Source organism: Manis javanica, chromosome X, assembly GCF_040802235.1.
Source record: "Manis javanica isolate MJ-LG chromosome X, MJ_LKY, whole genome shotgun sequence".
In the NCBI taxonomy this organism is placed as follows: Eukaryota; Metazoa; Chordata; class Mammalia; order Pholidota; family Manidae; genus Manis; species Manis javanica.
The window spans coordinates 66,330,087-66,401,946 of record NC_133174.1 but is presented as its reverse complement, the minus strand read 5'-3'; the positions used below and the strand labels follow the sequence as shown (position 1 = coordinate 66,401,946).

General features: G+C 44.5%; 3 long non-coding RNA genes across 6 annotated transcripts; 1 reads left to right on the top strand and 2 right to left on the bottom strand.

Moving 5' to 3' along the window:
• Positions 1-17,164: 17,164 nt before the first annotated feature.
• Positions 17,165-22,910, bottom strand: LOC140847403 (uncharacterized). 2 transcript variants are annotated; one of them, XR_012127389.1, is made up of 2 exons: positions 22,340-22,910; positions 17,165-19,242 (listed from the first exon to the last, which is right to left on the bottom strand). It is a non-coding gene; the product is annotated as an uncharacterized lncRNA (long non-coding RNA). The 2 variants fall into 2 exon arrangements; XR_012127388.1 differs by having other exon boundaries at positions 17,165-18,612.
• Positions 22,911-27,286: 4,376 nt separating this feature from the next.
• LOC140847342 (uncharacterized) lies at positions 27,287-48,229 on the top strand. Of its 3 annotated transcripts, none has more exons than XR_012127339.1 (3): positions 27,287-27,750; positions 41,717-46,079; positions 46,444-48,229. It is a non-coding gene; the product is annotated as an uncharacterized lncRNA (long non-coding RNA). The 3 variants fall into 3 exon arrangements; XR_012127340.1 differs by lacking the exon at positions 27,287-27,750 and adding an exon at positions 27,938-28,150; XR_012127338.1 differs by lacking the exon at positions 27,287-27,750 and having other exon boundaries at positions 41,068-46,079.
• LOC140847341 (uncharacterized) lies at positions 31,836-50,713 on the bottom strand. Its single transcript, XR_012127337.1, has 2 exons — positions 50,606-50,713; positions 31,836-32,429 (listed from the first exon to the last, which is right to left on the bottom strand). It is a non-coding gene; the product is annotated as an uncharacterized lncRNA (long non-coding RNA).
• Between the last annotated feature and the right edge of the window lie 21,147 nt (positions 50,714-71,860).

Sequence of the window (71,860 nt, the reverse complement as noted above, 5' to 3'; positions counted from 1 at the left end):
CTCAACCGATCGTGCCAAGGCCTCACAGTGTGGTGGGCAGACAGACTTTTTCTGCAAAAATTGGGGTTGTGAGCAGACTGGGACATGCTATTGGCTAACAGGGAAGTCTCCTCCAGGCCTTATAAAGGTCCAGCGGAGCACCACTCGCAACCAATGCATGACTAACCCTACCTGCAACTTAATTGACATCTCCTTTACAGATGCAGGAAAAAAGGTGACAAACTGGGAAATAGGGCTTATGTGGGGACTACGACTTTACCAGAATGGATATGATAATGGAGTCTTGTTTATGCTCAGGCTTAAGGTAGAGACCCTTCCAGCTGCCCCAGTAGGACCCAATACTGTCCTAAGAGATCAGCCATGTCTCCCAAAGCAGACCCTAGTCCTACCAGTAGACACTGCCACCATTTCCGCCATCCCCACCCTTGGCCAAGTAGCCCCCTTTCCTGGCACCGGACAACGCCTCCTCAACCTTCTCGAGGGGGCTTTCCGGGTTTTAAACACCACCAACCCTAATACTACCGAATCCTGTTGGTTATGTTTTTCCTCTGGACCTCCTTATTATGAAGGACTGGGGTTGTTAGGCAGCTTTAACAATACAACCAGCCACGAGATCTGTAGTTGGGGCAGCCACAAGACGCTGACTCTGACCGAAGTGACTGGAAAAGGGAAATGCCTAGGCACAGTTCCTCCCACTCATAAGAATCTGTGTAATGAGACCATACCCATAGCCTTCTCGGGTGAAAACAGGTATCTAGTCCCTCCTCCTGAGGGATGGTGGGCTTGTAATACTGGACTGACCCCATGTGTTTCCACCTCCGCCTTCAATTCTTCCCGTGATTTCTGTATTATGGTCCAGTTAGTGCCTAGGCTGATGTACCATGATGATCTCTCATTTGTAACAGAATTTGAACCCAGACAGAGATTTAGAAGAGAACCAGTCTCACTGACTTTAGCCGTGTTGTTGGGAGTAGGAGTTGCAGCTGGAGTAGGAACAGGGACGGCTGCCATCATCCAAGGGAACCAACACTATGAGGGACTGAGGGCAGCTATTGATGAAGATTTAAACACTATAGAGCAATCTATTACTAAGCTTGAAGAGTCCCTAACTTCTCTTTCTGAAGTAGTGCTGCAGAATCGACGAGGACTAGATCTACTGTTCTTAAAAGAAGGAGGATTGTGTGCAGCCCTAAAAGAAGAATGCTGCTTCTATGCAGACCATTCTGGAATAGTAAAAGATTCAATGTCTAAACTCAGAGAAAGACTAGATCAGAGGAAGAGAGAACGGGAGGCTAGTCAAGGTCTGTTTGAATCCTGGTTTACTTGATCCCCATGGCTTACAACCCTGATATCCACCCTGACAGGACCCTTGCTTATTCTTGTATTACTTCTCACTTTTGGTCCCTGTATTTTAAACTGGCTAATATCCTTTGTTAGAGAAAGAGTGAGTACTGTTCAGGTACTAATGCTGAGACAACAGTATCACTCTCTTACGCAGCAAGAAGAAACGAGCATTCCATGATTGGAATATCCAAAAAGAAAAGTGGGGAAATGTAGAATCTAAGCATTTAGTGAAGACAGCAGGTTAGCCTAAGCACAGCCATCTTAAGAAGTCCAGAGGCCATTTTCTGAATATGTGACTCAGAAAGGCCTTGAAAAACAAGGTGAAAAACAAGTTAGTCAGCCACTGTTAATTGTAGTGACCTTTAGTTAGCTAACCTCAAATCAGTTAATCATACATACCAAGCTTATCTTGCTAGAACCACCCTAAACATTCCGAAAGTGATTTTATCTAACCAGACCCCCGGGATGTGGCGTCAGCCGAAAATTTATGTGTCTATGGACAAACACTGTATTGTAGTTGTGGAAAATTTTGCCTCTTTGAAAATGCTATAAAACCCTCTGGTTTTAGCTGCTCAGGGTCCTTGTTGAGACCCGCTGCGTCAGGCTAACTTGGACCCCAGCTAGCTGGTTCCTGAATAAATTCCTCTTGCTTGTTGCATCAAGAGACGCCTTTCGTGAGTGATTTGGGGTGGCGTCCTCCTCTGGGAGAATCCAACAGCTGCACCCTTTACTGCGCCCCCTTCTCAGCACGAAGCAGCCAGAGCAGTCATCGCCCCTTTTCCCTAGCAGCAGCTAGAGTCTCTATCTGTAGAGAGGAGAATGAGACAGGGACCATAGGCTTAGACAGAATAAAGTGAGAGCCTCTGGAGAAAGCAAGGCAGGATATTTGCAATCAGAGCAATGTAACTACATGCTAGAACCCCCCCCCCCACTAAAGCTATGTTGAACATTAAGCTCTAGAATCATTCCTCAGTGAGATCAGTTAATGTTCCCCAGATAAAGAAGAGTAGCACATGTTTTATTATGCTAATCATTTGTAATCATGTATAAGATTCACTTTAGCATACTAAAAGGCCCAGGCCTATGTGCTGTCTTTCCTCCTTCTGATCTGACTAGGTAATTTTGCAAGCTGACCAACTGACTTAGCATGCAGACCCAGCTGTAGACGGCATAGTAAAAGACAAGATTCTTTAGCAGATAGACAATACCTCAGCACACCTTAGAGTCTGGGCAGGCAGTCTTTTGATGTACTCCCAGACCAAGGCGCCACTATCCCAGAGAGAAATCAAGGCAGGAAATTAACTTTTAATATTCAAGGACCCCTTGCCATCCTACTCCTTTTACTCACCCTTGAGCCCTGTATCATCAACAGGCTGGTCCAGATTGTCAGAGACCACGTGGGGGCCGTCCAACTGATAGTCCTCCTTGCTCAGTACAGGCCCCTAATAATCTTGTTACTCCTGCTTACCTTTAAACCATGTATCCTCAATAAACTGATAACTTTTATTAAAAACAGAGTTAATACAGTCCAGCTAATGGTGCTAAGACAACAGTATCAGCCTTTATCTCCTTACAACTGCAAAACCTTATTAGACCCATGATTGGGTCCCTTAGGATCCAGAGAAAGGGGGGAATGAAAGAGCAAGCTCCCAGATTCTATTTCAGCCAATCGGGACCTGGATCCTATTTCACCCAATCAGAGCTTAATCCCTCTCTCCCCTCCAGTCAGCAAGAACACCCACCACACCTGGACCCTGCCAACTGACCAAAGCCATGACTCATCACCCCCCAACTACCCCCAGGCCCAGCCAATCAGCCAGGGCCACGTCCATCACCCCCCCAAACTGCCCTGGAAACCCATAAAACCTTTGTTCTGGGGAAAACGCGCTCTCTTTCTCTGGTATCTTGCCACTGCATTGGTGTAGATGAGAGATTGAGCTCAAGCTAGCTCAAATAAAGGCTCTTTGCTTTTGCATCGGTGTTGACTCCTTGGTGGTCTTCTGGGATTCACGACTTTGGGCACAACAGTTTTAAACAAAAAGTCATAAAAATTACAATTGTTTCCTTTAGTTCACTTATTCTCATATTTTAATTCTGGTTCTGCTTGAAACTAATTTCTTCCATTATTTTGGGAAATGGTAAATAAGGTAATTAATCATTATGTAATCAATGGTTATTCATTTAACCAAAGTAACCATAAAAGATTTTAAAGGCAAATACATTACGTTACATAGTTGTTAGCAAAACTTACCTCTTTTAATATTAAGATTTCTTTTAGTACCCAAAGACCTGATTCAAACAACATGAAGCTCAGTAAATTATTTTGACAAAACTACTAGAAAAATTCTAGTCTCTTGATATATTAAGAGCAGACAAATAATTTGAGGAAATTTTGTTCTTTCAACAAACAGAAAACAAAACTCTTTTTATTCATGCAGAGGTGTTTTCCCTTATTATTTCTAGCAGCTTTAATTGCATATAAATTAGAAATCTTAAATTTTAGAAACCTTAATTTCTAGTGAAAACTAAGTAGTGAGCAACTGTGAACTGTTACCCCAGCATTCTTTAGACAGAGAAATTTATGCAGATTTATCTTATCTGGAAATGATTTAGATGTTTAACAAATAACTAAGCACTTATTTTAGCAAATCTTAAAGGTTTTAGGTGGCCAAAAAGATTTTCAAGCTATTTTTAGGTACATATACCAATACACATATTTATTAAAAATTTATCTAATACACCTATTTACTTGTAGCTCTGGGCCTGTTGGGGTTCCAAGCTCTGGACAAGTTCACTCTGGATTTGGGGAGACAAAAAAATGACAATGGAATGTTGAGGGGTAAAAGTGTTTGTAGCAAGCTTTATTAGTGCAGTGGCATTTTGAGTGCAAGAATCACATCTGCAACTGGCAGTCTGCATGCAGCAAGTCCATTTCATCTCTACCTCCACTCCAGGCTCTGCCTCTGCTCCAGGCTCTTTGTGGATCACTGAGAAGAGCTCTTTATACAATAAAACAGGTAATGATGTCTTATTGCCAACACATGGGCAAACATGCACCTGCATAGCCAGCCAAGTATCACTTCATTGCACGTTCACAGTGGGCAAGTTGATTAGGATCAGCTGAGGATCATGGAACTTCTATTTTTCCTACACTTTTTCTGAACAACCATGCCTAGATTTCCCACAGAAACATCATTAGACATCAAAGTCAACCACTCCCCCATTCCTCTTTTTTTGAAAGATTTAACATATAACATCAATGTATATGACTAAGTAAACCCAGGAAGAATGAAGGTTTTAATTCTAATGCTGTTAACCCTAAACATATGTGTAACTCTGGGGGAAAATACTGGGGCAAAATACTTTAGAAATCAAAATCACTCAAAGGGAGAAATAAAGTGGAAGAAACTTATTTATTGCTTATAAGCAGTCATCCACTTCTGCTCTCCCGTGTCTCTCACCACCTGGCTGCAGGAAAAGGGACCCCACCCAACCTCTCCAGTCTAGATATGCCCTCACTCACCTTTGTAATTATTACCTATTAATATGTAGATGGACTCCTTCTCTCCACCCCTTGGAAACCCCTGTTGATATGGAGATGCATTAAGGCCAGGTGAGAGATTCTGGAAATATTGCAATTTTATCCAAAGCTCACCCCTCCAGAAATCTTGCCTCACAATCTTCCCATTTCCCATCTTCTGGAATGGCTCCTGTGCAAGAAAGCACTGTAACCAGACTAATACCATACAACAGCAAGAGCAATAAATTCATGATAATCCTCAAACCACAGGTTTCAGCTATGTTCATACTCCTAGGCAGATTTAGTCCACAGCTTGCCCATTCCACACGCAGTCAGTAGCTGAAGAGCAATCATCATGTGGCAGCTGAAGCCAGGGAGTTGGACCAGGCCATAGGGACTGTAGAAAAATAATCATAAGGGTGATAAGATACATGTCTTAATGACACCAGTATAGGCAAATCTTGTCCATCAGGTAGGATGCAGGCAAAAGAGTGGTCCAGTGATAGGACAGTGACAGGAATGGGCTCTTGTCCTGGTCTAGTAGACCAGACTTTCACCACCCCTCCCTGTGGTAGTCACAGATGGATCAATATATAGGGCTACAGGAGGTACCTGCAATGGCCATAAAGATAAAACAAAATCTCCCTGTAAGATGCTCTTATCTCCTGGACATTTTGGGTACACTACCATGATCTTTGAGGACCACTGTGCTGTAACTCCAGGAATATACAGGAGGCTAGCTTCCAGACATTTTCCCCCAAGGTGCCAGAAGGGCCAGCCATCACTGGTCCACATATCAAAATGTCCAGGGCCATGTCCACTCAACAGAGTCTCCAGAGTTTAACGCAGTTGGGGCTGGCAGAATGATGTTGCTCGGCTGGCCATATCTTGGCTTCAATAATTCCTCTTTGGTTGGCACATACAGTTGTATAGGAGAGACAGAAATGTGTGTTAGTATATTCACAGGGCTCAAGGCTCCTTTTTGGGGCTTCTCATTCAAACGCCATAGCACTGTCCATAAATGACCTGACCAGCCCCTTAGACTATTGGTGTCTGACTTCAGGCCAGATTTCAACAAACCTTGTACCTCTCCTTTCAGTCATAGCCCATACTTCCTTCCATGCTCTTACTGTTTCAACCTCCCCCAGATCTGCTAACGTACGAGAAGTCTCACTTGTGAATTGTTCTATGTGGGGAGCAAGAACAGTCACTAGGGACTCAAAGAGAGATGGGGGAGTTGTATGGAGCAGCAGATTTCTCATACCTATGATGAACAACTCCTCATTGAGGCCCTGGAGGTCTGTACTATAAATGGCATTTTTTATGCCCAGCTCCTGTAACACCTGCTGGAGCTCTGCATACTTTTCCAGCTACTGAGGAAGTATGGTAAATCACCCTGATTAGGCCAAGCTACCCTGATGGCTGCTTGTCAGCGAATCCAGAAGTGCCCAATTCCCTGAGATATGATGGGCACTTTGCAACTGCTGCTAGAGGGAAAGGTGAGTCATCAGGAAAGCTAGTCTACCCATTTCAGTACATGATGAAACAATGTTTTTTTTTCATTATCTCAGAAACCCAAAACCTATGTAGGCAGGGGTCCAACTGCTTCTGCCAAAACCTGATACTCATGTTAACCAGATCATTCTGGATATAGGGACAGAGGGTGGAGTGTTCGACAACCTATTGATGGAGTTGCTCTTCCTACTGTGGAGCCCATGATTGTTGCATTTTTATTTTATCACAACCGGTTGGGCCTTTAATGAGGGAGAGACTGCTGCCTTGATTGGTGGCTTCAGAAACAGTTTGGCCCTTGGCCCCACCCCCTCATCCTCCTCTGACATCTCATCTACCATCTCCAGGGCTGAAATCATCACTCTTACTTCTGCCTCCCCTATGGCCTCCTGCAAAGCGGATTCTCCTGCTGCCTCCTCCCTCGCTAACATTTCAGAACCTGATATAACAATGTTTTCCATAACCATATCCCAGAGACACAAAAGCTGTGTAGGCAGAGGTTCCAACATCTGCCGAAACCAGTTGCTCATGTCCAACAGCTCATTCTGGGTATAGGGATGGAGCATGGAGTGCTCCACAACCTGGGGAGGGAGTAGCTCCTCCCCATGAGGGACATGCAGCTGCTGCATTTTTATTTTCTTAATTATGACTGGTCTGGTCTTTAATATGGGAGAGGCTGGTGCCTTGGGTGGTGGCCTCGGCAACAGATTCGCCCTCGGCCACACCCTCTCATCCTCTTATGACATTTCGTCTACCATCTCTGGGGCTAAAGGCACTGCTCTTTTCTAGGGAGGAACTAGATCAGTAAATTTCTTGCGTTAATTTTGCAGAATTATCTAAAGGACTGATAATAGAAGAGACTTAATGTCTCTCAACAAAGATAAACATCTTGAGACTACTTAACAAATCCACACCTTTAGCCCTTTGTCACATTCATGAAAAAATCCTTAAAAGGGGGAACCCCCAATCTTTCAGTGCTCCTATCTCTGAGGTCACTGGCACTTTCTGAGTGAATAGCCTTAAATAAAGCTGAATCTTTAGGCACTCATCTCTCTGAGTGAAGGGTCCCCACCAGTAAGATGGCAAACTTCCGGCTTCTCTTCGGGGTCCTCAGTTCCCGCCGGTGCCACCTGAAGCCCAATCACCTCTCGCCCCCCTCCCAATCCCAGCACCAAGCCAACAGCCACCAGCCCCGTAGAAGTGACACCTCAATCAATTCATGCCCCCTCCTATATAACCCAGCACCTTTCCCTAATAAAGCGGAACTCTCTGGTGAATTGCTGCTATGTTTCGCTCCTTTCCTTTCATTGGTGCCGAAACCCGGGAGACGGGACACCCCAACTGGGCCCCGTCTTCCCCCGATACCAGCAGCAGCTTGCCCTCATCCTCTTTTTCCGGCGCTAGCTCATCACACTCACCACTCCTCTCTGGCCTTTAGGTAAGTTTTCCCCCCGGAGTGGGCCACTCTTCCCCGAGCTATCACAGTGCCATTGACCGTGATCGTCCAGCAAGGCCCTGACGCTCAGGGATGAGGAGGGAACCTCCCCGCCTCAGGCCTTCACGGCTGCGGCGGACCCTCAGGCCCCTCCTACAAAAGCCATAAATCCCCGCCTCAAGCCTTTACAGCTGCAGCGGACACTCAGGCCCCTCCTCCGACAGTCAAATGCATTCACCATCCCTTCCATCAGTGCTGAAAGTTTTTAAGCAAAATTTCCCCGGGGTGGGCCACTCTTCACCGAGCTATCGCAGTGCCATTGACCGTGATCGTCCGGCAAGGCCCTGATGCTCGGGGATGAGGAGGGAATTCTCCCAGCCTCAGGCCTTCACGGCTGCGGAGGACCCTCAGGCCCCTCCTCCAACAGCCATAAATCCCTGCCTCAGGCCTTCACGGCTGCGGCTGACTCTCAGGCACCCACCTCCAACAGCCATAAACGAGGTGACTCCTTTGTGGATGAGAACGCTCCCATTTCCCCCCCTCTCCTTCTGCTCCGTCCGCCGAAAAAGCCTAGCGCTAGGTACCTCGTGACTACGGCACTCTGCCTTTCTAGGGAAGTCTGGGTGACGACCCACACGTCCAAAGAAATTCCGACTCGTATACGAGTTTCCGCAGACCACCAAGGATCATCGGGGACGCCCTTTGTCTCCTTGTGGTCTGCTTCCAGTCCGAGGATTTCTGTTCGTCTTCCCCTCTTTGTCTCCTTCTCTGTCCTTTAGCCATGGGAGCCTCCTTATCCCTCCCTGAAGGTTCACCTCTTGAATGTCTGCTTAAGCATCTGGCTACCCTCTCCCTGACGCCTGATATAAAACCAAAACTTCTCCGTAAATATTGCTCCCAAGATTGGCCGACATACCCCCCTAGACAATAACAAGCAATGGCCCGCAGGGGGAACTCTTGATCCTAACATCACTCGCGATCTTTTTAACTACTGCCAGCACCTGAAAAAATGGAAGGAGATTCCCTATATCGAAGCTTTCTGCCTCCTCCTCTCCCTGCCCCCTCCCAAGTTCTCCTAGCCTGCAAGCCACCGCTCCCGCAGAAGCCTCCTGTTCACTCCCTTCCCCTTCTTCTCCTACAATAGCCCTTCTCCCTTCCTCCCCAACCATCTCCTCCCCCATCTCACCTCCTCCACCTTCATTCCCTGCAGATTAAGCCTGAGCCTTTCAGCCCCCCTTTAACTAGGTCCCAGGGGCCTCCTCCGTCTTTGCCCTCATCACCTGTTTCTCCCCTGATAGGGACCGCATTTGTCTTCTCACATGTTTGTAGAGAGAATGGGAAAGCACCTCCCCCCATTTCTGAACGCAGCATGGGAAAGCACAAGCTAGAGAACAACCGGTGCAGTCCTTAGAAGTTATCTGTCCACAAAAACATATCTTGCCAAGACTCCTCACTCTGAAAATAGGGAGACCTTGAAGATGTGTAGAAACACCGCCCCTGCTTCTAGCTATGCCCTTCCCCCACTTGCCGATGTGGCAGGAATAGAAAACAACGCATTCCATAAGCAATTAACTGGAGCCCTGCTGTAGCTCAGTAGAGCATGGGACTCTTAACCTCAGAGTCATGAGTTCAAGCCCAACTAAAGCAGCAGAGGCAAGCAGCTGGGCTGCTAGCTGGCGACATGTGGGTCCGATTCAATCTTTCTTTATTTTCTATGCCCCCCTTCTGCACTTCAGGACCTGCTCGACTAGGCACGGCTAGACCGTGTCACTCCCCCATAGACTGAGCCAGAACCCTTCAGTCGCCCTCAGACTCAGTCCCGAGAGCCTCCCAAAATTATCGCCCCCCTCCGGGAGGTAGCAGGATCCGAAGGCATCGTGCGCGTTCACGTCCCTTTCTCCTTAAGAGATTTAGCCTAACTAGAGAAATGCCTAAGTTCCTTTTCCACTGATCCCATGACATACATCAGGGAGTTTCAATAGACCCTCCAGTCTTACAGCCTCACACATCATGACATTTTCATGCTCCTGGCCAATACTCTCCTCCCTGAAGAGCATAGACGAGTTTAGGACTTCGCCCAAATGCAGGCTACTGAAACCCACAGAACTGACCCCACCTATCCCCCTAGCCCCACTGCTGTCCCCGAACAAGACCCACACTGAAATTATAACACCGCCATGAGTGTCCGCTCTCGAGATATTTTTGCCTCCTGCTTAATAGCAGGTCTGAAAAAGGGCAGCTTGTAAAGTAGTCAATTTTCAAAAGCTCCAAGACATAATTCAAAAGAGAGATGAAATCCCCTCCGAGTTCTTAGACAGACTCACTCAAGCCCTATTACAGTATACCAGCCTGGACCCAGAAACACCTGAAGGAAGACATGTCCTTACGACATACTTCCTAGCTCAAGGCTACCCGACATTAAAGCTAAACTCAAAAAGTTAGAACAGGGCCCCGCTACCCTACAGACTGAGATCCTAACAGTGGCCTTTAAAGTCTTCCATAAGCGGGAGGAGGAGAAAGAATGCCGTAAACAAAAGGCTAATCAGGCCAATTTCCAGATGTTGGCCCAGCTGATAAAACCACAACCTGGGCGACCCTCTACAAACAAGCCCCACCAAGAGCTTGTTTCAAGTGCAGAAAAGAGGGACATTGGTCAAGGGCGTGCCCCTCCCCCAGATCTCCTACCACCCCATGCCCCAGATGCCACAAAAAGGGCCACTGGGGGTCTGATTGTCCAACCACCCGAAGGGGAGGCTGGACGAACAACCCCCATCCTAAGCCCGCCGTAGTGGGGCTGGCAGAAGAAGATTGATGGGGCCCGGGGGCTTCTCGCCCGACCATTTCCATCACCAAACAGGAGGCCACGGTTACTTTAACAGTAGACGGTCACCCCATCTCCTTCCTCCTAGATACAGGAGCCACCTTCTCAGTCTTGTGAGAATACCGGGGCCCTACCACGCCAGCCATTACTCCTATAGTCAGAGTAGGAGGTAAACAGATTTTCCCATTAATCCCCCCACCCACCCTTTTATGCACAATCCAAGACAATCCCATACCTTTCTCCCACTCCTTCCTGGTTATGCCCCAGTGTCCCATCCCTTTACTAGGACGAGACATCCTTTCCCTCCTCCACGTTTCCATAACTATATCCACACCCACAGCCCCCAGTACTCCCTTTCTGATGGCCCTCATAGCCGATGCCCCCTTCTACCCAATGAAAGCTCTGGTTCTGCCCTCATACACCCTGTAAATCCCAAAGTTTGGGACATTACAAGCCCCTCCGTGGCCCTATGTCCCCCTGCCTCTATCAAATTATGTGACCCCTCTCAGTATATCTGTCAGGCCCAATACCCCCTAACCACTTCAGCCCTCATAGGCCTCCAACCCATCATTCAAGCAGACCCACTCACTCCCCATTTAATACCCCCATATTAGCTGTTAAAAAAACCAACAGATCTTGCCGCCTTGTCCAAGACCTTCCCCTCATCAACATAGCCATTGTCCCTATCCATCCCTTAGTTCCAAATCCATACAGCCTCAGCATCCCAATTCTCACTCCTGGATCTCAAGGACCCATTTTTCTATCCCTCTAGACCCCTGCTCCCAAGATTTTTTCATCTTCACCTGGACGGACCCATACACAAGACATTCTGAACAACTCACCTGGACAGTTTTGCCACAAAGCTTCCGAGATAGTCCCCATATTTTTAGACAGGTCCTAGCTCAAGACCTCAAACAGTTTCATCATGATCACTCCAAGTCCACCTTATTATAATACATGGACGATCTTCTACTCTGCAGTCTCTCGTGAGAACAGTCTCAACTTGACACTGCCTCCCTACTTAAACTTCTAGCGTCCAGAAGTTACCGAGTATCCCCCGTCAAAGCTCAAATCTCTTCCCCTCCTGTCACTTACCTCAGATTCCTTCTATCTCAACAAAGAAAGTCCATTACCTTAGACAGAAAATGCCTCCTCTCTGACCTGCCCATTCCCAAAAACAAGACAGAAATCCTTTCCTTTCTAAGCCTGGCTAGATATTTTAGACCGTAAATCCCTAACTTCTCCCTGCTCCCTGTTGGCAAAACCCCTATACGAACTCAGCAAGAGCCCCCCCTAAAAAACCTTTATCCTCCTCACCCCAACACTCCTTCATTAAGCTCTGTCAAGCCCTTGTGTAAGCCCCAGCTCTCCATCTTCCTGATTTGTCAAAGCCCTTCTCATTATACATTCATGAGAGGTCCAGTCAAGCTCTAGGAGTTCTAGGCCAATATTATGGCCCATCCTTTGCCCCAGTAGCTTATCTCTCCAAGCAATTAGACCCCACAGTTCGGGGATGGGCCCCCTGCCTACGGGCATTAGCCTCTGGGCAGCTCTTGCAGAAAGAAGCTCATAAACTGACATTCAGAGCGCCCCTTACCATTCTGTCCCCACATCACTTAAAAGATCTCTTAACCTACAAAAGTTTACAGACTCTCCCTCCCTCCAGACTCCTGACCTTACTGTACCCTTTCCTCCAAAATCCCGTTCACCCCTTTGCCATCCATACCCGAATCATGACTTTTTCCTCCTTTACTGCTCTCTCGCTTTTTTTCCTCATTCCTATTGTCTTCCACACCACCCCAGCCTCCTTTGTATGGCGATTCAAAGTCAGACAGACTTACACACAGCATCAAACAAAAGTTACTGCCCTCATTGCCACACCAGACTGCCCTCTGAAAAGCTGCTCTGAGCCTTTATACCTCCACTGTCCTCCCTCCACTGAAGTGTTCACTAGCAGCTACCCTTATTCTCCCTACCTCTGCTTCCTCTATGACCAAAAACAAGCCTATTGCAGGCGATGGCCAGATACCTACAGGAGATGTCCCTACTAGTCTTGCACCAATCACTACATAGGTAACTTCCAGTACCCACAGTATTACTCCTCCAACCGTTTCATGAAATATCCCAATGGCTCATTCTCCTTATCAATCCCAGATCCCTGGGACTCTCGATGGGCTGCCAGAGTCACAGCCTCAGTTTACTACGGGGGGTCCTCGACCCCCCACAGTACCCTTCATATCTCTCGAAAGTATGTTCCCTCTCATTCCCAGATCTCTCAAGTTGCATCAGATAGCAGACATTCCGAAAAAGTCATTATCCAAATTCTTGATAGCGCCTCTTCATCTTCTTATCCCCACCCCTCTTCCCATTTCTCCTACTCTTCATTACAGCTCATTCAGGACACCACCATCTTTCTCAACCACACCCTTAACACCGCCAATTGTTTCTTGTGCGCATCACTACAGCACCCACTGCTGGCCGCCATGCCCCTTAATATTTCCAACTACTCCTTCCATGCAGAAAGACAACCCCTCTGCCCCCTGGCAGACATACCCCTATGGGAACCAGAATACTCAGATAATCTCACCATCCACCACTGTGTAGGCCCAACTCCACCCCCCTCCAGCACACTTCACTGCCTCTCTAACTACACCCCTACCTCCGGCTCTAAGACTTTTACGCAACCGGGACACTTCTTTTAGTGTAGTAGCAGTCTTTTCAACTCACTGCCTCTCAACTCCGATACACCCTGCATTCTCGTCACCCTAATCCCACAGTTAACACTTTACAGCATGGCAGAATTCCTTGAGCTCCAACCACCCTTGCCCTCACGCACAGAAAGAGCTGCTTTCCTTCCCATCATGGTCAGTATCTCTTTGATCACCTCAGCCATTGGGGCAGGGTTTTCGGGAGAAGCCTTGGGTCACTCTCTATAGGCAGTTAGAAATCTCAACGCCAAACTTGAGGGAGCCCTGACATCCACAGCCGATTCTCTAGCCTCTCTCCAAAGACAGGTCACTTCGCTAGCTAAAGTCACCCTTCAAAACCGGCGGGCCCTAGATCTGCTTACACCCGAGAAGGGCAGCACCTGCGTCTTCCTCTGGGAAGAGTGCTGCTATTACATCAACGAATCCGGCATTGTAGAAACTGACATTACCAAACTCAACGACCTTGCCTCCAGTCTCCACTGTGCTTCCAGTTCCAACCCATTCTCGTCAATACTAACAAACCTCCTCCTCACCTGGCTCTGGCCCATTGCAGGCCCCATAATAATCATTCTTCTTGCCTGTCTCTTCTTACCCTGTATAATAAAGTTCATCAAATCCCAAGTCGGAAAAATCTCTAATCAAGCTTTCAACCAGCTTTTGCTCAGGAACTACCAGCTTCTGGCCACAGAAGATCCCTCACCCTCACGTGACCTCCTCACCACACGCTGAGATGGACCCCTCTCTCCACTGGAAACTGTTCCTGGAAACAATAGCCGCAGACGCCTGGCTCCTGACACCCATATCCTCTTGGCCAACCTATGGTTACAGGGAACCTTCATGGATTTCCAAACCTGAAGAAGTCCACATCTACTCGTCCTTACTGCGGGGAGTCCTATCAACCCTTTCCTCCCAATCCTCAAGCCCTCACTCCCTTCTCTGCCCCTGTTCAGCAGGAAGCAGCCAGAGAGAAAGCAACGTCCACAAACCCATAGAGGAGAAAGGGGGGAATGAAGGGTCCCCACCAGTAAGATGGCAAACTTCCGGCTTCTCTTCGGGGTCCTCAGTTCCCGCCGGTGCCACCTGAAGCCCAATCACCTCTCGCCCCCCTCCCAATCCCAGCACCTAGCCAACAGCCACCAGCCCCGTAGAAGTGACACCTCAATCAATTCATGCCCCCTCCTATATAACCCAGCACCTTTCCCTAATAAAGCGGAACTCTCCGGTGAATTGCTGCTATGTGTCGCTCCTTTCCTTTCACTGAGGTCACCCGCACTTTCTAAATATGGAGCGTTAAACAAAGTTTAATCTTTTGGCACACCTCTCTTTGAGGTTGTCTGCACTTTCTAAATACATAGCCTTAAATAAAACTTTCCTGATCTTTCAGCGCTCCTCTCTCTGAAGTAGCTCACACTCCCCCCCTTTCTCTGAGTATGCATTTTCCCTCTTTAAAGAAAACTTAAACCTTTCAGGGCCCCTCTCCCCCAGGAGATTGCCTGCACTTTTTCTCTCTTTATGTAAGTATCTGTGTCGGTCTGGGGAAAGGAAATCCCGGAGCAAAAACTCCAAGAACCAAAATCAGTCAAAGGGAGAAATAAAGTTTAAAACCCACTTATTTCTCACAAACTGCAGTCCCAATCCGTCTTTCTTCTCTGCTCTAGCAGCAACCACACCGGCCCTCCACCTCACCTCTCAGGTACAGATAAACCCTCTGTTGCCCAGGTAATCACCCATTGATATGGAGATGAACTTCTCCACCCCTGAGGAAAGATGCAAATGCTCTAAAGCCATACTTCTTTCCACCTCTGAACGCCTATTGATATGCAAATATACTAAAGCCAGATGAGATATTCTGGAAATTTTACAATTTTATGCACAATCTGTAACTCTGGGGGGAAAACCCCAAGTCAAAATACCTTTGAAACTGAAATCAGTCATAGGAGAAATAAAGTGGGAGAAACCCATTTATTTCTTTTAAGCAGTCGTCCTGCACCTACTGTGACCTGGCTGCAGAAGAGAGAGCTCCACTAAACCTCTCTGGTCCAGATAAGCCCTGACTCACCCTTGCAATTACCTATTGATATGGATATGGACTTATCTCCACCCCTTGGAAACACCAATTGATACGGAGATGCACTAAGGCCAGGTGAGACATTCTGGAAATATTGCAATTTTACCCACAGTAACTTTAAATAAAACTTTTACTCTGCTTCACTACTGTGTCTCTGCCTTTCATTTCTTGTTGCAGTGGTGACAAGAACCAAGGAAAATTAACACTCCCCTAACAGTTTCAGTTACCTTATAACTTTATGCTTTATAGTTCTATGAATTGAATATAATAAAAAGCTCCCTAGTTATGAAAAATGTTTCATCTGTTTGTTTTACTGGTAGATAGTGAAAGGAAAGGAGCGACACATAGGAGCAATTCACCGGAGAGTTCCACTTTATTAGGGAAAGGTGCTGGGTTACATAGGAAGGGGCATGAATTGATTGAGGTGTCACTTCTACGGGGCTGGTGGCTGTTGGATAGGTGCTGGGGTTGGGAGGGGGGCGAGAGGTGATTGGGCTTCAGGTGGCGCCGGCGGGAACTGAGGACCCCGAAGAGAAGCCGGAAGTTTGCCATCTTACTGGTGGGGACCCTTCATTCCCCCCTTTCTCCTCTATGGGTTTGTGGACGTTGCTTTCTCTCTGGCTGCTTCCTGCTGAACAGGGGCGGAGAAGGGAGTAAGGGCTTGAGGATTGGAAGGAAAGGGTTGATAGGACTCCCCACAGTAAGGACGAGTAGATGTGGACTTCTTCAGGTTTGGAAATCAATGAAGGTTCCCTGTAACCATAGGTTGAGGACCTGTTGATTCCAATGGTGCCAAGAGGATATGGGTGTCAGGATCCAGGCATCTGTGGCCATTGTTTCCAGGAACAGTTTCCAGTGGAGAGAGGGGTCCATCTCAGCGTGTGGTGAGGAGGTCACGTGAGGGTGAGGGATCTACTGTGGCCAGAAGCTGGGAGTTCCTGAGTAAAAGCTGGTTGAAAGCTTGATTAGAGATTTTTCCGACTTGGGATTTGATGAACTTTATTATACAGGGTAAGAAGAGACAGGCGAGAAGAATGATTATTATGGGGCCTGCAATGGGCCAGAGCCAGGTGAGGAGGGGGTTTGTTAGTATTGAAGAGAATGGGTTGGAATTGAAAGCAGAGTGGAGACTGGAGGCAAGGTCGGTGAGTTTGATAATGTTAGTTTCTACAATGCCGGAATAGCAGCACTCTTCCCAGAGGAAGACGCAGGTGCTGCCCTTCTCGGCTGTAAGCAGATCTAGGGCCCGCCGGTTTTGAAGGGTGACTTTAGCTAGCGAAGTAACCTGTCTTTGGAGAGAGGCTAGAGAATCGGCAGTGGATATCAGGGCTCCCTCAATTTTGGCGTTGAGATCTCTAACTGCCCATAGAGAGTGACCCAAGGCTTCTACCGAAAACCCTGCCCCAATGGCTGAGGTGATCAAAGAGCTACTGACCATGATGGGAAGGAAAGCAGCTCTTTTTGTGTGCGAGGGCAAGGGAGGTTGGAGCTCAAGGAATTCTGCCATGCTGTAAAGTGTTAACTGTGGGATTAGGGTGACGAAAATGCAGGGTGTATCGGAGTTGAGAGGCAGTGAGTTGAAAAGACTGCCCTTACACCAAAAGAAGTGTCCCGGTTGCGTAAAAGTCTTAGAGCCGGAGGTAGGGGTGTAGATAGAGAGGCAGTGAAGTGCACTGGAGGGGGGTGGAGTTGGGCTTACACTGTTGGATTCTCCCAGAGGAGGACGCCGCCCCAAATCACTCACGAAAGACGTCTCTTGATGCAACAAGCAAGAGGAATTTATTCAGGAACCAGCTAGCAGGGGTCCAAGTTACCCGTCGCAGCGGGTCTCAACAAGGACCCCGAATAGTCTAAGCCAGAGGTTTTTATAGCATAGCATCTTCAAAAAGACAGTATTTTTCTTACACAGTGTTTTAGCAAGATAAGCTTGGTATGCATGACTATCCGACCAAGGTTAGCAGTCTGAAGGCCGCAGCTGCCCACCACCTGGTGTTCATGATTAACTGATTTGAGGTTAGCTAACTGAAGGTCACTACATTTAACACTGGCTGACTAATTTGTTTTTCAAGATTCTAATAATTTTCCTTCTCCTAGGCTAGAGGGTGGTGTTTAACCCTTTAAGATGGCTGTACTTATGCACTTATGCTAACTTTTGATTTTTCATATCCTACATTTCCCAAATTCTCTTTAGGGGCATTCCAATCATGGAATGTTTGTGTCTCTTTGTTGGGTGAGTGAATGATATTGTTGCTTCAACATTAGTACATGAACGGCACTCACTCTTTCTCTAACAAAAGTTACCAGCCGATTTAGTATGCAGGGTCCTAAAGTGAGGAGCAACACAAGGATGAGTAAGGGCCCAGCCAGAGTGGATATCAGGGTTGTAAACCATGGGGATCTAGTGAACCAAGATTCAAATAGCCCTTGGCCGGCTTCCCATTCTCTTTTTCTCTGGTCTAGCCTTTCTCTAAGCTTTGACATTGAATCTCTTACTATTCCGGAATGATGTGCATAAAAGCAGCATTCTTCTTTTAAAGCTGCACACAGTCCTCCTTCTTTTAGGAACAGCAGATCCAGCCCTCGTTTATTCTGCAAGACTACTTCAGAGAGGGAAGTCAGAGATTTTTCAAGTTTTGTAATGGATTGCTCTATGGTCCTTAGGTCCTCATCAATAGCTGTTCTTAGTCTTTCATAATGTTGGTTCCCTTGGACAATAGCGGCTGCCCCCGTTCCCACTCCAGCTGCGACACCTATCCCTAACAACACAGCTAAGGTCAGCGAGACCGGCTCTCTCTTATATCTATGCCTAGGTTCAAATTCAGCTACGAATGAGAGATCATCATGATACATCAACCTGGGCACCAGCTGGACCATGATACAGAAATCACGGGAAGAGTTGAAGGCAGAAGTAGAGACACATGGGGTCACTCCAGTATTACAAGCCCACCATCTCTTGGGAGGAGGGATTAAATACCTGTTTTTACCAGGGAAGGCTATGGGTATGGTCTCATTCTTTCTTCTACAGATAGAGACTCTAGCTGCTGCTAGAGAAAAGGGGCGATGACCGCTCTGGCTTCATGCTGAGAAGCGGGCGCAGTAAAGGGTGCAGCTAGGTCTCCATCACTGGTCAGTTGAGAGGGCTTCAGAAGGCTGGCACTTTTATTCTGGGTTTCATTTTTATTACTACTTGCAGTTTTGTGGCTTCTAGGCAAGATAAAACAAATTGTGTTATTAGGTTATGTAGCAACATCTGGAGTTGGATTTTTTTATTCTGGAAGGAGGCTGCATTATTGAAACAATACTTCTCTCTAAAATCACTCTCATTTTTACTAGAAGTAACCAGGTTAAGAAAATAATTAACAGCTGGCTTGATTATTTGCACAGGTGCAGCAAGAAGAGCAATTGATTACACAGGCTCCTTTAAATATGCTTTGCTGGAACTTTTTGTAAGGAATTTCAGATTGAACTTTTAAAAGCCTCTTGAGGCTAGACAGCCAAGCTAGACTTGCCATCAGGCTTTGCCTGCAGTACCTGTAGATTTGGATGAATTCTTCTCTTCTCGAGGTCTCTGCACCTGCCAGGAAGTGACCTTCTTTACTCACCTGGTAAGGCTGCTGGGAACTCTGTAAGCAAGGTACCAGGCCAGTTCTTCTAAGGGGCTTTGTTGGCTTTATAAAGTCAATCTTAGTTCTTTAAAGTTGTTCACATCTGAGTCTATACACATGTCTCTCAGGTATGACATTCCAGTCAAAGCCCTGGTAGTATAACCAGTGTTCTTAAGTAGTCTTCTCACAAGGAAAGCAGATTCTTATTGAACTCGTGCCAATAAACATACTGCCATGGAATACAAAAACAGTCACTGAAAATTTTTAAATTCTGGAGGGATCAAGTAGAGAGAAGGACGTTTCAATTCTGCTCATAAAGATAGTCATTTACTAAACTGTTGTCAGTTTAAGAGAGCAAGGTTAAAACACTTTATCAGCAACATTTGAAACAAAAAGACACAAAATCATTTTCTTTAGTTTATGTAATCTTATGTAACTAATACCTGTTCTGCTGAAATCCAGTTCTTTACCAGTTAGGGATAATACTATAAATGACAAAAGACTTACAAATGACAATGGTTAAAGATCTAATGAGAGCTTACTGTAAAACAGTTGACATAAGGTAATTCTGATATTTCTGTAATACAAAACATTCAGTAACAAAGTTTAGCATCATTCTCTTTGACAGTGCTTTCCTGGTAAATATATATATATATATATATATATATATATATATCAGATAAATAAGCCAAATTAGTCAAATACTTTCTCTAATGAGAAAAATATTCTTCTGACATGTTCCAAGGGCCCTCTGGAAAATATCAGAGTTAACTAGAGGTAAAAGCACCTTTTTGCATTTAATTTTTTTAGAACTATCATTACACATTTATTGTCTATATACTCAGCACAGTAAACGAGATATCTTAAAAAGGTGGGGCAGCAGGGGAGACTGCTGTTGTCAATTTTTAAAGACAACATACAGAAAGTCAAAATAATTCTAGGTTACTAAGCATTCTTGAGAGAATGGTAGCAGATGGTAGATTCTTCTGCTTTTATCTTCAGGAGGGGAAAAAAGCTACAATAAGAATTCATATTTAGCTGAAAGAACTGTCTAAACTCAAGGCAGAGTATAATATCACTAGGCATACAAAAGACCTGTTAGAGATACATACAAAGAATGAATATGGCTATAGTCAAATTCAACTTAAAAGTTTAAGCAGAATCTCAAATTTAAATGTCTCTTTCTTTCACACAGATATTCAGATATAACCAGAAATATGCTTTGAGATGAAAGAGATCAGGCATTTTACTTCTTTATTTAGGGACTGAGAAATGATGACTTTGGCTTACAATCAATAGCTTACAAACAGTGAAAATAATAAGAACATAACTCAGCATAAGTGTCTAAGACCAGATACAAAAAAAGCAGAGAAAGTGCTTAAGTCTACAGGTCTTCCCTGAAAGCTTCAATAATGTTTTACTATTTAATAGTAGATATAAGCTGCTGTGCAAATTCTATTAAAAGCTCTAAGATCATTTGCATTAAAAAAATATGGAGAGTCCCCCATGTTTTTTTAAAACATACAGCATGTAAACTAAACAAGAAGACCTGGTGGTTGTCAAAAAAATCTATTACAACTTTTCTCAAAAGTGGTCACACGTTTGTCCATCTAAACTTTTACAGTGAAACCTGTTTTTCTGGGAGAAACATAATCTTGTCCAGATTCTACAGTTCAATTTTTAAGAATAAATTTTGGTTTGTTAACTAAGTGCATTTAATCAGCTGAAAAAAGCTTTGTTACCATTGTGCTTAGGAATTCAATTTCTCAAGCCATGCAATCATTTTCAATAACAAAATATTTCAAAGGCAAATAAAGGTTATACAGTTGTTAACAAACTTTAGCTTTTAGTCTTTTTAATATTACGATTTCATGGCAACTCACTGAGACTTTAAGCATGAGAAACTGCTTTGATCTTTCAACATTAAGAGCAGACTAACAGTTAAAGAAAACTTTGTCTTTTTAACTGAAAACAAAATTCTAATTTTGCTGTATACTCGATATCAAGACTCACTCACTTTAATTTCACATAGCATGACTATATCAACTTTTCCACAAGCCTACAACTTTCTTTTTACATTCAGTGTTCTCTCTCTTTAAACAAATAGCTGCACTTCAGAACAATCACTCTCTTTAACTTTCAACAAAACGAATTTCCGTTCTTTACACTTTCTCTCATTAAAACATACATTTTCCAGCATAGAGAAATGCCCTCTCCATCACTTTGAGCAGTTCTAACCAGAACTCAAAACTATTGGAAACTTCAAGCTCCAGTGAACACTGAGAAACAGGACACTGCAAACTGTCAAACCAACATTCCTTAGACTGACAAACTTACGAACACATTCTACAATTTCTGCAACTATGAGCTTCACAGCACAACTCCCAGCAAACACAGAGCACATCTTCTCAACTTAACAAAACTCTAAGGCTTTAAGTTACTACAAAGATTCTGAGGCTGCAGGTAGGCATACACACTGCAACACACAATTAAAAAGGTGTTCACTTGCCACATCTATCTAGCTCACCTACCTGCAACAACTACGCTAGCCTACTCACAAGACCCCCACTGAACACTAGACAAAGTCAAACTTCTAAGCATTCTATTCTTAAAAGATTTAGCAGATAACATGACTCAAATGACTCTAGGTAAACTCAGGCAGCCGACAACTACTAGAACATGCCCGCCTCAGGCAAACTCAAATTAGCATTAATGCTTAACACTTTTTTTATCAGGTTTTCTGGAAGTTTTAGAATACTCAATTTTCACAAGCGCTTGTCTTTAAATCAATTTCATTAATACCATTTGGAGGTAGAAAGATATATTCATTTACACACTTAGGGGGTTGTCTGAGTCTGTCCCATTGTCAGTATAACAATTATTAGGCACATGGAAGACACAAAAAACAGAGACACACACAGATTAGACACACAGCGGCCGCTTTTTTTTTTCTCAGATTTTCAAACAGAAACCGAAAGGAATCAGAGGATTGATATTCCTGGCGCCTGAAAATCAACCCTATCTCATCAGATTCACTTTGCCAGAAAACAGACAGGAGGCTACCAGGCGTCCCTGGCCTCCCAACCTCCCCGAGGCGTTCCCCCAGGGTTGCAGCCTGCGGTGCTCCTAGTACGTCTACCGACCGCAGTCTCGACCCCTTTACGGGATCGGGACGACTGCCAGACAGAGGGTACCCTTTCAGAATTCCGACCACTTTACGGGATCGGGACGACTGTCAGACAGAGGGTACCCTTTCAGAATTCCGACCGGTCTCACTGAAAAACAGAAAACAGAACACAGACAAACCAAGGCGCCACTAATCTTACCTGTGCCTCTTCCTCCAAGAGCGACTTCGGGAGTGAAGCGGGGTGAGCGCATGATCCCGGACGAGCCCCCAAAATGTTGGATTCTCCCGGAGGAGGACGCCGCCCCAAATCACTCACGAAAGACGTCTCTTGATGCAACAAGCAAGAGGAATTTATTCAGGAACCAGCTAGCAGGGGTCCAAGTTACCCGTCGCAGCGGGTCTCAACAAGGACCCCGAATAGTCTAAGCCAGAGGTTTTTATAGCATAGCATCTTCAAAAAGACAGTATTTTTCTTACACAGTGTTTTAGCAAGATAAGCTTGGTATGCATGACTATCCGACCAAGGTTAGCAGTCTGAAGGCCGCAGCTGCCCACCACCTGGTGTTCATGATTAACTGATTTGAGGTTAGCTAACTGAAGGTCACTACATTTAACACTGGCTGACTAATTTGTTTTTCAAGATTCTAATAATTTTCCTTCTCCTAGGCTAGAGGGTGGTGTTTAACCCTTTAAGATGGCTGTACTTATGCACTTATGCTAACTTTTGATTTTTCAGATCCTACAACACAGTGGTGGATGGTGAGATTATCTGCATATTCTGGTTCCCATAGGGGTATGTCTGCCAGGGGGCAGAGGGGTTGTCTTTCTGCATGGAAGCAGTAGTTGGAAATATTAAGGGGCATGGCGGCCAGCAGTGGGAGCTGTAGTGATGTACACAAGAAACAATTGGCTGTGTTAAGGGTGTGGTTGAGAAAGATGGTGGTGTCCTGAATGAGCTGTAATGAAGAGTAGGAGAAATGGGAAGAGGGGCGGGGATAAGAAGATGAAGAGGCGCCGTCAAGAGTTTGGATAATGACTTTTTCGGAATGTCTGCTATCTGATGCAACTTGAGAGATCTGGGAATGAGAGGGAACATACTTTTGAGAGATATGAAGGGTACCGTGGGGGGTCGAGGAACCCCCCCAAAGTAAACTGAGGCTGTGATTCTGGCAGCTCATCAAGAGTCCCAGGGATCTGGGATTGATAAGGAGAATGAGTCGTTGGGATATTTCATGAAACGGTTGGAGGAGTAATACTGTGGGTACTGGACGTTACCCATGTAGTGAATGGTGCAAGACTAGTAGGAACATCTCCTGTAGGTGTCTGGCCATCCCCTGCAATAGGCTTGTTTTTGGTCATAGAGGAAGCAGAGGCAGGGAGAATAAGGGTAGCTGCTAGTGAACACTTCGGTGGAGGGAGGAAAGTGGAGGTATAAAAAGGCTCAGAGCAGCTTTTCAGAGGGCAGTCTGGTGTGGCAATGAGGGCAGTAACTTTTGTTTGATGCTGTGTGTAAGTTTGTCTGACTTTGATTCACATACAAAGGAGGCTGGGGTGGCGGGGAAGACAATAAGAATGAGGAAAAAAGCAAGAGAGCAGTAAAGGAGGAAAAAGTCATGATTCGGGTATGGATGGCAAAGGGGTGAATGGGATTTTGGAGGAAAGAAGACAGTAAAGTCAGGAGTCCGGAGGGAGGGAGAGTCTATAAACTTTTGTAGGTTAAGAGATCTTTTAGGTGATGTGGGGACAGAATGCTAAGGGGAGCCCTGAATGTCAGTCTATGAGCTGCCTTCTGCAAGATCTGTCTAGTGGCTAATGCTCGTAGGCAGGGGGCCCATCTCCGAACTGTGGGGTCTAATTGCTTGGAGAGATAAGCTACTGGGGCAAAGGATGGGCCATAATATTGGCCTAGGACTCCTAGAGCTTGACTGGACCTCTCATGAATGTATAATGAGAAGGGCTTTGACAAATCAGGAAGATGGAGAGCTAGGGCTTCCACAAGGGCTTGATGGAGCTTAATGAAGGATTGTTGGGGTGAGGAGGATAATGGGTTTTTATGGGGGGGCTCTTGCTGAGGTCGTATAGGGGTCTTGCCAACAGGGAGCAGGGAGAAGTTAGGGATCTACGCTCTAAAATATCTAGCCAGGCCTAGAAAGGAAAGGATTTCTGTCTTGTTTTTGGGAATGGGCAGGTCAGAGAGGAGCCATTTTCTGTCTAAGGTAATGGACTTTCTTTGTTTAGATAGAAGGAATCTGAGGTAAGTGACAGAAGGGGAAGAGATTTGAGCTTTGACGGGGGATACTCGGTAACTTCTGGAAGCCAGAAGGTTAAGTAGAGAGGCAGTGTCAAGTTGAGACTGTTCCCACGAGAGACTGCAGAGTAGAAGATTGTCTATGTATTATAAGATGGACTAGGAGTGATCATGATGAAACTGTTTGAGGTCCTGAGCTAGGACCTGTCTAAAAATATGGGGACTATCTCGGAAGCTTTGTGGCAAAACTGTCCAAGTGAGTTGTTTAGAATGTCTTGTGTATGGGTCCGTCCAGGTGAAGATGAAAAAATCATGAGAGCAGGGATCTAGAGGGATAGAAAAATGGTTCTTTGAGATCTAGGACTGAGAAGTGGGATGCTGAGGCAGGGATCTGCGATGAAAGGCTGTATGGATTTGGAACTAACGGATGGATAGGGACAACAGCCATGTTGATGAGGTGAAGGTCTTGGACAAGGCGGAAAGATCTGTTGGTTTTTTAACAGCTAATATGGGGGTATTAAATGGGGAGTGAGTGGGTCTGAGGTAATTTATGTTTAAGAGAGCTTGAATGATGGGTTGGAGGCCTATGAGGGCTGAAGTAGTTTGGGGGTATTGGGCCTGACAGATATACTGAGAGGGGTCACGTAATTTGATAGAGGCAGGGGGACATAGGGCCATGGAGGGGCTTGTAATGTCCCAAACTTTGGGATTTACAGGGTGTATGAGGGCGGAACTGGAGCTTTCATTGGGTAGAGGGGGGTTGTCAGCTATGAGGGCCATCAGAAAGGGAGTGCTGGGGGCTGTGGGAGTGGATATAGTTATGGAAACGTGGAGGAGGGAAAGAATGTCTCGTCCTAGTAAAGGGATGGGACACTGGGGCATAACTAGGAAGGAGTGGGAGAAAGGTATGGGACTGTCTAGGATTGTGCATAAAAGGGGGTGGTGTTTTAATGGGAAAATCTGTTTACCTCCTACCCCGACTATAGGAGTAATGGCTGGCGTGGTAGGGCCCCGGTATTCTCGCAAGACTGAGAAGGTGGCTCCTGTATCTAGGAGGTAGGAGATGGGGCGACCGTCTACTGTTAAAGTAACCCTGGGCTCCTGTTTGGTGATGGAAATGGTCGGGCGAGAAGCCTCCGGGCCCCGTCAATTTTCTTCTGCCAGCCCCACTACGGCGAGCTTAGGATGGGGGTTGTTCGTCCAGCCTCCCCTTCTGGTGGTTGGGCAATCAGACCCCCAGTGGCCCTTTTTGTGGCATCTGGGGCATGGGTTCTAGGAGATCTGGGGGAGGGGCACGCCCTTGACCACTGTCCCTCTTTTCCACACTTGAAACAAGCTCCTGGGGGGAGCTTGTCTGTAGAGGGGCGCCCAGGTTGTGGTTTTATCAGCTGGGCGAACATCTGGAAATTGGCCTGATCAGCCTTTTGTTTACCGCGTTCTTTCTCCTCCTTCCGGTTATGGAAGACTTTAAAGGCTATTGTTAGGATCTCAGTCTGTGGGGTAGCGGGGCCCTGTTCTAACTTTTTGAGTTTAGCTTTAATGTCGGGGTAGCTTTGAGCTAGGAAGTATGTCATAAAGACATGTCATCCTTCAGGTGTTTCTGGGTCTAGGCTGGTATACTGTAATAGGGCTTGAGTGAGTCTGTCTAAGAACTCGGAGGGGTTTTTATCTCTCTGAATTATGTCTTGGAACTTTTGAAAATTGACTACTTTACGAGCTGCCTTTTTCAGATCTGCTATTAAGCAGGAGGCAAAAATATCTCGAGAGCTGAGACTCATGGCGGTGTTATAATCTCAGTGTGGATCTTGTTCCGGGACAGCAGTGGGGCCAGGGGGGATAGGTGGGGTCAGTCCTGTGGGTTTCGGTAGCGTGCATTTGGGCGAAGTCCCAAACTCGTCTACGCTCTTCAGGGAGGAGGGTTTTGGCCAGGAGCATGAAAATGTCATGATGTGTGAGGCTGTAAGACTGGAGGGTCCATTGAAACTCCCTGATGTACGTCGTGGGATCAGTGGAAAAGGAACTTAGGCATTTCTCTAGTTGGGCTAAATATCCTAAATGCCTTTGGATCCTGCTACCTCCAGGAGGGGGGTGATAATTTTGGCAGGCTCTCGGGACCAAGTCTGAGGGGGACTGAAGGGTTCTGGCTCAGTCTGTGGGGGAGTGACATGGTCTAGCTGCACCTATTCAAGCAGGTCCTGAAGTGCAGAAGGGGGGCAAAGAAAATAAAGAAAGATAGAATCAGACCAACGTGTTGCCAGCCTGCAGCCCAGCTGCTTGCCTGTGCTGCTTTAGTTGAGCTTGAACTCATGACTCTGAGGTTAAGAGTCTCATGCTCTACTGAGCTACAGCAGGGCTCTAGTTAATTGCTTATGGAATGCATAAACAGAATGTTCTTTGTTCTCCATTCCTGCCACATCGGCAAGTGGGGGAAGGGCATAGCTAGAAGCAGGGGCGGTGTTTCTACACATCTTTAAGGTCTCCCTATTTTCAGAGTGAGGAGTCTTGGCAAGATATGTTTTTGTGGACAGATAACTTCTAAGGACTGCACCATTTTTTGTTTAGCTTGTGCTATCCCATGCTGCGTTCAGACATGGGGGGGAGGTGCTTTCCCATTCTTTCTACAAACATGTGAGAAGACAAAGGCGGTCCCTAACAGGGGAGAAACAGGTGATGAGGGCAAAGATGGAGGAGGCCCCTGGGACCTAGTTAAAGGGGGGCTGAAAGGCTCAGGCTTAATCTGCAGGGAATGAAGGTGGAGGAGGTGAGATTGGGGAGGAGATGGTTGGGGAGGAAGGGAGAAGGGCTATTGTAGGAGAAGAAGGGGAAGGGAGTGAACAGGAGGCTTCTGCGGGGGCGGCGGCTTGCAGGCTAGGAGAACTTGGGAGTGGGTAGGGAGAGGAGAAGGTGGAAAGCTTCGATATAGGGAATCTCCTTCCATTTTTTCAGGCGCTGGCAGTAGTTAAAAAGATCGCGAGTGATGTTAGGATCAAGAGTTCCCCCTGCAGGCCATTGGTTGTTATTGTCTAGGGGGTATGTCGGCCAATCTTGGGAGCAATATTTACGGAGAAGTTTTGGTTTTATATCAGGCATCAGGGAGAGGGTAGCCAGATGCTTAAGCAGGCATTCAAGAGGTGAACATTCAGGGAGGGATGAGGAGGCTCCCATGGCTAAAGGACAGAGAAGGAGACAAACAGGGGAAGACGAACAGAGATCCTCGGACTGGAAGCAGAGCACAAGGAGACAAAGGGCGTCCCCGATGATCCTTGGTGGTCTGCGGAAACTCGTATACGAGTCGGAATTTCTTAGGAAGTGTGGGTCGTCACCCAGACTTCCCTAAGAAGGCAGAGTGCTGGAGTCACGAGGTACCTAGCGTTACGCGTTTTCGGCGTACGGAGCAGAAGGAGGAGGGGGGGAAAAGGGAGCGTTCTCATCCGCAAAGGAGTCACCTTGTTTATGGCTGTTGGAGGGGTGTGCCTGAGAGTCAGCCGCAGCCGTGAAGGCCTGAGGTGGGGATTTATGACTCTCGGAGGAGGGGCCTGAGTGTCCACCGTAGCCGTAAAGGCTTGAGGCAGGGATTTATGGCTGTTGGAGGAGGGGCCTGAGGGTCCGCCGCAGCCGTGAATGCCTGAGGCGGGGAGAGTTCCCTCCTCATCCCCGAGCGTCAGGGCCTTGCCAGACAATCATGGTCAACGGCTCTGCGATAGCTTGGGGAAGAGTGGCGCACTCCGGGGGGAAAACTTACCTAAAGGCCAGAGAGGAGTGGTGAGTGTGATGAGCCAGGGCCGGAAAAAGAGGACAAGGGCAAGCTGCTGCTGGTCTCGGGGGGAAGATGGGGCCCAGTTGGGGTGTCCCGTCTCCCGGGTTTTGGCACCAATGAAAGGAAAGGAGCGACACATAGCAGCAATTCACCAGAGAGTTCCGCTTTATTAGGGAAAGGTGCTGGGTTATATAGGAAGGGGCATGAATTAATTTAGGTGTCACTTCTACGGGGCTGGTGGCTGTTGGCTAGGTGCTGGGGTTGGGAGGGGGGCGAGAGGTGATTGGGCTTCAGGTGGTGCCGGCGGGAACTGAGGACCCCAAAGAGAAGCTGGAAGTTTGCCATCTTACTGGTGGGGACCCTTCAGATAGAATAAGTTAGGGTACCCGGCCTAGATAACTAAAGCTTTTCCTAATTGTGGAGAAGATTAATATTTGTGTTTATCTAAAGTGGCCTTTCCCCTTTTGAAACTCAAGGTATACATTTACATCTCAAAGGCACAAAAAAAGCAAGTTCCTCTTGGGATTTTTGTTTCATTCAGGCCAGAATTTTACAACACCTACAAGGTTTTGAAATAAATCGGAGAGGTTTTGGAACTGGTAAAAGGACTGCTGGAGTATGAATTGACCACACCTGTGGTCCTGTAATGACTAGGTTTGCAAAACAGGGACAGTCGGAAGAATTGGATAATACCACCTTAATATAAAGGGGCTGACACACCCATCCACTTATGTTGGAATTTCTGTTTCTAGGGCCTTAAAAAATTCCTATCAAGCTTTCAGTATCAGTTTCCAATTTGACCAATCTTTCACTACAGAGCTACAGAAAGAAGATTCTTGTAAATATCTTCTGATTCAGGTGGGAAAAAGCAAATATTTTTGGCAGCATTAAATAACAACCCTTTGGCAATATTGATTGAAAGGGTATCTTGCTGCGACCCTCCTTACCCAGAATGACTCAGGAGACAGGGGCCCATGCAAGAGATTTTATTATCTGAAAGAGAAAGTGGCTGCCCCCAGAGAGAGAGGGAGCAGCAGCATGGTACAGAGAGTTGTGCCTTTTATTGTGGCGGATCCGCTTGGCTTTTGCCTTGGGGAAGGGTCGGGATGTTTAGAGATAAGGTGGGGCAAGTCCAGGTAAGCCCCAGACAAGTCCAGGCATAATTCTCACTGGCTTATGTGCATGGGACCATGGGGTAAATGGAGGATAAATTACTATATTCTTATATTCCTCCCTTTTCTGTTTTATAAGTGGTAGAGGATTTGGGAAGGGGTGAAGGTCAGTCTTCAGTAACTGCTTCCTGCTGATTAGGGGTGTTGAAGTTCATTTTTGTATTGATTGGGGCGGTCCTCAGATGAGCCCTTGGTCTGAAGTGGCAAAGACATCTTCCAGGTTCAATAAGGATCATCGATTTTGGAGAGGGGTTGGTAGTCCTGTCATATAAGCTGGTTAAAGGTTGTAAAGGAGGGCAGAGGGCATCAAGAGTCAGGAAAAAGGACTAATAACATTTAACCTAACTGCCTAAAGCATGGGCCACCCAGTTTTGAATAAACAACCCGAGGCTAAGCTTAGAAATGCGCCTGCTTTAAGTTAGATAACTAGAAGTGGGTAACAGCCTGGGGGCGTGATCTGTGATAAGTCACATAGACATGCTTGGGTAAGCAAGAGATAACAATTGAAGAGGTCAGGCAACTGGAGTGTTCCCTAAAAGGTTACAATATAGAATGTGTTCTAAAATTATTGGTTGTAGAAATGCACGGGCTTCGGTGTAACGGCTATGAAAATCCTATATAAGCAATACCTAAAGTTGCCTGGGGGTCAGCAGCTCGGACTCGGCCTGCGTGTCAGGGGAGGTGCTGTCGACCCCAGCTTGCTGGCTGAATAAAGATTTTGCCTGTACTTATATCTCCATGCCTGTGTGCTTTGTTCTCTCGGGAAAACCCTGAGTTTCTGGACCCTAACAAGGTTTGGTTAGAAATTTTTTGCATTTGGGCTGATGGCTATGTTTACATAGGGTGGCTGAATTAATAGCATTCTTTGGTGAACTATGTGTAGGCAGAAAAGCAACCTGTAGGGCAAAGGGAATCCTTGATGGTGAAATCTTTTGGACAGTCTGAAAGAGAAGAAAGGGCTGGCATTGGGAAGATAGGTCTGGTGAGAGAGTAAGTGTTGAGACCAGGGTTAATAACCCTGAAGCATGACGCATGGCGGTTGTAAGGGAGGTCTTAGGACTCTGTGTGGGCAGAAACTTCTTCAGTGATGAGTGGAAGTGGAGATGAGCAGCACAAAATGTGGAGAGTAAGAGGTCCTTCAGGGTGGAGGAGTAGGAACCTGCGCGGAATTTGGTGGGAGGGGAATAAGCTGAGACAAATGGCTTAAGGTGGGAGTTGTGTATCTAATGGAGAAGACCCTGGAGTTTAACTGCAGTTGGCGTGGAAAGGATTGCAGTGTATGGTCTTTGCTATTAGGGAGTTAGGGATGGTGTTGCTTAGTGTTTGGAATGGGCATGGTTTGGAGAAGTTTTTTCCTGTCTATGGTAATGGCCTTGTAGCGCTGGAAGAGCTGAACTCTCAGGTATGTGAACTGAGCGGTGGACAGCTGAAGTTTGGAGGGTGAAACTCGATAGCTGTGTTCTGAGAGAAAAGTTTAAAAGGAGAATAGTATCCTGTTGAGAGGTTTGTAGGGAGGGACTGCACAGGAGGAGATCATCTACATATTGAAGGAGGGGGGAGCTCGAGAGAGTAAGGGATTTGAGGTCTTGTGTTAGAGCCTGTTCAAAAACGTGGGAACTATCTCTAAAGCCTTGGGGAAAGACTTATTAAGTGTTCTCTGAATATTAAAAATTAACGTAACATAAGGAATTTCCTGCCTTGATTTTTCTCTGGACTACCGGCGTCTTGGTCTGACAGCATGTGAGGGGCTGAAGCAATTTCAGACATAAAAATAGGACACAAAGCTCTCTGTAAAGTTAGCCCCAGACCCTAGTCACGTACCAACTTCTGAGAAACTAAAGGAAAAGATATAAATCCCATGAGAAACAGGATGTTCAACTAACTCCACGCTATTTTTGCTTCTGTACATCGCTTTGTTAGAGAACAGCAGTACCACACGTTTCCTGCAGCAGGTGGGCAAAACACGATGCTTAAGCCCCCCAAGCATTGAACAAGGATTAGAGCTTGCTGAATTGAGGCGAAGGCGGAAAAGTTGCAAAAACTAAGCAGGATGCAGTAAAAATGCTTAAAAAGATGTTGTAACAGAGGCTTGGGGCTGCACTTGGAGAGCTTGCTCCTTGGCAGACGCCGGCTGGCTAAAACAAAGTCTTCCTTTTTATAATCTATGTTTCTGTGAAGACCTGTTTCCTTACTCCTGCTCCAGCGTGCCTGATCTGAGACCCATAACATTTGGGGGCTCGTCCGGAATTGGCACGATTGTTGAGCAGTTCTTTTGAGACCTTGAGATCGCTGACCACCCATGGGCACACGGGTATCAGCGCGTCATCAACTGTCAGAGTTTCTAAGGAGCCATCTGGAAATCCTCAGAAGGTGAGTCTGGTTCTGGTTCTGGTACTGGTTTTGGTTTGAGCACTCGTTTGACTCAACGGGGAGACTGGATGCAGCATTACTCCCCAAGTCAGGGGTAGAGGTGAGACGTTGCCCTCCCTGAAAGGAAAGGAGCGACACACAGCAGCAATTCACCGGAGAATTCCGCTTTATTATGGAAAGGTGCTGGGTTACATAGGAAGGGGCATGAATTGATTGAGGTGTCACTTCTACGGGACTGGTGGCTGTTGGCTAGGTGCTGGGATTGGGAGGGAGGTGAGAGGTGACTGGGCTTCAGGTGGCACCAGCGGGAACCGAGGACCCCCGAAGACAAACCGGAAGTTTCCCATCTTACTGGTGGGGGCCCTTCATTCCCCCCTTTCTCCTCTATGGGGTTGTGACGTTGCTTTCTCTCTGGCTGCTTCCTGCTGAACGGGGGCGGAGAAGGGAGTGAGGGCTTGAGGACCGGGAGGAAAGGGTTGATAGGACTCCCCACAGTAAGGACGAGTAGATGTGGACTTCTTCAGGTTGGAAATCAATGAAGGTTCCCTGTAACCATAGGTCGAGGACCTGTTGATTCCAATGGTGCCAAGAGGATATGGGTGTCAGGAGCCAGGCGTCTGTGGCCATTGTTTCCAGGAACAGTTTCCAGTGGAGAGAGGGGTCCATCTCAGCGTGTGGTGAGGAGGTCACGTGAGGGTGAGGGATCTTCTGTGGCCAGAAGCTGGGAGTTCCTGAATAAAAGCTGGTTGAAAGCTTGATTAGAGATTTTTCTGACTTGGCATTTGGTGAACTTTATTATACAGGGTAAGAAGAGACAGGCGAGAAGAGTGATTATTATGGGGCCTGCGATGGGCCAGAGCCAGGTGAGGAGGGGGTTTGTTAGTATAGACGAGAATGGATTGGAATTGAAAGCAGAGTGGAGACTGGAGGCAAGGTCGGTGAGTTTGGTAATGTCAGTTTCTACAATGCCGGATTCATTGATGTAATAGCAGAAGTTTTGAAGGGTGACGTTAGCTAGTGAAGTGACCTGTCTTTGGAGAGAGGCTAGAGAATCGGCTGTGGATGTCAGGGCTCCCTCAAGTTTGGCGTTGAGATCTCTAAATGCCCATAGAGAGTGACCCAAGGCTTCTCCCGAAAACCCTGCTCCAATGGCTGAGGTGATCAAAGAGATACCGACCATGATGGGAAGGAAAGCAGCTCTTTTTGTGCTCGAGGGCAAGGGAGGTTGAAGCTCAAGAAACTCTGCCATGCTGTCAAGTGTAAGCTGTGGGATTAGGGTGACGAGAATGCAGGGTGTATCGGAGTTGAGACGCAGTGAGTTGAAAAGACTGCCATTACACCAAAAGAAGTGTCCCGGTTGCGTAAATGTCTAGAGCCGGAGGTAGGGGTGTAGATAGAGAGGCAGTGAAGTGCGATGGAGGGGGGTGGAGTTGGGCCTACACAGTGGTGGATGGTGAGATTATCTGCGTATTCTGGTTCCCATAGGGGTATGTCTGCCAGGGGGCAGAGGGGTTGTCTTTCTGCATGGAAGGAGTAGTTGGAAATATTAAGGGGCACGGCGGCCAGCAGTGGGCGCTGTAGTGATGCACACAAGAAACAATTGGCAGTGTTAAGGGTGTGGTTGAGAAAGATGGTGGTGTCCTGAATGAGCTGTAATGAAGAGTAGGAGAAATGGGAAGAGGGGCAGGGATAAGAAAATGAAGAGGCGCCGTCAGGAGTTTGGATAATGACTTTTTCAGAATGTCTGCTATCTGATGCTACTTCAGAGATCTGGGAATGAGAGGGAACATACTTTCGAGAGATATGAAGGGTACTGTGGGGGTCGAGGAAAACCCGTAGTAAACTGAGGCTTTGACTCCGGGGGCCCATCGAGAGTCCCAGGGATCTGGGATTGATAAGGAGAATGAGCCGTTGGGATATTTCGTGAAACGGTTGGAGGAGTAATACTGTGGGTACTGGAAGTTATTTATGTAGTGAATGGCACAAGACGAGTAGGGACATCTCCTGTAAGTGTCTGGCTATCGCCGGCAATAGGCTTGTTTTTGGTCATAGAGGAAGCAGAGGTAGGGAGAATAAGGGTAGCTGCTAGTGAACACTTCGGTGGAGGGAGGAAAGTGGAGGTGTAAAGTCTCAGAGCAGCTTTTCAGAGGGCAGTCTGGTGTGACAATGAGGGCAGTAACTTTTGTTTGATGCTGTGTGTAAGTCTGTCTGACTTTGAATTGTCATACAAAGGAGGCTGGGGTGGCGGGGAAAACAATAAGAATGAGGAAAAAAGCGAGAGAGCAGTAAAGGAGGAAAAAGTCATGATTCAGGTATGGATGGCAAAGGGGGTGCACGGGATTTTGGAGGAAAGAGGACAGTAAGGTCAGGAGTCTGGAGGGAGGGAGAGTCTGTAAAGTTTTGTAGGTTAAGAGACCTTTTAGGTGATGTGGGGACAGAATGGTAAGGGGTGCCCTGAATGTCAGTTTATGAGCTTCTTTCTGCAAGAGCTGTCTAGCGGCTAATGCTCGTAGGCAGGGGGCCCATCCCTGAACTGTGTGGTCTAATTGCTTGGAGAGATAAGCTACTGGGGCAAACGATGGGCCATAATATTGGCTTAGGACTCCTAGAGCTTGACTGGACCTCTCATGAATGTATAATGAGAAGGGCTTCGACAAATCAGGTAGATGGAGAGCTGGGGCTTCCACAAAGTCTTGACGGAGCTTAATGAAGGAGTGTCATGGTGAGGAGGATAATGGTTTTTTTAGGGGGGCTCTTGCTGAGGTCGTATAGAGGTCTTGCCAACAGGGAGAAGTTAGGGATCTATGCTCTAAAATATCTAGCCAGGCCTAGAAAGGAAAGGATTTCTGTCTTGGTTTTGGGAATGGGCAGGTCAGAGAAGAGCCATTTTCTGTCTAAGTAATGGACTTTCTTTGTTGAGATAGAAGGAATCTAAGGTAAGTGACAGGAGGGGAAGAGATTTGAGCTTTGATGGGGGATACTCGGTAACTTCTGGAAGCTAGGAGGTTAAGTAGAGAGACAGTGTCAAGTTGAGACTGTTCTCACGAGAGTCTGCAGAGTAGAAGATTGTCCATGTATTGTAATAAGGTGGACTTGGAGTGATCATGATGAAACTGTTTGAGGTCCTGAGCTAGGACCTGTCTAAAAATATGGGGACTATCTTGGAAGCTTTGTGGCAAAACTGTCCAAGTGAGTTGTTCAGAATGTCTTGTGTATGGGTCTGTCCAGGTGAAGGTGATAAAATCTTGGGAGCAGGGATCTACAGGGATAGAAAAATGGGTCCTTGAGATCTAGGACTGAGAAGTGGGATGCTGAGGCAGGGGTCTGCGATAAAAGGCTGTATGGATTTAGAACTAAGGGATGGATAGGGACAACGGCTAAGTTGATGAGGTGAAGGTCTTGGATGAGGCAGTAAGATCCGTTGTTTTTTTAACAGCTAATATGGGGGTATTAAATGGGGAGTGAGTGGGTCTGAGGTAATTTTTGTTTAAGAGATCTTGAATGATGGGTTGGAGGCCTATGAGGGCTGAAGTGGTTAGGGGGTATTGGGCCTGACAGATATACTGAGAGGGGTCATGTTATTTGATAGAGGCAGGGGGACATAAGGCCACGGAGGGGCTTGTAATGTCCCAAACTTTGGGATTTACAGGGTGTATGAGGGTGGTACCGGAGCTTTCATTGGGTAGAGGGGGGTCGTCGGCTATGAGGGCCAGCAGAAAGGGAGTACTGGGGGCTGTGGGAGTGGATATAGATATGGAAACGTGGAGCAGGGAAAGGATGTCTCGTCCTAGTAAAGGGATGGGACACTGAGGCATAACCAGGAAGGATTGGGAGAAAGGTATGGGATTGTCTAGGATTGTGCATAAAAGGGGGTGGTGTTTTAATGGGAAAATCTGTTTATCTCCTACCCCGACTATGGGAGTAATGGCTGGCGTGGTAGGGCCCCGGTATTCTCGCAAGTCTGAGAAGGTGGCTCCTGTATCTAGGAGGAAGGAGATGGGGCGACTGTCTACTGTTAAAGTAACCCTGGGGTCCTGTTTGGTGATGGAAATGGTCGGGCGAGAAGCCCCCTGGCCATGTCAATCTTCTTCTGCCAGCCCCACTACGGCAGGCTTAGGATGGGGGTTGTTCGTCCAGCCTCCCCTTCTGGTGGTTGGGCAATCAGACCCCCAGTGGCCCTTTTTGTGGCATCTGGGGCATGGGGTGGTCGGAGATTTGGGGGAGGGGCACGCCCTTGTCCAATGTCCCTCTTTTCTGCACTTGAAACAAGCTCCGGGGGGGGGGGGGTCTTGTCTGTAGAGGGGCGCCCAGGTTGTGGTTTTATCAGCTGGGCCATCATCTGAAATTGGTCTGATCAGCCTTTTGTTCACGGCATTCTTTCTCCTCCTCCCGGTTATGGAAGACTTTCAAGGCCACTGTTAGGATCTCAGTCTGTGGGGTAGTGGGGCCCTGTTCTAACTTTTTGAGTTTAGCTTTAATGTCGGGGTAGCTTTGAGCTAGGAAGTATGTCATAAGGACATGTCTTCCTTCAGGTGTTTCTGGGTCTAGGCTGGTATACTGTAATAGCGCTTGAGTGAGTCTGTCTAAGAACTCAGAGGGGGTTTCGTCTCTCTTTTGAATTATGTCTTAGAGCTTTTGAAAATTGACTACTTTACGAGCTTCCTTTTTCAGACCTGCTATTAAGCAGGAGGCAAAAATATCTTGAGAGCGGAGACCCATGGCCGTGTTATAATCTCAGTGTGGGTCTTGTTCAGGGACAGCAGTGGGGCCAGGGGGATAGGTGTGGTCAGTCCTGTGGGTTTCGGTTGTGTACATTTGGGCGAAGTCCCAAACTCATCTACGCTCTTCAGGGAGGAGAGTATTGGCCAGGAGCATGTAAATGTCATGGTGTGTGAGGCTGTAAAACTGGAGGGTCCATTGAAACTCCATGATGTATGTCGTGGGATCAGTGGCGTTTCTCTAGTTGGGCTAAATCTCCTAAGGAGAAAGGGATGTGAATGCGCACGATGCCTTCGAATCGTGCTACCTCCCAGAGGGGGGCGATAATTTTGGGAGGCCCTCAGGACGAGTCTGAGGGGGACTGAAGGGTTCTGGCTCAGTCTCTATGGGAGTGACGCGGTCTAGACGCGCCTAGTCAAGCAGGTCCTGAAGTGCGGAAGGGGGTCAAAGAAAATAAAGAAAGATAGAATCGGACCCACGTGTCGCCAGCTAGCAGCCCAGCTGCTTACCTCTGCAGCTTTAGTTGGGCTTGAACTCATGACTCTGAGGTTAAGAGTCCCATGCTCTACTAACTGAGCTACAGCAGGGCTCCAGTTAATTGCTTATGGAATGTGCAAACAGAATGTTCTTTGTTCTCCATTCTTGCCACATCTGCAAGTGGGGTAAGGGCATATCTAGAAGCAGGGGCGGTGTTTCTACACATCTTCAAGGTCTCCCTATTTTCAGAGTGAGGAGTCTTGGCAAGAAATGTTTTTGTGGACAGATAACTTCTAAGGACTGCACCGGTTGATCTCTAACTCGTGCTTTCCCATGCTGCATTCAGACATGGGTGAAGGTGCTTTCCCATTCTCCCTACAAACATGTGAGAAGACAAAGGTGGTCCCTAACAGGGGAGAAACAGGTGATGAGGGCAAAGACGGAGGAGGCCCCTGGGACCTAGTTAAATGGGGGGCTGAAAGGCTCAGGCTTAATCTGCGGGGGATGAAGGCGGAGAAGGTGAGATGGGGGAGGAGATGGTGGGGGAGGAAGGGAGAAGGGCTGTTGTAGGAGAAGAAGAGGAAAGGAGTGAACGGGAGGCTTCTGCAGGGGCAGCGGCTTGCAGGCCAGGGGAACTTGGGAGGGGGCGGGGTAGGAGGAGGCGGAAAGCTTCGACATAGGGAATCTCCTTCCATTTTTTCAGGCGCTGGCAGTAGTTAAAAAGATCGCGAGTGATGTTAGGATCAAGAGATCCCCCTGCTGGCTATTGGTTGTTATTGTCTAGGGGGTATGTCGGCCAATCTTGGGAGCAATATTTACGGAGAAGTTTTGGTTTTATATCAGGCATCAGGGAGAGGGTAGCCAGATGCTTAAGCAGGCATTCAAGAGGTGAACTTTCAGGGAGGGATGAGGAGGCTCCCATGGCTAAAGGACAGAGAAGGAGACAAACAGGGGAAGATGAGCGGAGATCCTCGGACTGGAAGCAGACCGCAAGGAGACAAAGGACGTCCCTGATGATCCTTGGTGGTCTGCGGAAACTCGTATACGAGTTAGAATTTCTTAGGAAATGTGGGTTGTCACTCAGACTTCCCTAAAAAGGCAGTTTGCCGGAGTCACGAGGTACCTAGCGAGGAGTTTTCGGCAGACAGATTTCGGTGGACGGAGAAGGAGGAGTGGGGGGAAAGGGAGCGTTCTCATCCGCAAAAGAGTCACCTCGTTTATGGCTGTTGGAGGGGGGGGCCTGAGAGCCTGCCGCAGCTGTGAAGGCCTGAGGCGGGGAATTATGGCTATCGGAGGAGGGGCCTGAGGGTCCGCCGCAGCCGTGAAGGCCTGAGGCGGGGAGAGTTCCCTCCTCGTCCCCGAGCGTCAGGGCCTTGCTGGACAATCACGGTCAATGGCACTGCGATAGCTCGGAGAAGAGTGGCCTACCCTCGGGAAATTTTGCTTAAAAAGTTTCAGCACTGATGGAAGGGATGGTGAATGCGTTTATGACTGTCGGAGGAGGGGCCTGAGGGTCTGCCGCAGCCGTGAATGCCTGAGGTGGGGAGAGTTCCCTCCTCATCCCTGAGCGTCAGGTCCTTGCCGGACAATCATGGTCAATGGCACTGCGATAGCTCGGGGAAGAGTGGCCCACTCCGGGGGGAAAACTTACCTAAAGGCCAGAGAGGAGTGGTTTGTGTGATGAGCCAGCGCCGGAAAAAGAGGACGAGGGCAAGCTGCTGCTGGTGTTGGGGGGAAGATGGGGCCCAGTTGGGGTGTCCCATCTCCCGGGTTTCGGCACCAATGAAAGGAAAGGAGCGACACACAGCAGCAATTCACTGGAGAATTCTGCTTTATTAGGGAAAGGTGCTGGGTTATATAGGAAGGGACATGAATTGATTGGGGTGTCACTTCTATGGGGCTGGTGGCTGTTGGCTAGGTGCTGGGATTGGGAGGGGGGCGAGAGGTGATTGGGCTTCAGGTGGTGCTGACGGGAACTAAGGACCCCGAAGAGAAACCGGAAGTTTGCCATCTTACTGGTGGGGGCCCTTCACTCCCCATCTGTCTGGTTCTCTGTTGTGGCCACCTGATATGCGCAAGCGGTATAGTGTATCTTTTATATGTTCTTTTTTGAGAAGTATTGTTAACTGTAGTCATTATGTCTTAATCTGTATGTTTGTGTATCTAAATGTGTAAAAGAAGAATATTTTTCTACTTCCGGGTAGTATTATTAAAAATTGATTTAAAGACAAGTGCTTGTAAAATGTGGGCATTCTAAAACTTTCCAAAAATTCTAATAAAAGATATTAAGCATTAATGCTACATTTAAGTTAAACTGAAATGGGCATGTCCTTATGGTTATCAGCTGCCTAAGTTTACCTAAAGTCATTTAAGTTGATGTTTTCTGCTAAATCTTTCAAGAATAAAATTCTTAGGGGCTTGAGTTTGTCTAATATTCAGTAAAGGTCTTGTAAGTGATCTATCATAGTTGTTAAGAATGAGTAAACTAAGTGTAGCAAATAAACATCTTAATAATAATAATACTGTATTAATGTATAACAGTGTATATATATGCAAACAGCCTGAGAATTTTTGTAGTAACCAAAATTCTTAAAGTTTGCTAAGTTATATAGACATATTTTATGCCTAATGAGAAATTGTGCTGTAAAGCACATTTCCAAAAATGATAAAATGTTCATGTTTGTCAATGTAAAGAATGCTAGTGTAACAGTTTGCAATAGCCTACTTCTCAGTGTTCACTGAAAATTAGAGTTCCTATTGGTTTTAAGTTCTAATAAACCTACTTCAACTAATAAGGAAAACATTTCTCTATGCTAAAGAATGTGTCTTTTGATAAAAGAATGTAACTTTGTTCTAAAGTACAGCTGTGTATTTAAAGAGAAAGAACTCTGAATGTAAAAAGGAAGCTGTAGAAAATTTGTATAAGAATTGATATGGTCATGCTATATAAAATTAAAGCAAATAAGTCTTGATATCAAGTATATAGCAAAATTAGAATTTTGTTTTCAGTTACAAGGACAAAGTTTTCTTAAACAGTCTGCTCTTAATGTTGAAAGATTGCAAAGGGTTCTCTGTTTTATCAAAGCAGTTTCTCACGCTTAAAGTCTCAATGAGTTGTCTGAGTAATTTTAAAAATGAGATCTTAATATTAAGAAGACTAAAAGCTAAACTTTGCCTAACTGTAACCTTCTGTATTTGTCTTAGAAGTATTTTTGTTGTCATTCTGGTTAAATAGATAAGTATTGCTTCCCAGCAACCTATAATCCTATTTAAGCAAGTGCCAAAGAAACTTTCTTCTGACAACTTCCCAAAATCAAATTCAAAAAGGTGCTTTTACCTCTAGTTAACTCTGATATGTTCCAGAGGGCCCCTGGAACAGGTCAGAGGAATTTTTTTTCTCATTTAGGAAAGTATTTAGCTAATTTAGCTTATTTATCTGATATATAATTATCTGCTTAATTACCTGTAAATCGCTGTCAAAGAGAATGATGCTAAACTTTGTTACTGAATGTTTTTTTGTTACAGTAGTATCCCAATTTCCTTATGTCAACTGTCTTACAGTAAGCTCTCATCAGATCTTAGCCATTGTCATTTGTAAGTCTTCTTTTCATTTATAGTCACTGTTTTATTACTCCTACACTGTAAAGAACTAGATTTCAGCAGAACAAGTATTGGTTACATAGGATTAAGTAAACTAAGGAAGATGATTTCGTGGCTTTTTGTTTCAAATGTTGCTCTTAGAGTGTTTTAAGCTTTTTCTCTAAAGCTGACAACAGTTTATTAAATGACTGTCTTTATAAGCAGAATTGAAACTTTATCTTTCTCTCTACCTGATCCCTCCGGAATTTAAAAACTCTCAGTGACTATTTTTATATTTCATAGCAGTATGTTTATTTGCATAAGTTCAATAAGAATCTGCTTTCCTTGTAAGAGGACCAATTAAAAGCACTGGTTATATTACCAAGGCTTTGACTGGAATGTTATACCTGAGAGACACATGTGTAGACTCAGATGTGAACAGACAGCTTTAAGGAACAGGTTGAATTTATAAAGCCAACAAAGCCCCTTAGAAGAACTGGCCTGGTACCTTGCTTACAGGTTCCCAGCAGCCTTACCAGGTGAGTAAGGAAGGTCACTTCCTGGCAGGTGCAGGAACCTCAGCACGTCTTGAAGACCTCAAGAAGAGAGGAATTCACCCAAATGTACAGGTACTGCAGGTACAACCTGATGGCAAGTCTGGCTTGTCTTTCTGGCCTCAAGAGGCCTTTACAAGTTCATTCTGAAACACCTTATAAAAAGTTCCAGCAAAGCACATTTTTAAAAAAGCCTATATACTTGAGATGGATTAATGATTGTGCATTGAGCATTGACCCCCCATACAGAATTTTATTGTTGTTAACAACCATTTGATCAATGAATATGAGAGATGCCCTCTCAAAAAAAAGCCTATACAATCAATTGCTCTTCTTAATGCACTTATACAAATTATCAAGCCAAGTGTTAATCATTTTCTTAATCTGGTTACTTCTAACAAAAATGAGGGTGGTGTTAGAGAAAAGTGTTGTTTCAATAATGCAGCCTTTATCTATACTAAATATTAATACTAGTCATTGAGGCATAAACTAGATCCAGAATTCTAGTTTCCCCAAAATATCTATTATTCTCCAAATGTGTTAGTTTTCTCCCACGATTTCACTTAAAGTTTTACTATTTCTAGTTCTTGTATTCAACCATGCATTCTTAATCTCATGAAGTTTGTCTTTCCAGAATGAAAAATTCAACTCCAGATATTGCTATTTAACCTAATAACACAATGTGTTCTATCTTGCCTAGAAGCCATAAAACTACAAATAGTAACAGAAATGGAACCTGAAATAGAAGTGCCCATCTTCTGAAGCCCTCTCAACTGACCATTGATGGAGACCTAACTGCACCCTTTACTGAGCCCCTTCTCAGCATGAAGCAGTCAGAGCGGTCATCGCCCCCTTTTCCTAGCAGCAGCTACAGTCTCTATCTTCAGAGGGGAAAATGAGACAAGAACCATGGGCTTAGACAGAGTAGAGTGAGGGCCTCTGGAAAAAGCATGACAAGATATTTACAGTCAAAGCAATGCAACAATGTAAAGTTCCTATCAAAACTGTGTTCAGCATTATGAAAGTGAAGAGCACACTGATTCTCCAGGGTAAAGATAGCAGACTAGGTATATAGACATCTTCAGTGAGATCAGCTAAAAGTCAAAAGGCCAGGAGCAACTTGTCCTAGAATGAGTGTTCTGCAAGAGTATCTCAGCATAACCCATGACTTCACTGTAAACAAGCCCCAGATCTTAGAACTCTTAAAGGCAATTTGGCTGCCTAAGAGACTGGCCATAATGCACTGTCCAGGACATCAAAAAGGAAATTCGCCTGAGGCAAGGGGAAACCATGCAGCTGACCTGGCAGCCAGAGAAGTGGCCCTGAAAAAAAAATCTCAGAATTAATTATGACCTTGCCACCACCCATGTTGCAAGAGAAGCCACATTATAATAGAAAAGACTTAGAGTTTGTTGCAGAGTATGGGGCAAAAGAAAACAGTGAAGACTGGATGATCCACCCTGATGGGAGAGTTATGCTCCCTGCTGTGCTGAGAAAGGACTTGCTGAAACAGATACACAGTAGCACCCATTTGAGTAAAAATAAAATAATAGACTTAGTTCAGAAAGACTTCTAGGTCCCCGGGGCATGAAATAGGAGAAAGTTGCATTGTCTGTCAACAAGTAAATCCCTCCCGACAGGTTACACAAGTACAGGGAAATAGGGAGAGAGGAGAATCCCTGGGGCGACATTGAGAAGTAGATTTCACTAAGATAAAACCTAGATAATATGGGTACAAATATTTGTTAGTTTTTGTAAATACCTTCTCTGGGTAAGTAGAGGCTTTCCCAACAAAGACAGAAACAGCCCAAGTGACTGTGAATAAGCTTCTAAATGAAATAGTCCCCCGGTTCAGGTTGCCTCTGCCTATGGGGTCTGATAACAGACCGACTTTTGTGTCACCACTGACCCAAGGAGTTGTTAGTGCCCTGAATGTCCCATGGAAACTTCAGTGTGCTTACAGGCCCCAAAGTTCAAGCCAGGTTGAAAGGATGAATCAGACCCTGAAAGAGACTCTTATTAAGTTAACTTTGGAAACTGGCGAAGGGTGGGTACAGCTCCTCCCCTTAGCATTTCTCCGGGTAAGATGCACCCCATATATTTTAAAGCTCACCCCTTTTGAGATTCTGTTTGGTCGACCCCCTCCTATCCTCCCTCGTGTAGGCTTGGAAAAAGCTACAGAAATCTCTAATCAAGAAATTATGCAGTCCTCACAGGCCCTACAAAGAGTGCAAGACCAAATCCACTCACTGGTGAAGGCTGCCATACAGGGAAAGGATCTTCCAGAACCACACTCGTTCCAGCCGGGAGACCTTGTGTGGGTAAAACGACATAAGACTGAGGTACTGGGGGCCCGGTGGAAAAGACCTTACCCAGTCATCTTGACAACCTCCACAGCTGTGAAGGTTGCTGGTGTAAAACCATAGATCCACCACACACAGTTGAAGCTGGCTAGAGAGGGGGAGGAAAACTCCACTACTTGGACAGTGTTGAAGCCACCGCCCAACCAAGACCCACTAAAGATAAGACTCGAAAGGAAAACCAAAAACTCAAGATGTATTATTTTAATATAGTTTTTAGAAGCTCTACCTGCTCCCAGTCTTGCCACCCAGTACCCCCACTGGCCAGGAAATTACTCATGGAATTTAATCAATACAGCCTTGGGAAAGAATATTGTTAGTTTTACAGGAAGTGACCCCCCAGTTTTTAGATTTGATCTCTTTGAACTATGGCCAGAACTATCCACTTATAAGTATCCTAAGAATAAGGATGACAAGGCTTTTCAAAGAGCATTCCAAAGGTGGGATTATTTATGGTTACCTAGCAAATCAGGGGGCCCACTGTTAGGGAAATGGACACTATCATTGTGCAAATTGGGGATGTGAAACCATAGCCCCCTGGACAGACCATGACCCCTATATTTCCTTGTCTTGAGACAGCCTCCTTGACCTTGATACAGCTAGAAAGATGAACCCACTAAAATTTAAAGTTAAAAATTAGGACCCTTATAGGGTGGGAAAGGATTGGGGGACAGGAAAGACATGGAGGCTCTGGCTATATATAAGGGGCCAGGACCCAAGAACCGAGTTCACTATACAAAGAGTTCAAATACCCCAGCTTCTGAACCCTGCGGGCCCCCCGGAGAGGTACCCCTGTTAAATCCAGTGCCCCTTCTGACGAGAAGAACACTGCAACTCCCCACCCCAGTGCCAAAGCCCCACACTGAGCCATCAAGTGGAAATATTAGCTTAAAAGAACCTCCTGACACCAGCCTGTTAATGACAACTACAAGACCCCCGGACCAGATACGCAAGATGCTAGAGCCAGACTACAGATTAGTAATTTAATCCACTGTCAATTTGACAAATGATTGCTAGTTCTGCGTAAATCCAAAACCTCTTTATTATGTTAGTCTAGCCGCAAATGCGACCCTGGGAAAAGAAGAAAACCTTCATCAAAAAAAAAAAAATACCTAGGAATAAACCTAACCAAAGAAGTGAAAGACTTATACTCTGAAAACTACAAGTCACTCTTAAGAGAAACTAAAGGGGACATTAACAGATGGAAACTCATCCCATGCTCGTGGCTAGGAAGAATTAATATCGTCAAAATGGCTATCCTGCCCAAAGCAATATACAGATTTGATGCAATCCTTATGAAACTACCAGCAACATTCTTCAATGAACTGGAACAAATAATTAAAAAATTCATTTGGAAACACTAAAGACCCCGAATAGCCAAAGCAATCCTGAGAAAGAAGAATAAAGTAGGGGGGATCTCACTCCCCAACTTCAAGCTCTACTATAAAGCCATAGTAATGAAGACAATTTGGTACTGGCACAAAAACAGAGCCACAGACCAATGGAACAGACTAGAGAATCCAGACATTAACCCAGACATATATGGTCAATTAATATTTGATAAAGGAGCCATGGACATACAATGGTGAAATGACAGTCTCTTCAACAGATGGTGCTGGCAAAACTGGACAGCTACATGTAGGAGAATGAAACTGAACCATTGTCTAACCCCATATACAAAAGTAAAACTCAAAATGGATCAAAGACCTGAATGTAAGTCATGAAACCATTAAACTCTTGGAAAAAAACATAGATAAAAACCTCTTAGACATAAACATGAGTGACCTCTTCTTGAACATATCTCCCAGGGCAAGGAAAACAACAGCAAAAATGAGCAAGTGGGACTACATTAAGCTGAAAAGCTCCTGTACAGCGAAAGACACCATCAATAGAACAAAAAGTAACCCTACAGTATGGGAGAATATATTTGAAAATAACAGATCCGATAAAGGCTTGACGTCCAGAATATATAAAGAGCTCACACGCCTCAACAAACAAAAAACAAATAACCCAATTAAAAAATGGGCAGAAGAACTGAACAGACAGTTCTCTAAAAAAGAAATAGAGATGGTCAAGAGACACATGAAAAGATGCTCCACATCGCTAATTATCAGAGAAATGCAAATTAAAACTACAATGAGGTATCACCTCATACCAGTAAGGATGGCTGCCATCCAAAAGACAAACAACAACAAATGTTGGCAATGCTGTGGAGAAAGGGGAACCCTCCTACACTGCTGGTGGGAATGCAAATTAGTTCAACCATTGTGGAAAGCAGTATGGAGGTACATCAAAATGCTCAAAATAGACTTACCATTTGACCCAGGAATTGCACTCCTAGGAATTTACCCTAAGAATGCAGCAATCAAGTATGAGAAAGACCAATGCACCCCTATGTTTATCGCAGCACTATTTACAATAGCCAAGAATTGGAAGCAACCTAAATGTCCATCGATAGATGAATGGATAAAGGAGATGTGGTACATATACACAATGGAATACTACTCAGCCATAAGAAAAGGGCAAATCCTACCATTTGCAGCAACATGGATGGAGCTGGAGGGTATTATGCTCAGTGAAACAAGCCAAGTGGAGAAAGAGAAATACCAAATGATTTCACTCATCTGTGGAGTATAAGAACAAAGGAAAAACTGAAGAAACAAAATAGCAGCACAATCACAGAACTCAAGAATGGACTAACAGGTACCAAAGGGAAAGGGACTTGGGAGGATGGGTGGGTAGGGAGGGGTAAGGGAGGGGGAGAAAAAGGGGGGTATTAATATTAGCATGCATGGGGGTGTGGGAGAAAGGGGAGGGCTGTACAACACAGAGAAGACATGTAGTGACTCTACAACAGTTTGCTATGCTGACGGACAGTGACTGTAAAGGGGTATATAGGGGGGATCTGTTATAGGGGGGAGCCTACTAAACAAAATATTCATCATGTAAGTATAGATTTATGATTAAAAAAAAAGCAGTTCCTGTGTGGTGACCTCCAATGTGTTCTACACAATGATATAAAGGGCATATAAAAGTGTAGGCAAAGGGTCTGTTTGTGTTTATACAGAGGATCAAAGCCTAATTTGGCTACCCCGAAAATGAACTAAGATACGATATGAAAAAGAACTTCCAACATCAGCACTCTCAGGAAGACTCATGCCAGAAGATGACCATTAAAAAACCCCAACAAAGATCCATGTACTGCTACAGGTGTAGATGCACTCATCCCACCAGTTCCTGGACTTGCCATGGGAATGAAGAAGGAGATATTTAAGCCGGGCTGTGCATACAGCAAAACAACAAATTTGACTGGATCTAAACTGTTGGAACTCAACCAAGAATTAGGAGAAGTGCAAATTGTAGCACTCCAAAATCTTACAACTACAGACTATTTACTGTTAAAAGAACATATGGGATGTGAACAGTTCACAGGAATGGGTTGTTTTAATTTGTCTGATTTCTCTCAGACTGTTCAAGTTCAGGTGGACAATATCCACCATATCAATGATAAGTTTTCACAAATGCCTAAGGTGCCTAACTGGTTTTCTTGGTTTCACTGGAGATGGCTGGTAATTATAGATATGCTTTGGTTATGTAACTGTACTCCTATTATGTTAATGTGTGTGTGCAATTTAATTAGTAGTTTAAAACCTATACATGCTGAAGTTACTCTACAAGAAGATATGTCAAAGAAATAATCAATCTTCCCATGTTTTCTTCCTCCTGCTACTTCTATAGCTTTTCTTCTTCCTTCCTAATTATAAACCTTAAGTAGAATTCGTGCCTCATATAGAATTTACCGAGTATCATAATTCTTCCAAGTGGTAAAGACACCTCAAAACAAATGCTGGGCATAGAAGCCACAGGACATAAAATATGCAAAGAAGTGAAAAGCTAACCTTTTCAAACAATAAGGCTTCTCTCTCACTTACCAACTTAACATTCCCTGTATGGCCCCAGAAGATGACTGGTTAGCCAGAGACGGGTAAGATTCCTCAAAGGAGGAACAACCTAAGGCAGGCACAGTCGCAGGGGGGCCATCAGGTGAGAAAATGGGGATCAACAGAGGTGAGGCTTAGAATCTCCCTCCTCCTATTCTGAGAGAAATCTTCTGCATCCGTGGATGTTTTATTGCCCTTGTCTAGCTTGTATTAACACATAGTCTGCAGGCACACACCTGATCATCTACATTTGCTCTCTTACAACACTAAACTGTGTTTTCTACCTTTATCTTGTATCTACCTACCACTTCAGCATTTTATTAAAAATAATAATAATAAAGAGAGAAATGTGGTATCCACATATAAATCAAGTATAAAAAACAAATGAATATTCATATTTGAACTGACTGTTTATAGTTCATAATGCATGATCAAAATCAAAAGCTTCTGTGATGACTGCCCTTGTAATGTTCACCATGTAACTTATTCACTATGTAAGAATTTGTTCTCCATGTAAGAACTTGTTCGTTATGCTTCAGAAGATTAGAGACTGACGACAATTAAGCTTGGGGTAGATTATTGATTGTGCATTGAGCATTGACCCCGCTATACAGAATTTTATTGTGGTTAACAACCATTTGATCAATAAATATCAGAGATGCCCTCACAAAAAAAAAAAAAAAAAAGTACACACTTCCAATTGTAAAATAAATAAGTAACCAGGATGTAATGTATAGCATAAGGAATATAGTCAAAATATTGTAACAACTTCGTATGGTGATAGCTGGTACCTAGAATTATGTATATAAATGTTGAATCACTGTGTTGTACACCTGAAACTAATGTAATACTGTGTGTCAACTACCCCTCGATAAAATAAATAAATAAATAAATAAATAAATAAATAAATATGCGAGATGCCCTCACCAAAAAAAAAAAAAAAAAAAAAGTACACCCTTCCAATTGTAAAATAAATAAGTAACCGGGATATAATGTATAGGATAAGGAATATAGTCAAAATATTGTAACAACTTGGTATGGTGATAGCTGGTACCTAGAATTATCATGTATATAAATGTTGAATCACTGTGTTGTACACCTGAAACTAATGTAATACTGTGTGTCAACTACCCTTCAATAAAAAATACTTATATAAAAAAAAAAGAATACTAAAAAAAAAAAGAAAAGGGCAAATCCTACCATTTGTAGCAACATGGACGGAGCTGGAGGGTATTATGCTCAGCGAAATAAGCCAAGTGGAGAAAGAGAAATACCAAATGATTTCACTCATCTGTGGAGTATAGGAACAAAGGAAAAACTGAAGGAACAAAATAGCAGCACAATCACAGAACTCAAGAATGGACTAACAGGTACAAAAGGGTAAGGGACTGGGGAGGATGGGTGTGTAGGGAGGGATAAGGGGGGGGAGGAAGAAGGAGGGTATTAAGATTAGCATGCATGGGGGGTGGGAGAAAGGGGAGGGCTGTACAACACAAAGAAGACAAGTAGTGACTCTACAACACTTTGCTATGCTGATGGACAGTGACTGTAATGGGGTTTATGGGGGGACCTGGTATAGGGGAGAGCCTAGTAAACATAATATTCATCATGTAAGTATAGATTAATGATATAAAAAAAACACAAAAAACAGTTCCTGTGTGGTGACCTCCAATGAGTTCTACACAATGGTATAAAGGGCATATAAAAGTGTAGGCAAAGGTTAAAAGAACATACGGGATGTGAACAGTTCACAGGAATGGGTTGTTTTAATTTGTCTGATTTCTCTCAGACTATTCAAGTTCAGTTGGACAATATCCATCATATCATAGATAAGTTTTCACAAATGCCTAAGGTGCCTAACTGGTTTTCTTGGTTTCACTGGAGATCGCTGGTAATTATAAGTATGCTTTGGTTATGTAACTGTATTCCTGTTATGTTAATGTGTGTGCCCGATTTAATTAGTAGTTTAAAACCTATACATGCTGAAGATACTCTACAAGAAGATATGTCAAAGAAATAATCAATCTCCCCATGTTTTCTTCCTCCTGCTACTTCTATAGCTTTTCTTCTTCCTTCCTAATTACAACCCATAAATAGAATTCGTGCCTCATATCGAATATCACAATTCTTCCAAGTGGTAAAGATACCTCAAGACAAATGCTGGGCATAGAAGCCACAGGGCATAAATATGCAAAGAAGTAAAAAACTAAGCTTTTCAAACAATAAGGCTTCTCTCTCACCAACTTTACATTTCCCTGTATGGCCCCGGAAGATGACTGGTTAGCCAGAGATGGGTAAGATTCCTCAAGGGAGGAACAACCTAAGACAGGCACAGTCACAGGGGGGCCACCAGGTGAGGAATTGGGGATCAACAGAGGTGAGGCTTAGAACCCCCTACCCCCCCCCCCCGTTCTGAGGGAAATCTGCTGCATCCGTGGACGTTTTATTGCCCTTGTCTAGCTTGGATTAACACATAGTCTACAGGCACACACCTGATCATCTACATTTGCTCTCTTACAATACCAAACTATGTTTTCTACCTTTATCTTGCATCTACCTACCACTTCAGCATTTTATTAAAAATAATAATAATAAAGAGAGAAATATGGTATCCACATATAAATCAAGTATAAAAATCAAACGAATATTCATATTTGAAGTGACTGTTTATAGTTCATAATGCATGATTAAAACCGAAAGTTTCTGTGATGACTGCCCTTGTACTATTCACCATGTAACTTATTCACTATGTAAGAATTTGTTCTCCATGTAAGAACTTGTTCGTTATGCTTCAGAAGATTGGAGACTGACGAAAATTAGGCTTGGGGTGGATTGATTTTACATTGAGCATTGAGTCCCCTATACAGAATTTTATTGTTGTTAACAACCATTTGATCAAAAAAATAGGAGAGATGCCCTCACACACAAAAAATAACAAATAAATAGATAAATAAAATAAAGTACACACTTCCTATTGTAAAATAAGTAAGTAACCGGGATGTAATGTATAGCATAAGGAATATAGTCAAAATATTGTGACAACTTGGTATGGTGATAGCTGGTACCTAGAATTACCATGTATATAAATGTTGAATCACTGTGTTGTACACCTGAAACTAATGTAATACTGCATGTCAACTACCCTTCAATAAAAAATAATTATCTAAAAAAAAAAAAAAGGTACTTTCTAATACAAGAAAAAAAAAAAGAAGAAAACATTCTCCTTTTTAGTCTAGATGAGATCAGGGACAGAGGTCTCTGCCCATGGGGATTGGACCCCTTGCTTACCTTGGGAGATGTGCAAGGCACAGGGTTTTGCATCCATTCCTATTCATATTCAGCCAAAAATCCCTGTCTTCAGAAACTCTGTGAAACTACTCTAAACTACACTTCCCGGGCTTCTAGTGAAAAAGTTAACTTCCTGGTTAGCGGGTCTGCCACGTGGTTTGCTTGTACCAGCAGATTAACCCCTTGTTTGAGCAATTAATAACAGCTAGTGTAAGAGACCTAAGGGCACCCCAGCTCTGTATTTCGGTTCACATCCTCCCTCCAGTTTATAACAGGGAAGCTGGTAGAGAACACGTGGGCTTAATATATTCTCTTAGAACAAAAAGAGCAGCCCGCATCCTAGTGACCCTCCTAGTTGGGCTGAGAATAGCAGGATCAGTAGCAGTAGGGACTGCTTCTTTTGTTGTAAATAATGCCAATTTCAAAGTGCTCAGTAATCAAGTAGATAACGATCTAGAGATGTTAGAGAGCTCAGTCTATCAGTTAGAGTCAGCTGTAGACTCCCTAGCAGAGGTAGTCTTGCAAAATAAGGAGAGGGCTGGACCTCCTCTTTATGAAACAAGAGGGACTTTGCATGGCATTAAGTGAAACCTGCTGCTTCTATGCAGACAAATCAGGCATTATTCAAGATACCTTGGCTATGGTGAGACAGAACCTCAAAGTAAGAGGTTCAGAGGGAAGCAACAGCAAACTGGTATCAGGGCCTGTTCTCATAGTCCCCTTGGCTAACAACCCTCCTGACAGCCCTTGCAGGTCCCCTTGCTTTCCTCCTGCTTGTAGTTACTATAGGGCCCTGTGTTATGAATTGCCTCATGAGTTGTATTCAGAAAAGACTAGTGGCAGTAAAGCTACTTTTCATTAAAGAACATTACCAAGCCAAAAAAAAAACAAACAAAAAACTGAAGAGTCAATGGTTTGACTCTGTTGCAAGGAGAGGGGGGAATGTGAGGGGCTGAAGCAATTTCAGACATAAAAATAGGACACAAAGCTCTCTGTAAAGTTAACCCCAGACCCTAGTCATGTACCAACTTCTGAGAAACTAAAGGAAAAGATATAAATCCCATGAGAAACAGAATGTTCAACTAACTCCATGCTATTTTTGCTTCTGTACATTGCTTTGTTAGAGACCAGCAGTATCACACTTTTCCTGCAGCAAGTGAGAAAAACAGGATGCTTAAGCCCCCAGAGCATTGAACAAGGAATAGAGCTTGCGAAGGTGGAAAAGTTGCAAAAACTAAGCAGGATGCGGTAAAAATGCTTAAAAAGATGTAACAGAGGCTCGGGGCTGCACTTGAAGAGCTTGCTCCTTGGCTGACGCTGGCCGGCTAAAATAAAGTCTCCCTTTTTATAATCTATGTTTCTGTGAAGACCTGTTTTCTTACTCCTGCTCCAGCGTGCCTGATCTGAGACCCATAATAAGCATATCAAAAGGCTGCCTGTTCAGCTCCCAAGGTGGGCTGAGGTATTGTCTATTAGCTAAAGAATCCTGCCTTTCACTATGCCATCTACTGCTGGGTCTGCATGCTAAATTAGTTGCTCAGTTTGCAAAATTACCTCCTCAGATCTGAAGGAGGAAAGACTGCACATAGGCCTGGGCCTTATAGTATGCTAAAATGAATCTTATACATGATTACAAATGATTAGCATAATAAAACATATGCTACTCTTCTTTATCTGGGGAACATTAACTGATCTCACTGAAGAATGATTTTAGAGCTTAATGTTCAACATAGTTTAAGTAGTAGGGGGGTTTCCTAGCATCTATTTTTATTGCTCTGACTGCAAATATCCTGCCTTGCTTTTTTCAGAGGCTCTCACCTTATTTTAAGCCTATGGTCCCTGTCTCATTCCCCCTCTACAGATGGAGACTAGCTGCTGCTAGGGAAAGGGGGCAACGACCGCTCTGGCTGCTTCATGCTGAGAGGGGGCACAGTAAAAGGGTGCAGCTAGGTCTCCATCACCGGTCAGTTGAGAGGGCCTCGGAAGGTTGGCGCTTCTCTTCTGGGTTTCATTCATTTCTATTACTATTTGCAGTTTTGTGGCTTCTAGGCAAGATAGAACAAATTGTTATTAGGTTAAGTAGCAACATCTGGAGTTGGATTTTCCATTTTGGAAGGACAAACTTGAGAAGATTAAGAATGCATGGCTGAATATGAGAACTAGAAATATGAAGAGTCTAATTGAGAATCATAGCCAGGTATCATGGGGAAACTAGAAGTCTGGATCGAGTTTACATCACAATGACTAGTATTAGGATTTAGTATAGATAAGACTGCATTATTGAAACAATACTTTTCTCTAAAATCACCCTCATTTTTACTAGAAGTAGCCAGATTAAGAAAATAATTAACAGTTCGCTTGATTATTTGCATAAGTGCAGCAAGAAGAGTAATTGATTACATGGGATCTTTTAAATGTGCTTTGCTGGAACTTTTTTGCAAGGAATTTCAGATTGAACTTTTAAGGGCTTCTTGAGGCCAGAAAGCCAAGCCAGACTTGCCATCAGCTTGTGCCTGCAGTACCTGTAGATTTGGGGGAATTCCTCTCTTCCTGAGGTTCCTGCACCTGCCAGGAAGTGACCTTCCTTACTCACCTGGTAAGGCTGCTGGGAACTCTGTAAGCAAGGTACCAGGCCAGTTCTTCTAAGGGGCTTTGTTGGCTTTATAAAGTCAGTCTTAGTTCCTTAAAGCTGTCTGTTCATATCTGAATTTACACATGTGTCTCTCAGGTATGACGTTCCAGTCAAAGCCTTGGTACTATAACCAGTGTTTTTAATTGGTCCTCTTACAAGGAAAGCAGATTCTTATTGAACTTGTGCAAATAAACATACTGCCGTGAAATATAAAAATAGTCACTGAGAGTTTTTAAATTCTGGAGGGATCAGGTAGAGAGAAAGATAAAGTTTCAATTCTGCTTATAAAGGCAGTCATTTACTAAACTGTTGCCAGCTTTAGAGAAAAAGCTTAAAACACTTTATCAACATTTGAAACAAAAAGCCACAAAATCATCTTCCTTAGTTTACTTAATTCTATGTAACTAATACCTGTTCTGCTGAAATCTAGTTTTTTACTAGTTTAGGAGTAATAAAACTGAGTATAGATGACAAAAGACTTACAAATGACAATGGTTAAAGATCTGATGAGAGCTTACTGTAAGACAATTGTCGTAAGGAAATTTGGATATATTTGTAACACAAAACATTCAGTAACAAAGTTTAGAGTCATTCTCTGTGATAGTGCCTTCCAGGTAATTAAGCAGGTAAATAAGCCAAATTAGCCAAATATTTTCTTCAATGAGAAAAAATTCCTCTGAAATGTTCCAGGGACCCTCTGGAAAATATCAGAGTTAACTAGAGGTAAGAATAACTTTTTTTAATTTGATTCTGGGACGCTGTTAAAAGTTTTAAGGCATTTGCTTAGTTATTCACATTAGACAAAGCTACACTTCACTTTAAGCATTTGTCTTTGAAGGATTTAACAGATACTATCAACTTAAATGGCTTTAGGTAAAGTTAGGCAGCTGATAACCATAAGGACATCTCTATTCAGTTCAACTTAAATTAGCATTAATGCTTAATATCTTCTATTAGAATTTTCTGGAAATTTTAGAATGCCAAACTTTTTACAAGCACTTGTCTTTAAATCAATTTTTATTAATACCATCCAGAGGTAGAAAATATTTTTCATTTACACACTTAGACACAAACATACAGATTGAAATGTAATGATACAGTGAGAGGACAGACAAAGCTCCTGGCATGAGCCAGGAGGGGACAAGAGAGCCCGTGGTGGTGCATTGTCTAGGGGTTTTATAGGCAGTTGAGGATATTTGGGAAAGTGAAAAAAGCTTAGGGGTGAGGACTTAAAGGCAAGTAGTAGGTGTTTAGGATTGCAGGGGAGACAGAGAGAGCTTGGTTTGGAGGTAGGAGAAAGACTGGATATATGGGATCTCTTTCCATTTGCCCGTACGCTCACAGAAGTTGTATAAGTAGTGGAGAATTTTAGGATCTAAAGAGCCATTTGGGGGCCATTTAGACTGATTGTCTAAGGGATATGGTGGCCAGATATCATTACAGTAGCAAAAAGGTTTGAGGTCTGGAGTGAGGTGGAGGGGTTTTAGATTATTGAGTAAGCACCCTAGCGCTGAATCTGCAGGAATGGAGGGGCCAGATCCCATGGTGAGAATGAGAACATTCAGAAGTCACTGAGGTGTCCCTGAGCAATTGAGAATGTCGCGGAGAAGACCAGTCACAGTTAGGGGGTCATCACCACTTCAAACTGTGGGGTTAAGGCGAAAACGCCGGGGAGGCTCGGTACCTGGTACCAGGAGTTTTCGAGTCGAGTAGATACGTAGATAAAGGGAGAACCGGCCTCAGTGGATGAGGATTCTCACCATGGGGAGGCAGAGAAGGGTGGACTATGGGGATCAACCATGACTCTGAAAGTCATGGTTGGGGGTGCCCCTGTCCCAGAGGAGCCCTTGGGGATGTCGGACAGTCAATGGTCACTTCCCAGGTTCCAAAGGGACATTTAAGTCAACTATGAAGGGGAGACTCAACAAATTGAAGGCCGGTGTTGGGCGAGAAGACGAGCGACTGGGGAAATGGACGGTGAGCCCGTGGAGGAGGATCAGGCAGTGAGGATTCCCAAAGCAGCTCAGCTTCCTGGAGGAAGAGCAAAGTCAATGGGAGAGCCTCATCCGAAGCCATGGCACCAATGAAAGGATATGTCGCCGGGACCTTAGCCAGAATGACTCAGGAGCCACGGGCCCACGCAAGAGACTTTATCTGAAAGAGAGAGTGGCTACCCCAGAGGGAGGTGGGCTGGAGAAAGAGAGAGAGAGAGAGGGAGCAGCAGGACAGAGAGCAGAGAGACAGAGACTGAGAGAGAGCAGCAGAGAGACAGACAGAGAGACAGAGACAGAGGGCAGTGAGAGAGACAGAGAGTGCAGCAAGTGAGACAGAGAGGGGGGGCAGCAGCGTGGTGCCTTTTATTGTGGCAGATACCCTTGGCCTGTTGCTTTGGGGGAGCGTCAGGATGTTTAGAGATAAGGCGGGGTAAGCCCCAGGCAAGCCCAGGCATGATTCTCACTGGCTTCTGTGCTTGGGACCATGGGGCAAAAGGAGGATAAATTATATATTCTTACAATAGCATTTTTTGGGGACATATATATAGGCGGAAAGCAACCTGTAGGGCAAAGGGAATCCTTGATGGTGCAATCTTTTGAACTGTCTGAAAAAGAACAAAGGGTTGGTGTTGGGAAAGATAGGTCTGGTGAGAGAATAAATGTTGAGACCAGGGCTAACAATTCTGAAGCATGACACATGGCAGTTGTAAGGGAAGTCTTAGTGAGACAGGGACCATAGATGTAGTCAGAATAGAGTGAGGGCCTCCGGAGGATGCAGGGTGGGATATTTGCAGTCAGACCAATGTAACTACATGCAAGGAAACCTCCCTACTAAAACTCTATGTTAAACATTGAGCTCTAGAATCATTCTTCAGTGAGATCAGTTAACATTCCCCAGATAAAGAAGAGTAACACATGTTTTATTATGCTAATCATTTGTAACCATGTGTAAGATTCACTTTAGCATGCTGAAAGGCCCAGGCCTATGTGCTGTCTTTCCTCCTTCAGATCTGAGGAGGTAATTTTGCAAACTGAGCAACTAACTTAGCATGCAGACCCAGCTGTAGACGGCATAGTAAAAGGCAGGACGAATTCCATCTTAAAGATAAGATTGCATTTTAACACCCAGGAAGTTCAAGAGGCAAGATTCTTTAGCAAGTGACAATACCTCAGCCCACCTTGGGAGCTGGGCAGGCAGACTTTTGATTTGCTGCCAGACCAAGGCACCGGTGACCCAGAGAGAAATCAAGGCAGGAAATTCCTTACAGTTAAGTTAATTTTTAATATTCAGGGACCACTTAACAAGTCCCCAACCCTAAGTTTTTTCAGGTTCTCGAAAAATCCTCAACTGCCTATAAAACCCCCTAGACAATGCACCACTACGGACTCTCTTGTCCCCTCCTGGTGTGAGCCGGGAGCTCTGTCCTTTCACTTTATCTCCAAATAAAAGTCTGTACCTCTCTCTCCTACCTTGACTGTTTGTGAAGCTCATTCTTCAGCTCCTCAAACAAGAACCCCGGCATCAGAGGCAGGCGTTCTAATCGAGTGTCAGTCACCCTATAACACCCTGCTTCTGCCAGTCAAAAGGCCAGGAGGAGATCACCAGCCTGTTCAAGACCTGTGAACCATTAATAGAGAGACTGTTTGTTTACACCCAGTGGTCCCAAACCCGCACACCATCCTCAGCCAGATCCCAGAGTCTGCCAAATTGTTCACTTGCACAGACATAAGATGTCTTTCTCCCTCTCTGGCTGGTCCCCCCAAAGCCAGCTCTTATTTGCCTTTGAATGGACTAAACTGGATAAGGGCGCAGATGCAGTTAACATGGATGCAGCTTCCACAAGAGTTCAAGAACTCACCCACCCTCTTTAGAGAGGCATTGGCTGCAGACCTTGCCAGTTTTCCGAGAGATGCCACATGCTGAGCCCTCCTGCAGTATGTAGATGACCTCCTCCTTGCCAGTGACACCCAGGAAAATTGTGCAAAAGGCACAAAGGCCCTCCTGCAACTCCTGTCAGACTCAGGATACTGAGCCTCATAAAAAAAAAGGCACAAATCTGCCGAGAGCAAGTCCAGTACTCAGGCTTCCTCCTCACCCAGGGAGAAAGGGCACCAAGGCCAGAGAAGAAAAAAGTCGTTAACTCCTTGCTCCAGCCCAGGATGAGGGGGGGCATGTGAAAGTTTCTAGGGGCCTCCAGGTTCTGCAAAAATCTGGATTCCTGGATTCTCAGCAATGGCAAGGCCCTTCTGCAACCTCCTGGGGGGCCAGACTGAAAGCCCCTGCCTGGACAAAAGAGGCAAGAGCCACCTTCCTGGAAATAAAAACTGCTTCAGAACAGGCACCAGCCCTAGGCCTGCCAGATATGAAAAGGACCTTCAGTCTCTTCACTACATAATAAAGGTAGCAATTCTACATTGCAAAGAACATCAAAAAGAAAACAACCCTACAGCACAGGGAAATGGGATGGCAGATGAAGCGGCCAAAGCAGCAGCCAGTAAGGAGGAAGGGAGAGCTCCTTCCCTCACTGTGGCCCTAACACCCTGAAAGAGGCCCCTCCACCCAGGTACACTGAAAAGGAGAAAGACTGGAGCCACTTTAACTGACAACGGATGGTGGAAGTTGCCAGACAGATGTATCTTTGTCCCAACTGCAACCGGGAGGCAACTAGTCAGCAAATACAACCAGCTCACCCACCTGGGAAAACTGCACTGGAGGCCCTCATCAAAAAGCAATACTACATCATCCAGTTGCCAGCACTATGCCGAGCAGTGAGTAGACAGTGTAACTTGTGCCAGAAATAATACTTGGTCTGCACCATGACTTCCACCTGGTGTCGAAAGAATGGGAGTTGCCCCCTTTGAAGACCTTGAGATAGACTTCATGGATGTCCAGCCAAGCTTGGGACTCAGACACCTCCTAGTAATAGTGTGTACGTACTCTGACTGGGTCGAAGCCTTCCCCACCAGAACAGAATGGAGCTGGGAGGTAGCCAAAGTCCTCGTGAGAGAAATTGTGCCCTGGTTTGGTCTACCATCCACAATCGAGTGACAATGAGTTTGCCTTTGTAGCAGATGTAGTGCAAATGTTAACTAAATTCCTCAATATTACCTAGAAACTTCACACTGCATATAGGCCACAGAGTTCAGGAAAAGTAGAGCGAATGAACTGCACCCTCAAAAGAGCCCCAGTACATTCCTTCCAGGCTAGGGACTCAGTCTGAGTTAAAGATTGGAAAGAAGACCCCGTCAAACCTCAGTAGACTGGCCCCCACATTATTGTTCTAACTACTCCTACTGCCCTCAAGGTTGCAGGCATCACTCCAAGAGTCCGTCATTCCAGAGTGAAAAAAGCCTGTCATCCTGACAAGGAAGCACATCAGCAGGAGACCCAGCCAGACCTCCAGATCCTCTCCGCCTCCACATCCTGCGATTGCCCTCTGACTAATAGACACCTGCGTGCCATAGATCCTGGCTCTCATCGGAGTGTTGTCTTTTATTCTGGGCATTGGACTCTGTGCTGTTGCACCCCTGGACTGGACTATTCCTCAAAAAGGTTGCCCTTTCTATTGTCTATTGGGAAATCATTAAGTTATTTTACTGTGCTTACCTGTCTCTCCTAGCTGGACCCAAGTCTCAGCCTGTATTTCTGAAGTACCTCTCTGTAATGTTTAATTGTACAAAAGTTATAAAGTGCATAGTGGGCTAAAGGGAGCTACCTCCTTTTCCCCAGTGAGATTTCCTAGGCAGAACAAGCTGCTCCTTTACTGATCCCTGCTCTAGTCAGGCTCAGTAGATCTAGATCAGCTGCAGTAGACACAGCAGCTCTAATAAAGAGACTTAGGTCTCGCTGCCCTAACAGAGGAATCTGATCAAGATTTAGAGCAGTTTGAAACCACCACGATTCAGCTGCAAGATCAGATTGATTCCCTGGCTAAAGTGGTGTTGCAAAATTGTAGAAGACTGGACCTCCTGTTCATGTCACAGGGAAGCTTATGTATAGCCCTTAAAGAAGATTGTTGTTATTATGCAAATAAGTCTGGCATAGTTAAGAGTTATCTAGCCAAAGAAAAATAAAACATCCAGCATAGGAATAAAATGTTAGAAAATAAAAGGTCTTAGTTCCAGGGATGGTTTGAATAGAATCCATGGCTAACAACTCTTCTAATTGGCCTTGCAGGGCCAGCGATTCTGCTGTTCCTTAAACTATTACTGGAACCCTGTATATTTAACTGGCTTATTAACTTTATTGAGGAATGTGTTAACTCCTTACAGCTCATGTATATGCAGAGCCACTATGACCCTGTCATAAGCCAAGGAGATGATGCCCCTTAAAATGAAGTGTTTGAAGGGACATCAGAGGGGGGAATGATAGGGAAAATTTACAAGGACAGCAACCTAGCAGGTGGCTTCACTCTGTCTTGCACCCCTCCCTCCTCAACATAAACAGCACTACAAGGACAGTAATTTATGAGGTGGCTCCCCTCCGCCTCGCCCCACTCCTCAATCCAAACAAAAAAAAGCACTCCCTTGTTTTCCCCATGCTGCCGAGCACCAGGTCCCAAGGTTCGCTCCCTAAACTCCCTCCCCCTTGCCTGCTCATTTGCTGTGCACATAGGAATGTTACAGATAAGGAAGCAGAAAGGTATAAATTGCTCCCTTTTCTTATGTTCAGGGCTCAGACTTTTTGGGAGATAACTCCCCTCTGAGCCCGCTGGTGTGAAATAAAGCCTCAACACTCCAAGACCTCTGAGTGCTACTTGGTATTTTCCGTCAGTGATCCAGTCCAGGCTTTTTTTCAGTATTTTCCGTAACAACATCACTTATTCCACCCTAACCTCCAATCTTTACAATGCTTTCTCAAAACTTACCTGTCTCTTTCTCATTCAGAAACTGCCTTCCTCAAAACACTCACCACTTCATGTGAGATCTGTCAACTCACCTTCTCGACCACCCACCTTTCCTACACATCAAGCACGAGGGCTCATTCCCGGGACTGATTGGCAGCTCAACTTTATTCACATGCCCCCTGTAAAATGCCACCGATATCTTTTAGTACAGGTGGACACATTTTCATGATGGGTTGAGGACTTTCCCACAACTAACAAACGAGCCCAGACTGTCTCCAACGTCCTACTGTCTGAAATTATGCCACGCTTTGGGATACCTACTTCCTTACAATCAGACAATGGCCCCGAGTTTATCTCTCAAATCTTCCAAGTAACCACTAAGAACTTCAATATTCCATGGCATTTTCACATCCCCTATCACCCACAATCCTCAGGTAAGTTGGAAAGAAACAATAGAACTTTCAAATCTATCCTTACTAAATTATCCCTGGAGCTCCACCGTGACTGAATAAAACTCCTCCCCTTGGCCCTACTGCGACTCCGGGCCTTGCCAAAAACACCTGCTACACTTTCTCCTTTTGAACTCATGTATGGTCGCCCCATGCTTCCTCCAGGTCTCAACTCTGCACCTCCTATCCTTCCTCCTCATCTTCTCAATCCTTTACTTCAACACATTCACTCTCTACTCGGGTCCCACACTGACGTCTATACACAAAAACCTCAAGACCCCAATTCTACTTCTTATCATCCAGGAGACTCTGTGCTCCTATCCCCACCACATCAAGCAGCACCATCCCTAATTCCCAAATGGCAAGGACCATACACAGTAATCCTTTCCACGCCAACTGCAGTTAAACTCCGGGTCTTCCCCATTGGATACACAACTCCCACCTTAAGCCATTTGTCTCACCTTATTCCCCTCCCACCAAATCTCCCACAGGTTCCTACTCCTCCAACCTGACGGGACCTCTTACTCTCCGCATTTCGTGGTGCTCATCTCCACTTCCACTCATCACTGAAGAAGTTTCTGCCAGCATGGAGTCCTAATGATGCCGGGATTCTTGTTTCCTAAGCCAAAGAATGAGCTTCACAAAGAGTCAAGGAAGGAGAGCAAGGTACAGGTTTTATTTAGAGGTAAAGTGAAAGGACGGAGCTCCCGGCTCACACCAGGAGGGAACAAGAGAGTCCGTAGTGGTCCGTTGTCTAGAGGGTTTTATAGGTAGTTGAGGATTTTTCAAGAACATGAAAAAACTTAGGGGTGGGGACTTGTTAAGTGGTCCCTGAATATTAAAAATTAACTGTAAGGAATTTCCTGCCTTGATTTATCTCTGGGACACCGGCGCCTTGGTCTGGGAGCATATCAAAAGGCTGGGTGCCCAGCTGCCAAGGTGGGCTGAGGTATTGTCTACTTGCTAAAGAATCTTGCCTCTTGAACTTCCTGGGTGTTAAAATGCAATCTTATTTTTAAGATGGAATTCTTCCTACCTTTCTGCTGTTTACAGTTGGGTCTGCATGCTAAGTTAGTTGCTTGGTTTGCAAAATTACCACTTCAGCTCTGAAGGAGGAAAGATAGCACAGAGGCCTGGGCCTTTAAGTGTGCTAAAGTGAATCTTACACATGGTTACAAATGATAAGCATAATAAAACATGTGCTACCCTTCTTTATCTGGGGAACATTAACTGATCTCACTGAAGAATGAATCTAGAGGTCAATGTTTAACATAGAGTTTTAGTAGGGAGGTTTCCATGTATGTAGTTACATTGCTCTGACTGCAAATATATCACCCTACCCCGTCCGGAGGCCCTCACTCTATTCTGACTACATCTATTCTCCCTGTCTCATTCCCCCCTCTACAGAGAGAGACCCTAGCTACTGCTAGGGAAAGGCGGCAATAACTGCTCTGGCTGCTTCATGCTGAGAGGGGGCGCAGTAAGGGGAGCAGCTAGGTCTCCATCAGTGGATGGTTGAGAGGGCCTTGGAAGATGGGCACTTTTTTTTTTTTTTGAGAGGGCATCTCTAATATTTATTGATCAGATGGTTGTTAACAACAATAAAATTCTGTATAGGGGGGTCAATGCTTAATGCACAATCATTAATCCATCTCAAGCCTAATTCTCGTCAGTCTCCAATCTTCTGAAACATAATGAACAAGTTCTTACATGGTGAATGAATTCTTACATAGTGAATAAGTTCTTACATGGTGAACAGTACAAGGGCAGTCATCACAGAAACTTTCGGTTTTGATCACGCATTATGAACTATAAACAATCAGGTCAAATATGAATATTCGTTTGATTTTTATACTTGATTTATATGTGGATACCACATTTCTCCCTTTATTGTTATTATTATTATTTTTAATAAAATGCTGAAGTGGTAGGTAGATGCAACATAAAGTTAGAAAACATAGTTTAGTGTTGTAAGAGAGCAATTGTAGATGATCAGGTGTGTGCCTGTAGACTATGTGCTAATCCGAGCTAGACAAGGGCAATAAAACATCCATGGATGCAGAAGTTTTCTCTCAACACAGGGGGGGTGAGGTTCTAAGCTTCACCACTGTTGTTCCCCGATTTCTCACCTGATGGCTCCCCTGCGACTGTGCCTGTCTTAGGTTGTTCCTCCCTTGAGGAATCTTACCCGTCTCTGGCTAACCAGTCATCTTCTGGGGCCATACAGGGAAATGTAAAGTTGGTAAGTGAGAGAGAAGCTATATTGTTTGAAAAGGTTAGCTTTTTACTTCTTTGCAGATTTATGCCCTGTGGCTTCTATACCCAGCACTTGTCTCGAGGTATCTTTACACCTGGAGGAATTATGATGCTCGGTAAATTCAATATGAGGCACGAATTCTATTTAAGGGTTGTAATTAGGAAGAAAGAAGAAAAGCTATAGAGGTAGCAAATGGAAGAAAACATGGGAGGATTGATTATTTCTTTGAAATATCTTCTTGTAGAGTACCTTAAGCATGTATAGGTTTTAAACTACTAACTTGCGCACACATATTAACGTAATAGGAATACGGTGACATAAACAAAGCAAATCTGTAATTACCAGCCATCGCCAGTGAAGCCAAGAAAACCATTTAGGCACCCTAGGCATTTGTGAAAATTTGTCTATGATATGATGGATATTGTCCAACTGTACTTGAACAGTCTGAGAGAAATCAGACAAATTAAAGCAACCCATTTCTGGGATCTGTTCACATCCCATATGTTCTTTTAACCATAGATAGTCTATAGTCGTAAGATTTTGGAGTGCTACAACTTGCGCCCCTCCCAACTCCTGGTTGAGTTCCAACAGTACAGATCCGGTAAAATTCGTCATCTCACTGTATGCGCATGCCAGCCTAGACATCTCCCTCCTCATTCCAATGGCAAGTCCAGGAAACGGTGGGGTGGACGCAGCCACAACCGCAGCATCGCCCAGATCGCTGTGGAGGCTTTTTGATGATCATCCCCCGGCACGAGTCCTCCAAAGAGTGCTGATGCCGGAAGCTCCTCCTCATATCGTATCTTAGTTCATTTTCTGGGTATCCAAGCTAGGCCTTGATCTTCTGCATAGAAACAAACAGACCCTTTGCCCACACTTTGACATGCCCTCTATACCACTGTGCAGAACTCATTGGAGGTCAGCACACAGGAGCTGCTTTTTTTTTTTTTTTAAGAGAAAGGCATATTATCAGAAAAGAGTACCTCCATAGCTGATCAACTGACACCCTTTAAGTGATCAACATTAAGGATATTTAAAGCATGTGTTAATCTTTGATTTACCAATAGTTTTATCCTATCAAGGAGTAATCCGCCTTTTCTTTCTTTCTTTCTTTTTTTTTTAAATCTTTAATCTACACTTACATGAAGAATAATATGTTTACTATGCTCTCCCCTATATCAGGTCCCCCCTAAAAATTACATTACGGTTACTGTCCATCAGCATAGCAAAATGTTGTAGAATCACGACTTGTCCTCTCTGTGTTGTATAGCCCTCCCTCCCCTTTCTCCCTCCCCCCCATGCATGCTAATCTTAATACACCCCTTCTTCTTCCTCCACTTTATCCCTCCCTGCCCACCCTTCCTCCCCAGTTCCTTTCCCTTTGGTACCTGTTAGTCCATTTTTGGGTTCTGAAATTCCGCTGCTGTTTTGTTCCTTGAGTTTTTCCTTTGTTGTTATACTCCTCAGATGAGTGAAATCATTTGGTACTTCTCTTTCACTGCTTGGCTTGTTTCACTGAGCATAATACTCTCCAGCTCCATCCATGTTTCTGCAAATGGTTGGATTTTTCTGCGTCTTATGGCTGAGTAGTATTCCATTGCGTATATGTACCACTTCTTTATCCATTCATCTACCGATGGACATTTAGGTTGCTTCCAATTCTTGGCTATTGAAAATAGTGCTGCCATAAACATAGGGGTGCATCTGTCTTTCTCAAACTTGATTGCTGCGTTCTTAGGGTAAATTCCTAGGAGTGCAATTCCTGGGTCAAATGGTAAGTCTGTTTTGAGCATTTTGATGTACCTCCATACTGCTTTCCACAATGGTTGAACTAATTTACATTCCCACCAGCAGTGTAATGTACACTCCCACCAGCAGTAGGAGTGTTCCCCTTTCTCCACAGCCTCGCCAACATTTGTTGTTGTTTGTCTTTTGCATGGCAACTATCCTTACTGGTGTGAGGTGATAACTCATTGTAGTTTTAATTTGCATTTCTCTGATAATTAGCGGTGTGGAGCATCTTTTCATGTGTCTGTTGGCCATCTCTATTTCTTTTTTTTTTTTTGAGAGGGCATCTCTAATATTTATTGATCAAATGGTTGTTAACAACAATAAAATTCAGTATAGGGGGGTCAATGCTCAATGCACAATCATTAATCCTTCTCAAGTCTAATTCTCGTCAGTCTCAAATCTTCTGAAGCATAATGAACAAGTTCTTACATGGTGAACGAATTCTTACATAGTGAATAAGTTCTTACATGGTGAACAGTACAAGGGCATTCATCACAGAAACTTTCGGTTTTGATCACGCATTATGACCTATAAACAATCAGGTCAAATATGAATATTCGTTTGATTTTTGTACTTGATTTATATGTTGATCCCACATTTCTCCCTTTATTATTATTATTATTTTTATTTTTAATAAAATGCTGAAGTGGTAGGTAGATGCAAGATAAAGGTAGAAAACATAGTTTAGTGCTGTAAGAGGGCAAAGGTAGATGATCAGATGATCAGGTGTGTGCCTATGGACTAAGTATTAATCCAGGCTAGACAAGGGCAGCAAAACATCCATAGATGCAGAAGATTTCTCTCAACACAGGGGGGTGAGGTTCTGGGCCTCACCTCTGTTGATCCCCAAATTCTCACCTGATGGGACCCCTGTGACTGTGCCTGTCTTAGGTTGTTCCTCCCTTGAGGAATCTTACCTGTCTCTGGCTAACCAGTCATCTTCCGGGGCCATACAGGGAGATGTAAAGTTGGTAAGTGAGAGAGAAGCCATATTGTTTGAAAAGGTTAGCTTTTTACTTCTTTGCAGATTTATGCCCTATGGCTTCTATGCCCAGCACTTGTCTCGAGGTATCTTTACCACCTGGAGGAGTTATGATACTCGGTAAATTCGATATGAGGCACGAATTCTATTGAAGGGTTGTAATTAGGAAGAAAGAAGAAAAGCTACAGATGTAGCATATGGAAGGAAACATGGGATGATTGATTATTTCTTTGACATGTCTTCTTGTAGAGTACCTTAAGTATGTATAGGTTTTAAACTACTAACTAATTTGCACACACATATTAACATAATAGGAATACAGTGACATAAACAAAGGAAATCTATAATAACCATCCATATCCAGTGAAGCCAAGAAAACCATTTAGGCACCCTAGGCATTTGTGAAAATTTGTCTATGATATGATGGATACTGTCCAACTGTACTTGAACAGTCTGAGAGAAATCAGACAAATTAAAGCAACCCATTTCTGGGATCTGGTCACATCCCATATGTTCTTTGAATCATAGATAGTCTATAGTTGTAAGATTTTTGAGTGCTACACCTTGCACCCCTCCCAACTCCTGGTTGAGTTCCAACAGTACAGATCTGGTCAAATTCATTGTCTCACTGTATGCACATGCCAGCCTAGACATCTCCCTCCTCATTCCAATGGCAAGTCCAGGAGACGGTGGGCTGGATGCAGCCACAACCGCAGCATCGTCCGGATCCCTGTGGAGGCTTTTTGATGATCATCGCCCGACACAAGTCCTCCAGAGAGTGCTGATGCCGGAAGCTCCTCCTCATATCGTATCTTAGTTCATTTTCTGGGTATCCAAGCTAGGCCTTGATCTTCTGCATAGAAACAAACAGACCCTTTGCCCACACTTTGACATGCCCTCTATACCACTGTGCAGAACTCCTTGGAGGTCAGCACACAGTAACTGCTTTTTTTTTTTTTTTTATTAAGAGAAAGGAATATTATCAGAAAAGAGTACCTCCATAGCTGATCGTCTGACACCCTTTAAGTGATCAACATTAAGGATATTTAAAGCATACGTTGATCTTTGATTTACCAATAGTTTTATCCTATCAAGGAGTAATCTCCCTTTTCTTTCTTTCTTTCTTTCTTTTTTTTTTTAATTTTTAATCTATACTTACATGAAGAATACTATGTTTACTATGCTCTCCCCTATATCAGGTCCCCCCTAACAACCACATTACGGTTACTGTCCATCAGCTTAGCCAAATGTTGTAGAATCACTACTTGTCCTCCTGTGTTGTGCAGCCCACCCTCCCCTTTCTCCCTCCCACCCATGCATGCTAATCTTAATACCGCCCTTCTTCTTCCCCCCCCCCTTATCCCTCCCTGCCCAGCCATCCTCCAAGTTCCTTTCCCTTTGGTACCTGTTAGTCCATTTTTGGGTTCTGTAATTCCGCTGCTGTTTTGTTCCTTGAGTTTTTCCTTTGTTGTTATACTCCTCAGATGAGTGAAATCATTTGGTATTTCTCTTTCTCCGCTTGGCTTGTTTCACTGAGCATAATACTCTCTAGCTCTATCCATGTTGCTGCAAATGGTTGGATTTTTCCACTTCTTATGGCTGAGTAGTATTCCATTGTGTATATGTACCACTTCTTCTTTATCCATTCATCTACCGATGGACATTTAGGTTGCTTCCAATTTTTGGCTATTGTAAATAGTGCTGCGATAAACATAGAGGTGCACCTGTCTTTCTCAAACTTGATTGCTGCGTTCTTAGGGTAAATTCCTAGGAGTGCAATTCCTGGGTCAAATGGTAGGTCTGTTTTGAGCATTTTGATGAACCTCCATACTGCTTTCCACAATGGTTGAACTAATTTACATTCCCACCAGCAGTGTAGGAGGGTTCCCCTTTCTCCACAGCCTCGCCAACATTTGTTGTTGTTTGTCTTTTGCATGGCAGCTATCCTTACTGGTGTGAGGTGATACCTCATTGTAGTTTTAATTTGCATTTCTCTGATAATTAGCGATGTGGAGCATCTTTTCATGTGTCTGTTGGTCATCTCTATTTCTTTTTTAGAGAACTGTCTGTTCAGTTCTTCTGCCCATTTTTTAATTGGGTTATTTGTTTTTTGTTTGTTGAGGCATGTGAGCTCTTTATATATTCTGGATGTCAAGCCTTTATCGGACGTGTCATTTTCAAATATATTCTCCCATACTGTAGGGTTCCTTTTTGTTCTATTGATGGTGTCCTTCGCTGTACAGAAGCTTTTCAGCTTAATGTAGTCTCACTTGCTCATTTTTGCTGTTGTTTTCCTTGCCTGGGGAGGTAAGTTCAAGAAGAGGTCACTCATGTTTATGTCTATGAGGTTTTTGCCTGTTTTTTTCCATGAGTTTAATAGTTTCATGACTTACATTCAGGTCTTTGATCCATTTTGATTTTACCTTTGTATATGGGTTAGACAATGGTCCAGTTTCATTCTCCTTCATGTAGTTGTCCAGTTTTGCCAGCACCATCTGTTGAAGAGACTGTCATTTTGCCATTGTATGTCCATGGCTCCTTTATCAAATATTAATTGACCATATATTTTTGGGTTAATTTCTTGAGTCTCTAATCTGTTCCACTGGTCTGTGGCTCTGTTCTTGTGCCAGTACCAAATTGTCTTGATTATTATGGCTTTGTAGTAGAGCTTGAAGTTGGGGAGTGAGATCCCCCCTACTTTATTCTTCTTTTTCAGGATTGCTCTGGCTATTCGGCATCTTTTCTGTTTCCATATGAATTTTTGAATTATTTGTTCCAATTCATTGAAGAATGTTGCTGGTAATTTGATAGGGATTGCATCAAATCTGTATATTGCTTTGGGCAGGATGGCCATTTTGACGATATTAATTGTAAGATGGGCACTTTTATTCCAGGTTCAATTTCGATTACTATTTGCAGTTTTGTGGCTTCTAGGCAAGATAGAACAAATCATGTTATTAAGTTACATAGCAATATCTGGAGTTGAATTTTCCATTCTGGAAGGACAAACTTGATGAGATTAAGAATGCATGGTTGCATATGAGAACTAGAAATAGTAAAACTTTAATTGAAATGAAAGGAGAAAACTAAAACCTCTGGGAAATCATAGCCAGCCATTTTGAAGAAGCTAGAATTCTGGACCTAGTTCATGTCTCAAGGACTAGTACTAGGATTTAGTATGGACAAGGCTGCATTATCGAAACGATACTTTTCTCCAAAATCGCCCTCATTTTTATTAGATGTAGCCAGATTAAGTAAATAATTAACACTTGGCTTTATTATTTGCATAAGTGCAGCAAGAAGAGCAATTGATTACATAGGCTCTTTTAAATGTGCTTTGCTAGAACTTTTTATAGGGAATTTCAGATTGAAATTTTAAAGGCCTCTCGAGACCAGAAAGCCAAGTAACACTTGCCATCAGGTTTTGCCTGCAGTACCTGTAGATTTGGGTGAATTCTTTTCTTCTCATGGTACCCAAGTCATCCTGAGGTTCCTGAACTTGCCAGGAAGTGACCTTCCTTACTCACTTGGTAAGGCTGCTGGGAACCCTGTAAGCAAGGTACCAGGCCAGTTCTTCCAAGGGGCTTTGTTGGCTATATAAAGTCAACCTTAGTTCCTTAAAGCTATTCATATCTGAGCTTTATGCACTTGTCTCTCAGGTGTGACATTCCAGGCAAAGCCTTGGTAGTATATCTGTTTTTAATTGGTCCTTACAAGAAAAGCAGGTTGTTATTGAACTTATGCAAATAAACATACTGCCATGAAATTTAAAAATAGTCAATGAAAGTTTTTAAATCCTGGAGGGATCAGGTAGAGAGAAAGATAAAGTTTCAATTCTGCTTATAAAGATAGTCATTTACTAAATTGTTGTGAGCTTAAGAGAAAAAGCTTAAAACACTTTATCAGCAACATTTGAAACAAAAAGCCATAAAATCATCTTCCTTGGATTACTTAAATCTTATGTAACCAATACCTGTTCTGCCGAAATCTAGTTCTTTACTAGTTTAGGATTAATAAAACAGTGGCTATAAATGACAAAAGACTTACAAATGACAATGGTTAAAGATCTGATGAGAGCTTACTGTAAAACAATTGACATAAGGAAATTCGGATATTTCTGTAACACAAAACATTCAGTAACAAAGTTTAGCTTCATTCCTTTTGAGCAGGTCCCCACTCTCCATTGGCTACCTCCTGTAGGGGCAATAAAGATGGGTATAACTGTCTTTTCTTCACCCCCGGGGAAGCCTGGTGGGGTGATTGGGCCAATGATGCCTGCGGTGGTAAATCTCTTGTGGTCTGACGTTTAGGATTCTCAGCATGTGGGCTTAGATCTGGAAAAGGTGGGCATGGCAGAGCCAATGGGGGACAATCAGGGCTTGGAGTAGGGTCTGGAATTAATCCACTTTCTTTGCATAGTCTTTTACTTTCTCTAAGCGCAAAGAAAGCTTGTACACATGGGACTTCTGACCATTTTCCTTCTTTGCGGCAAAATAAATCTAGCTGCATAACTGTATTATATAGTATATTTCCCTCAGAGGGCCAAACCTCTCCATCAGAGAGTTTGTATTGAGGCCAGGCTTGTGCGCAGAAGATGAGGCACTTCTTTCTCAGGGTTTGGGGATCGAATTGCTCCCAGTTCCTCAGAATGCATGCCAGAGGTGCGCCTGGCTTTAACCTTGAAGAGGATGCTCCCATCTGAAAGAGAGAGATAGAGAGAGAGAGAGAGAGAGAGAGAGAGAGAGAGAGAGAGAGAGAGACAGACTGGTGTCCAGCACCTGATTAGCCTCTTTCTCTGTGAGAGCGTTCCCTCGCTTTGGAGCTTAGGTGATAGTGGCCAATCACCCCCTCTGCCAGGCCTACTGGACTTAACCACTCCTTACCAGCGTGGCCTGCATCTTGCCTTGATTCCCCTCTTGCCTTCCCACTAAGCAAGAGTCACCTCAGAGCTCTGGATTTAGTGGGACCTTACCAGTGTGCTCCTACTTTACGCCTTTTGGAGTTTCCCTAGTTTTGTCTGCACGAGCTTTCCTTGAGAGCCCTCTGCCTGTCTGATAAGTGCAGATACTGTGTGACTTCTTGCTGCCAGAGCCGTGATCTAAATCACAAGCCTGTTTTGGTTTCCTGGGGCTGCAGAAAAGGAAATGACTAGCCCCAGGATGACTGCCTCTAAGGAAAGGAGATCAACAGAATAGAGCCATTTGCATGTTGGTCACAGGTTTCAGCTTGATTACTTTGCAGACTTCATTTACATTACACAGGAGAAAGTGGCTCAGGCCTAAGAGGGCTGCTTTGAATAGGGAGCAAGGGAGCTTTTCTGCTAAAGCCAGAAATAAAATTCAGGGGCTACCATGTACATTTATGGGGGGGGTCTATACTCTCAAACACCAGTTTCTGCCACTGCCTGGAAATTATCCCAATAGTCACCCACTGTAAGAAATCTTATCTATGAGACAAGAGGTCAGGTGCCATCTGAGACACTCGCATAGGCAGCAGCCTAGTTGGAGGTTCACTCAGCACCTCCGGATCAATCGGCCAGAGCCAAGATCCAAGGACCACTGTCTACTACTCCGGTCTGCCCTCAGAGTCTGCAGATTAGGATAGGAAAGTAGGAAATTGGCTCAGCCACTCCCTGACATTCTCGTCCGTATGGAGGTGGGGAATAAAGGAGCGGCAGACACCGGGAAACCTTTCACCTGAGACTTAAGACTGGTAGCCAACGCTAATCATTTTTTAAGTGGCTAACGGGTGCCCAGACACATTTTTATGAGATAAAAAGTACAGCATTTAGTTAGGAATAAGAGCGGAGCATGGATCTCCTACCTTGCGGTGGTGAGCATCGGGTTCCATGAAATTGATGAAGTTAGAAGGGAGTTAGTAATGCCCCCTGTCTCACTGAAGCCAGGACGGCCTGAAGAAGCAGGCTGGAAGTCAGAGACAGAGAAAGAGAGATGCTCCTCGCGGATACCCAGTTGTGCTGTCGGGGTCTCATTCCAGACACGCGGGCCTTTGAGAAGCCACTGAAGTATAGCCTCAGCCTAGACTCTCGCAGTTGCCCATGGCTTTCCTCAGTCCCTTGCATCTGAGGAGATGCCTCTGAAAGGGAATCCTGGCCTCCACCCTCCACTCAGGTGACATTCCCGGCTCCCAAGGGAGATGGGGGATCCACTGAGGGAGACTCAGGGGAACCTGTCACTTGAGACTTTGAGATCGGCAGCCAGGCTAATCCCATTTAAGTGGCTGACAAGTGCCCGATTTTGTGTGCCACAGACGGCTTATTTCTATAAGGACAGCAAAAGAAAA